This window comes from Propithecus coquereli, unplaced genomic scaffold (assembly GCF_000956105.1).
Source record: "Propithecus coquereli isolate 6110/MARCELLA unplaced genomic scaffold, Pcoq_1.0 Scaffold140, whole genome shotgun sequence".
NCBI classification, from domain to species: domain Eukaryota; kingdom Metazoa; phylum Chordata; class Mammalia; order Primates; family Indriidae; genus Propithecus; species Propithecus coquereli.
Genome location: NW_012138303.1, coordinates 3,515,383 through 3,587,471, shown reverse-complemented (window position 1 = coordinate 3,587,471; position 72,089 = coordinate 3,515,383). Strand labels below are relative to the sequence as shown.

At 37.8% G+C, this 72,089-nt stretch overlaps 2 protein-coding genes across 4 annotated transcripts in view; both read left to right on the top strand.

Annotated features, from left to right (window-relative positions):
* UHMK1 (U2AF homology motif (UHM) kinase 1) overlaps positions 1–4,884 on the top strand; it is a 25,382-nt gene extending 20,498 nt beyond the window's left edge. The window contains exon 8 of the mRNA XM_012639613.1: positions 3,643–4,884. Within this exon, the coding sequence (XP_012495067.1) occupies positions 3,643–3,789 (147 nt within the window). The 3' untranslated portion in view covers positions 3,790–4,884. The remainder of the gene's footprint in view (positions 1–3,642) is intronic.
* A 35,396-nt stretch (positions 4,885–40,280) lies between these two features.
* Positions 40,281–70,250, top strand: UAP1 (UDP-N-acetylglucosamine pyrophosphorylase 1). 3 transcript variants are annotated; one of them, XM_012639592.1, is made up of 11 exons: positions 40,281–40,359; positions 46,443–46,779; positions 52,521–52,725; positions 54,804–54,979; positions 56,683–56,855; positions 61,106–61,299; positions 62,390–62,530; positions 63,401–63,589; positions 64,687–64,734; positions 68,605–68,671; positions 69,669–70,250. In XM_012639592.1, the coding sequence occupies exons 2-11, from the start codon at positions 46,500–46,502 to the stop codon at positions 69,759–69,761; spliced, it is 1,566 nt and encodes a 521-aa protein (XP_012495046.1). In that variant the 5' UTR covers positions 40,281–40,359; positions 46,443–46,499; the 3' UTR covers positions 69,762–70,250. The 3 variants fall into 3 exon arrangements, with proteins under 3 accessions (XP_012495046.1, XP_012495045.1, XP_012495047.1); XM_012639591.1 differs by having other exon boundaries at positions 64,684–64,734; positions 69,669–70,249; XM_012639593.1 differs by lacking the exons at positions 40,281–40,359; positions 64,687–64,734 and having other exon boundaries at positions 46,449–46,779.
* The last annotated feature ends 1,839 nt before the right edge of the window (positions 70,251–72,089 follow it).

Genomic DNA, 72,089 nt, shown 5'->3' with positions numbered 1-72,089 from the left:
TTAATCACTTAAAATTTGTTTTTAAAGAAATATTAATCTACTTTTGAACCGTTGTAAACAGTGGCACCAACTAACTCATGCTAATTTATATCAAGTTCGGCTAAAGAAAAATTTTGGTTCAATTTTGTTCTAATTAAGTAGAGGGAGAAAATCAGTTAGGTTAGGTTCTCATTGTAATAGAAACTATCAGTGGTAATTTAAAGAAGGAAAGTATGCTGGACTGAGAATCCTGGATCCTGAGTTCCAGTCTCGGTGTCACTAGTTTTGTGATGATCTGCAGTTCCTCCATTTGTAAAATGTATGGCCTAAACTGTAATCACAGCATTTTCTTTAGAAATTCTGTAAATTACATGACAGAGAGTATAAGAAAATCTTTATTTTATCTGTAGTGTTTTTATTTTTGAGAAACAGGATATTCTTTTACTTTATCTCTGGGTTTTTTAATCTTGACACATTGACATTTGAGCCTGATGATTTTTTGTTGGGGAAGCTGTTCTGTACATTATATTATAGAATGTTTAGCAGCATCCCTGGCCTCTACCCACTAGATGTCCCCGCACCCCCATTGTGACAACCAAAAGTGTCTGTAGACATTGCCAAATATCCTTTGAGGGGTGAAATTGACTTTGGTTGTGGATTATTATGTATCTTATGACTTAGTATTATGAAAATTCTTGGCAACTGAAAAAATATTGAAGAAATTTTATTTGAGTATTAGTGAAAAATTATTGCCAATCTAGTAATAATAGTATTCACCTCATTCAGTGTCAGGAGCATGCTAAATGCTGTTTAGTCATTTAACCAATATTTATTGAGCATCTATTATGTTCTAGGCACTTAGCATAAAACAATGATCAAATCGGACCAAAAAATAAATGGTGATAAGTGCTAGGGAGAAAAATAGATTGAGGAAGAGGCTTAAGGAATACTGGGGTAAGGGGAGTTGCACTTTCAAGAATGGTAGTAGGGAAGGACATGCTGAGAAGGTTACATTTGAATCAAGGTTTAAAGGAAGTGAGACAGAGAATTCTAGACAAAAGAAACAGCAGGTATGCCTGATAGATTTGAGGAGGACTTCTACTCTCAATGAGGAGAAGGTTTTGGAAGATTTTGAATCAGGAATTAACATGATCTGACTCAATGTTTACCCCAATGGCCAAAATGAAGTGGATGACACAGAATAGAGAAACAGGAGAAATAATTTCAGGAGAGAAGTATGTACTTTTAAAGATAATGTGAATAAAAATTATCAATGAGAGGAAATTTGCTATGTTGAGAAGTTTTCACTGATACTTAAGAAGAGAGTGAAAGCAGCTTTTGATAAACTCTTGGAATCACAGATTTAATTTATTTAGCTGTTGAAAATGTCTATTACCTAGTTGACAAAGCCAGTTTTCATTTGAATTTTACAATTCAAATAAACATGATTTTTTAAAGAAACATAAAAACCACTGAAAAACATTAATACATTATGAATACATCTCATACAATTACAAAAAAGTCCAAGATTAAAATAATATAGCTCGGCCAGGTGCGGTGGCTCACGCCTGTAATCCTAGCACTCTGGGAGGCCGAGGTGGGTGGATCGCTCAAGGTCAGGAGTTCGAGACCAGCCTGAGCAAGAGCGAGACCTTGTCTCTACTAAAAATAGAAATAAATTAGCTGGACAACTAAAAATATATAGAAAAAATTAGCAGGGCATGGTGGTGCATGCCTGTAGTCCCAGCTACTCAGGAGGCTGAGGCAGGAGGATCGCTTGAGCCCAGCAATTTGAGGTTGCTGTGAGCTAGGCTGACGACACGGCACTCTAGCCCGGGCAACAGAGTGAGACTCTGTCTCAAAAAAAAAAAAAAAAATAATAATAATTTGCTCTTATTTAGTGTGGAATAATGTGATGTGTAAAATTATAGGTTACCTGTAACGCAAGGAGTATGATAAAAAGCATGCTATTCCTTCTCTAAATGCATGTCTGCTCATTTATTGAACTTTGGTGTATAAGTTTGGGATTAATTAATCAGGTAAAAAAATCAGAAATAGATTCATTATTCTCATTGGACATCATGTTCTAACTTTCCTTTTGTATTGAATGAAAAAGCCAACATCTACTTTTACTGTTTTGGAAAAATAGCTATAAAGTATTTCTAAGATGAAATAAAATGAGCATTAACTAATTATTTATTTTAGTATATAGTTCAATAATAGAGATTTTATTATATGAAGTACCCTACTCTGAAAGAGAGCACATAAAATTTTATCAATAGCATTTTTCCCAAGCAGTTATACTTAAAAAGCCTGACCGGCTATACTGCTTTGGCCATTTGGAAGTACTTTTAGTTCCAGGTAATGATACATTTTAGGGATGGGTTTTAAGAATAGCTGACAAGTACCACTTACCTTTATATATGTGCACTTTTTAATATTGGATAATCTCTACTTTGTTTTTAAGAGCTATGTGTAGCTTGAAAATAATCATGGGGTAGAAGAGGCAAAATCAGTCCCACCTCTCCATTTTTCAGTACATATGAATTTGGAAAATCCTCTCACAGGCCCAAAATATCCTAGGTCTCGTGTCATACATCATCCTTAACAGAAAAATTTGCGTAAGACAGTGGATGACCAGTCATAGGTGGGGTGTAGGGCTGTGTTTATCAGTGAAGGAGGATTCAATGAGAAATAGGGTACTATATTAGGAATTGTCTTTTTTTTCATGCCTTGGTAGTTTTTATACCCTATGGAAATAAGTTTGTTTTGTCAAGTGGGAAGAAGGGCTCCTGTGAAAGAGGATATGAAAAAGGATAATCTGCCTGAACTTATAAGTAGATTGATTTTAGGAAAAGGTATAAATGAAAGTTGAGGATCTCGACATTGATTTTCTAAAATGATCTATTCTCACATCCCCTTGCAAGTCTCTGAGTGTCCCAGGATGCTGGAACATCAGTTCAAAGACTGTTACCATAACGAATGAGGCAAACAACCAAGGAGGGAGAGGCAGTTCTTTATCTCATTCACTGGTTTATGGGGCAGCTGAGAACCAATCATTTCAAATCCTTTTGCCTTCCTGTAACTTTTGCTTTAGGTCAAAACAAAAAGAATTTGTAAATTATATTTCTACCCCAGGTAGGAATTCAGATGCTCTGGAAAAGGAAATTACCTAGTTTTAAACTTCTTCCTTACTATAGTTATGGCTTACAGTTTCCACAGATCTTTTAATAGGTATAATTTCCAGCAGCTTTTGAACAATATATTTTTCTTCTTCCACTTCTAAAAGTGCAGATTATCTTCAAGGCACCCTTGAAATGCAGTTGCTCTCTGGGCTGTTCAGCCCTACTTTTGACAAGTGTCTAGTACTGTTCATCACTCTTATATGAACTTGGCAAAAGGTTTTACATCTTTCACCCAACTTGTCTTTGATAGATTTTTCAGAATTGAACTGAATTGTAAAGAAGTATTCTAAACCTTGCTGTTCTAAATTGTGGTTCATGGACCAGCAGATTGGTATCACCTGGGAGTTTGATTAGAAATGCAGAAACTTAGGCCACACCTTAGACCTATGGAAGCAAAATCTGCATTCTAACAAGATCCTCAAGTGATATACAATCTTGGTGGAAATGAAATTATTTTGTTTTCTCTGTCCTCCTTCAGGTCTTCGTGGAGTATGCAAACGCTGGTGATTCCAAAGCTGCTCAGAAATTGTTGACTGGAAGGATGTTTGACGGGAAGTTTGTTGTGGCTACATTCTACCCGCTGAGTGCCTACAAGAGGGGATATCTGTATCAAACCTTGCTTTAATCAGTAACCTAAGGACTATTTCCTGTTTCTCCTCTTCCATTTCCTGGGTTACTGTATTCCACATCTGAATGCAGGAGTACCCCCCTTACCATTTTAAGGGAGTACTTTTTACATTTATTTAATCCTACTAACATGCAGCCATTGCCCAAGCAGTGACTGCATCGCAGACATTTGGCACTGAGTAGGACAAGACCCCTCAGCTATATATTGAGGGGTTTTAGAGCATCCATGTGGGCAACCTTTTTTTGTGCAGTAGAGCAGGTACTGCTCTTTAGTATGTAACCTAAAAAGAAATTAATTATTTCATGTGACCATGAAGCAAAGGTGAATATGTTGTAGTGAATATTATTAACAAATTTGTTAGGGTTGATGACATCACTTAGAGATTATTCCTTTATGTTGTCAGGTGGTTCTTATTGTTGATATCCATAGCTGGTACTGGATGCTCTCAGTAATGTTAAGTAATTGTCAAGCAGCAGTTACCTACTGTGTTCTGAACACTGAGTTGTGAATCTTTTTAAAGGAGTACTGTAGTACTGAATATTCCTTTAAAGAAACTGCAGTGAGCCTATCTATGTGTTTTTTTTTTTTTTAAATTAAGGCTTTTAAAATAGAAAGCTGATGCTTGATCTTGCACAATTTTTATGTCTAGTATGTATGCTTGCGTGAGTGTGCAGGTGTGAAAGATTAGAGAAAATGTGGGTCAGTATACTTTATAGTGTGAATCTTGTGAGCCAATTCCGTCTGTACCCATCTCTTCCCCACCTGTTTCACATCTGTAAGATTTAGTGTATGTGTTTTGAGAGTTGGTCAGTCTGATAGAATGTAATGACAAAACAGTTCATTCCTGAGAGGCTCATAGCTAACTGGTGTCTAGCTTAGGGTTAAATTGAAACTCTTAAAGTGATTGGAACAAAGAAAAAGTTTTGCTACCTATAAATCACCCCATCCTTCAGTCTACTTTAGACCTTGTATTGGCTCATCTATTTTGTACTAAATCTCCTATAATTGTAAGATTTCTCAAGATGTGGCTCTTCCTACTATGATGGAAGATTGGAGTGGGTCAAAAAGAAAGAATTAAATATACAGTGAAGGGAAAAGAAAAATAGTCAAAGAGAGGGTAAATAATCAAGGATTCTTTTTTCTTCCTTTCTGTCTCTCTCATTGTCCCCTCCCCCTTCCGTCATTCTCTGCCTCTACCTGTAGCTGAAGAAAAGCTAGAGGAACAGCATCCCAGGTAGTCTGGCTTTTGACTGCAAGGAAATTAAGAAAGGTATAGATACAATAATGTAGAAGTAGAAAGGAAGAAAAGCTCAGAAGAATTCTTAAAAGGAGTTATAGCAATCTAATGTGTCCCTGAGAAGAGGATGCCAGTATACATGAGTACGTGGACCCAGGTTGATTACATGGTTTTAAGAGTTATAATTATGGATTCTTCTCACTTTATGGTAGATTGTCTTTAAAGGTATAAAAATTAGAAAACCTTTATAAAGCACTGATTATATAAAACAAAGCAAGTTGTATACAGGTTATGAATTTTTTGCCTGTTTTCCTTACCTGAATGAAATTTTTATTTATTAATTTTTTCCTAAGGAAAAAGTCTTTTATATCTTTCCCTGCTTTAAGCCTCCTCATATAATCTCTCCTTATATGTGCCATGCAGATTACTGAGAGTCCAATTAGAATTTACATTTCAGAGAATGAATTATTTTCTCTATTCAGTCACTGACATTTTAGTTATTTACAGTTACCAAGTTATTGAAGACTCTCTTTTAATATTTATTATGAAGCCAAATTTGGTAGGAGGAGGCTGATTTATGAATTACCAAAGGGTCTTGCAGCATGGTCCCCAATACGTGCCCTTAGAAGGAATAACTATTATGTTTTATTTTGGCCCTTTCAGAGGTTGATTAGCTAGTTCGTTTGCAAGTCAAAATTCAGGAGAATAGAACCAGTATTGTAAAGACCTAAGCTCTCCTAAATCATAAATGTTTGTATGAGTAGCACCTTTTGTGGTGATTAGAAACATCAGGTTTTTACATATATACTGATGAATACAGAATACTAGTGAGTTCCTTTTAAGGGCAAGTATTCTAGGTTAGCACATGTAACTTTCTCATCCCCCTCCCTGAAAAGAGAAATCCTTACAAATCAACTGCAGGTAGGCTTTTGAGCTTAGTCATGCAGTGTGCTGCTAACATCTTAATGCTGAAGTTAACAGCATTCTTTGATCGTCATCTTATTGCTGGTGTAGTCATGCGTATGTTTAGTGTTTAACACTGTAGCATATTTTTACAGAAGATACTAACTAGATTTTAAGGGAGCTGAGGCAATAATTGATGAGCCTTGAATTAACCATGGATTGAATTAAATACTTCATGTTAAAGCCACAGAATTAAAAAAAGATGCCTCCTATGATTTAAATTGTCATTTTATAACTTTTAGCCCATTCTACCAAAGATGATGTTAGCAGACTCTCCCTCCTTCCTCTGACAGTATCAGAAGTTTAATCTTAACATCTTTCTTAAACCGGAACCAAATATTATCAGAAGATGCAATTTTCATGATTCTTTTAAGATGAAATATACGCACAGGGATTTTGATTCCATAGAATTATTGAAAATCTCCAAATTTTCTTTTTGAGAGGCAGGGTAATGAGGCAGAGGTTCATGTAATTTAACCCCTACTCCTTTGGGCAGATTTTATCTCAGGTAGTTTTTCTTTTATTAAATTAATACCTGTGCTTCCTTGCCTCTCACCTTCCCCAATTACTTCTTTATTGTTCTGTGGTATTGCTGTGGCACAATTTGCCTCCCAAAAGGCATAGAGAGTGATTATTCTACAGGAAATTTTTGATTCTTTAGAAACATATTTGGAGAAGGTGGCTAGCTAGCCACTATTAAAACTGTAATGCTGTATTTAGAGGAGAACAAGTAGAGTTGGACACCTCAGTAAGAGATAGCACTAGCTAGAAGTAAGTATTGACTGCCTTTTAAAGGAATTAAAAAAAAATTATCCTCTTGCAATAAGAGATCTGCATTTATTACCACTGGATGTCTTCCTTGTTTTTTGGCCATCAATATAGCAACTCTTTTTAGAGAAATTCCCTTTCTGCTATGCCTTGAGCCAAAACTATAGCTGCTCTTAGAACAAAAACCATAAATATAGTTTTATTCATCCTTCTCTTTGTTTGCATTGAGAGAAAATATTGCCTTCTTTTTGGTACTCCAGCTGCTAAAGAGTGCTGAGATATGTTAAATTAACCTTTAAAAGAAAATCTCTGAATTCTTATTTAACTTGCCTTCTAGATTCATGTTACTTATATTTTAACTTTTGAGCAAATTTATTATAAGGAATGCTGCCAGAAACAGTGCTGCCATGTAGGGGAAGCCGAAGAGAAACTATGGGCATAAGCCTTTTTTCTGTCTTATTACACTGGACTTTCACCCTGGTAAGGGCATCAGTTACTTTTCTGGAATAGATTAAATGTAGAGTTAGAGCACTTACGAGATGCTGTTTCATGGTTAGTTCATTCATCAAATGCAGGTAACTAACATTTTGGCATCATTTTCTTAGGTCTTATTTTCTGACTTTATTAAATTAGGCCTGTTTTACATAATTTCTACTATCAGCTACATTTGGCAGCATGACATTTTGTTTTTTATAGTTAATTTAATAAAAATCAGCACCATTGTAACTGATAGTAACTATAATAACATAGTTACTGGGTGAGGGAGTGGGGGAGACACTCAGTATCCATGTGTTTACCTAAACTCTTATGCAAGGGTACATGCTAGGTGGCTTTATTCAGATTAGGGTACAGATGGAATCACATCATGACTTTTAGTCTAACAGATGTATAGATAGTTAAAGATTTAAGCAAGTGCCTTGTGTTTCCTGGAAATATTAAAATTCATTTGGGTGAAAGCTTCCCAGATGACGCTAATTAATTGCACCTCTGCCTTTCTCTTGGAATAACTTTTGGATTGCGTCACATAGTATAAAAGTCCAAAATTTCCTTGGTTTACCTTTTTTTGGTATGTGTAAAACTATCCATATTTGATTTTATTCTGATATTACATATGATGGAAAAGCCAGAGTTATCTGGCAGAATTTAATTCTTCCTTGCATCTAAGTTTCATTTTTAATATCAGGTTCCTTCCTCAAATCTTACTACTCTAGCTCTCTGATATTATTTATTTATTTATTGTCAATTACGGTCACATACAGACCAGTCCTTGCTTACAATTAGCTCAAAAGAATTCCCATTTCTTCTTAAGGTGCTCAATAAATCACCTTTATTTTGAGATGGTAATCTTTCAAGTTAGTATCACTTACTAGCTTCTGCAATGAATATAAAAATGTTGTCTCCATCATATGGAGCTCATCTGAGCCTCTTGTAGCATATTTAGATAAGTTCCATTCTTAATCATAGAGAAATATGGATATTTTAGTTTTTAGAATACCCAGAATTTTAAAGATTTTGTTTGCTTTGTTTTGTTTTAGTTGACTGCTTCTCTACCTGATACCGCAGGATATATCATGTTTCTTATACTAGCCACTTCCCCCAGATGTTTTTCACTATTTTTTAAATTGTATGATGACCAGTAGATTCACATAGTGGCATGCAGTTTGCAAGTTGGATATTTAAGAAGAAGGTAAATAATTTTAACTATTTTTGCTGTAATTTTATAGGAGAAATTGGCTGTAAAAGAAATATCTATAAACCAGAGAGTGTTTAGGAAATTTTATATTTTATAGGTGGTCATTAAGGTGATCTTCAGGATGTAAGATACATAGTTTATACAAACTTTGTCCTCCTCATGAAATTTTTATTCATTTTCCTACAGCTCAGCACTTTTGATGTTCCTTGTACTACTTATGAGGATTAATGCTTTAAGTTTGCTTTATTTGCGCCTTTCAGAAAGTTGTCATAATCAAGACAGTTGTGGTGGTTGTACCATAAATGCTAGAATTCATGGGAAACTAATCAAGTGATTGCCTGGGTTTTATTTCCCATTAAATTGGGTAGCTATCACAGTAACCTGAAAAAAACTAATGGGTCTTCTGAAGGCCATGTTTATTTTGTGACCTAGTTTCATAGTATTTTAATTTAAAGGCAAAGAAAAGCATTCTTATTTGCCTTATATGATCATTAATTCTTGCATAAGAAGAGAGCTTATTTTGTACTACATTGTATAATAAGTCACATTCTGGAAAGAAAAACCAACTAGAATTGTTCATTTTTCTTTTTGGGGGTGGGGGGAACCCTTATATAAAAATCAGAGCTACTTGCTGCTATAAGCTGTTGACTCTCACTCAGCAAGAGAATTATTTGTAATCACTTTTTCATCCCAGGTTGGAATTACCTTTCCCTGCTTTCTCCTCTTAATAATATTCATGATTATCAGGACAATGAGTATATAAAAGCAAATGTGATGAGGTATTCTAAAATCATGCATATATGGACTCAAAATCTCTTCAGTTATTTGAATTATGTATAGCTATATTATTTTACTAGCATGGGTTGTCAGAAGACTGCTGAATTTAAGAGTAAGGAGGAGAAAGATAAGTAATAAAAAGAGAGATGAGGTGAAGAAAATGGCTCCCTTACTGGTATTAGTAATGTTCCATATAGTTAATGATCTAAAAATGATATTTATTTTAAAAATCTAGGTTTGGTACCTGTACCATAGAAACATTGCCTTTTCTACACATTCCTCATTATTCTTTCCCCAGAAAATTATTGTAAGAGTTTGTGAAACCAGATTAAATATCCATATTCAGTTTGGCCTAATTTTAAAAAATAAATATTTGTACTCCAGCTTTTTTGTATTTAGTGGACATTACCACTCATGCAAATTAAGGATCAGAAAGAAATTGGGGATTAGCCATCTCCATGTTTCCCTTTGCACATTGGGTGCATGGGTGGCATTAGTATGCACTAGCTGCAAAGTTACAGCACCTTATGGAGCTAAGTAGTGTTTATTTATTAAAATAAGAAAAAAGTTAAGCTGAACCTCTGTAGAATATTTACTTTGCAGAGTGTAAAGCTGTCCTATCTTTTCCAGAAGGATTTACTCTTTCATTCTTAAATTTTCTTTTGAAAAATCTTAAATAATTTAACATTCCTAATTATAGCTTCTTAACAGTGTCAAATCTGGGATACAAGGGATTTTATTTTTCCCAAAAAGGGCTCCATCTTTGCTATCTTTGGATCACTCCTAGAAATCCAGTTATGATCAATAAATTTTAAGTTTATGGTGTCCTGTGTCAGCACTGGAGTGGTTGCTTGTGAATATTAAAACCTAGTACTATGTTCCCTCAATAACATGTAATTACTATGTTTTTGATAAGAAGGTATGGTTAGAAAAAATGTGAAAGATCACTTAAACCAAAGCCAGTTATAAGGAGTATTCTCTCCTGTTGGTTTACCTTCACCTCAGAACTATAAAAATATTACAATACATAGTGAATAGTTGTCTATAACATTTCTACCAGTTGTTTCAATAGCATATTGGTCTTGGTATTTCTTGGCACTATGGTTCTCTGTTCTTTGTGATGCCTTATTGTTTGTGAGGTTTTTTTTAAAAAAAAAAAAAATTAACTAAGTGGGACTATAAATGTAGATGTGTGTCAGTACCAGGAAGTTCTTTTCTGAAATCCCTAAATTTTTGATTTCCATTCTAGTCTTTTAAACTTGTTTTTTCTTGCTGAGTAGCAAAGGACTTTTATTTTCCAATTTCCTATATACCTAAAAAGTATGAACATGATGTTTCAATTGACTGTATTGCATACTTTTTTGCTGAAAACTTTTTCTGTAAACACAATTGCCTTGTTCAGTTTTGGTGTAAACTGACTTACCATAAGATGCACTGTTGATATGCTTTCTGATGTGTGTTTGATAAGAGTGATAAAATAAAGCTTAAAAATAAAGAAACTGCTTTTTTATTTCAACTATTTCCACATTCAGGATAAATACGCAGATAACAGGTAAATGTATTTGTTTCATGATTTAATTTTTGCTAAAAACTACTATTGAAAAAATTTCCATATAACTTCAACCATCTGTTTCTAAAGAGTATGAATTTTCATTTTGGGAAATAGTGTATCAAATTGACAATACCGAAATGTAATTTTGTATTTTGAAAAAATGTTCCTGATATTAATAGTGTGGCAACAGCCTGGTTCAATGAAAAGAACCAGCATTCAGAGTTAGGAGATTTGTGTTCTAATTTTGGCTCTATTATCAAGTCAGATAGCTTTAATCCAGGGTCTTAATTTTGACATTAGTTGTATTTTTATGTTATGAGGATCAAATGAAATAATAAGTGCAATAGTAAAAATAAACCACTATCAATTATGAAGCAGTGCCATTTTAGTTCATATTATATTTGATGTTCTCTTATTACATATGGGAATGAAGGCCCGAGTAGGTTAAGTCAACTTGTCCAACATTTCGTAAAACTTAGAGGTGATATTCATGTACTACTGGTCTGTGTAGGAGTGACATTAGCATTTTTTTTTAGGAAATCAATGACTGATCTGGATGATAAATTTAAGGGAAAGTTGTTTGTTAGGAGGGACACCCTAGGAGTCTGATGTAATAGCTCAGTTTAGAGATAATGAATGTTTAAATCAGCAATTGTGACACTTCAGCATATAACAGAATTACCTGGGAGGGCTTGTTAGAATAGATTGTTGGCCCCACCGCTAGAGTTTCTGGGGGTGGTTCTTCATGGGGTTTTATTAGAAATTTGCATTTCTAATAAGTTTACAGAAGGCTGCTGCTGCTGCTAGTCTGGGGACCACATTTTGAGAGCCACTCACTAGTGTAAACCAGGGTACCGGTTGTGGGATTGAAAAGCAGAAGTAGGCCCAATTCAAGAGCTGCTTGGCAATCATTCTCCATCTCTTCTCCCTGATAGTTGGGGTAATAATAGAACTAACCGAGTATTATTTTGCACTAAGCATTGTGCTGAATGCTTTTTGTGCATTACTGCCCCCCCCCCAACTAAATCCATACAACAGGCCTATGAGGAAGGTACTAGTATTCTCTCCATTTATTGGTTGGGGAAATGGATATTTAGATTAGCTTACTTCCTAGGTTTTACACAGGCAGATGAATGTCTAGCTCTAAAGTTGTGCTCAATATCACTATGCTAGATTGCCTTCTATTCAAGCCAATGATTCCTCTGAGATCCTGCTTCCCTGTTTGATTTCCTCTGGTACTGCTTAGTTTAGGCCTTGATGTCTCCTTACTAGAGCTTCTCAAAAGATCCCCATTTCCAGTTTCCTTTCCTCTAATCTCTTCACACTGCTGGCAGTTTTCATTCTTAAAAATAAGTGTGGTCATGCTACCCCCTGCTTTAAGATTTATTTTGTTTCCTATCCTGCCCATTAATCCCCTAAAATTGGCATTTAAGACTCATAGTCTGACTCCACTTATCAGTCCTGCCATCTCCTCTTCCCCCATTTATACTTCATGCTTCAGCTGTTTCTACCCATATTTTTGTAAATTCCATGCTTTTTCCTATGTCTGAGCCTCTTATCAAAATGGCATTCAATTCCCTGCCTCCGTTACTTATGTGATGAAATCTGTTTATCTTTTAAACCAGCTCAATTGTCATTTTCTCTAGTTATTGTCCCTGTACTCCCTCTATCCCTCCAAAATTATTAGTACCTCTGTACCAACTCTGTACTTGGCATTTATATGGTTAGATTTACCATTTTGTTTTGCCCCAAGTACAGTCCTTAGGTTAGTGGATCACCATATTCAGATCTGTATTCCTAGCACTTAGCACCATGCCTGGACTATAGTAATTGCTCAATAAGTGTTTGTGGAGTTGAAAATGAATTCATAGAATCTGGCAGCCAGTTGAATATGGATGACTCCAGTATTTCACAGAATGGCAGTTCAGTAATTTCTATTCAATTAACTATAAAGAAAAAGGAAACAGTTATAAATTGTAATCTATTGATGCATGAATAATATTAATAACAATATTGGCAATTAAGTTACAAAAAAATTTGGAAAGGTAGACTTTGGATTTTAAAATACAGCAAATTATTTTTGTGAAAGAGTTTGCATAGTCTTAAAGTCAACGAATTTGGATTTTTCATTTCCTTCTGTTAGATAAAATTGGAATTGGGATTTTTCATTTCTTTCTGATAAAATTGTGCATCTGAACAACCAAAGTCCTTAAGAGTCTCTTCTAAGCATGGAGTATATTTCTAATTTAAAAACATGAGGTGTTACATTGTGACTTGTAGTTCTCTTCACTAGTCTACAGTTTTTAACAAGAATTCTTGACTTAGAGGTTGGAACATGAAGGAATTGCAACACATCTATGTAAACATTTCCAAAAGCCTGTTTTTCATGGAGTGTATAATGTCACCTGCATATATATATTATAAATTATAATATATAACATCCATATGTATTTTTCAACATCTTCATTTACATATGACATAAAAATAATGCTCAGATTCATTCAAACAAAAGTGGATGATTGAAGGCTGCATATTTAAATACCAGCTAAATTAAATGTCTTCCAGAGTTGTGAAGACCTGGCAAGAGGATCTCTGAACAGCCTGTGCAGTTACGATTAATTGGCAAAGCAATGAGACATTGATGTTTCTTTTGGAAAACATTCATGAGACCAGTAGCAAAAGATTACTGCTATATAATTAGAACATTTACATTTTTAAGACAGTCCTTTAAAGAGGGATTAGTGATAGACTAAGGAAAATTAAGTTGAGATTTTGGAATAGCTTTTTGAAGATAAAGCTCTCAAAGAGAACTGCATTTTAGGTGGAAACGAGCACTTTGTAAAGGTTGCATTTGGTCCCCTGAGTGGGATGGCCCATAGTGTCTCAGTTTTGTACGGTTGGCAGTAGAGAGCCACTTGGGAAGCTAATATGCCAGTATGCTAATTTTTGTTTAAAAAATATAAACCATATATGTAACTGTATGTTAAAACATATTTAAATAAAATGTTCCAGGAGAAAGGATCAAGCCTGTAAAGGCTCATCTTTAAAGTAAGAATGAAAGCCAAAGTTTCATTAAATAATAAGTAACTGAACAAGCTGAAATTAGAGGAGAAGCGTTCATTATTTAGTTCAGAATTTCCCAAACTATATCCTTGGAATATTAGCATATTGTGTGATGTTAAGAGTAGCTTTGAGGGGCAAGATAAGTTGGAAATACTCCGTCGTTAAATAGGTTTGGATGTGCTGCATACTTTTTCCCAATTTTCTCAGAGAAGTCAGGAGTCTATTTAAACCTGTGGAAGAGCTGGTTACAGGTTGATGCCAATATACCCTTCCCCTGTTGTCGACATTTTTCACATTTGATTTCATGTCTTGCTCTCTCCCTCTTTTTATACATAAACGTAACTGTTTTTTGAGAACCATTTAAAAGTTGCAAATACCATGACACTTGACCCCTAATTACTTCAGCATGACTTGCCTAAGAATAAAATTATCCTCCATAACCATGACACCTTTATCACACCCTCGTAATTTAATGTTGATACAGAAACATCTGATACACAGTCTTAATCCATTTTTGTTGCTGTGACTGAATACCCGAGACTGGGTGATTTATAAAGAACAGAGTTTTGTTTAGCTCTTGGTTTTGGAAGCTGAGAACGTCAAGATTGTGGGGCCAGCATCACACCTGGTGAAGGCCTTGTGCTGCGTCATAACATGCAGCAGAGGGAGAAGTGAGTGCCCATTAAAGGAGCAAAACCCAGGGGCGGCCTTGCTTTCTAACAACCCTTTCTGAGTAACTAATCCAGTCCCACAAGAGCGAGAACTCACTCACTCCTGTGAGAATTAACCCTGTCTGGCAAGAATCCCTCTTAATGACTTAATCATCTCTTAAAGGCTACCTGATAACATAGCCATACCAGGGACCAAATTTCCAACACATGAATTCTGGGGGACACACTCAAACCCTAGCGTAGTCTATATTTATTTTTTCCCAATTGTCTCATATAATTTCTTTTATAACTTTTTATTTCCCAGCCCAGGACCTAATCAAGGCTCTTTTGTATTCGAAGTAGCTATTGAGAATTTGTGGAATGTTAGTGATCTGTAGAACACAGTTTGGGAAAACTACCTTAGGCTGAACACTTAAATCTATCCCTTTCTTGTAATTTAACAAACACTCATTAAAAATGTATTTCCTTTGGGTAGATACTCAATAGTGGGATTGGTGGATCGAATGGTAGGTTTACTTTTAGTTCTTTGAGGTATCTTGATACTGTTTTTCCATAGGAGTTGTAGTGTTTGTAGTGCCACCAACAGTGTATAGTGTTCCTTTCTCTCTGCATCTACAACAGCACCTATTGTTTTTGGACTTTTTAATAAAAGCCATTCCAACTGGGTTAAGGTGATAATCCCATTGTGGTTTTAATTTGCATTTCCCTGATGATTAGTGACATTGAGCATTTTTTCATGTGTTTATTGGCCATTTGTGTCTTCTTTTGAGAAGATTCTGTTCATGTCTTTTGCCCACTTTTTAATATAGTTGTTTTTTTCTTGCTGATTTGCTTGAGTTCTTTGTAAATTCTTGATATTAGCCCTTTATTGGATGTGTAGCTTGTGAATATTTTCTCCGATTCTGTAGGTTTTCTGTTTGCTCTGTTGATTGTTTCCTCAGCTCTGCAGAGCTTTTTAGTTTAATCAAATCCCATTTATTTTTGTTGTTGCCATGATTGCCATTGGGGTCTTAGTCATAAATTCTTTGCCTAGGCCAATATCTAGAAAAGTTTTTCCTATATTTTCCTCTAGAGTTACTCATCAACAAGGCACCTGCACTTGAATCTTTATTGCAGCACAATTCACAATTGCAAGATGTGGAATTAACTCAAGTGCCCATCAGTTCATGAGTGGATTAATAAATAAAATGTGGTATATGTATACCATGAAGTACTACTTAGCCATAAAAAAGGTGAATTAATACCTTTTCAACAATGTGGATGAAACTGGAGACCATTCTCCTAAGGTATAATATCTCAAGAATGGAAAAACAAACACCACATGTACTCACTATTAAATTGGAACTAACCGATGAGCACACATGTAAGTAAAACTCAGTGGAAATCAACTGGGGGCAGGGAGGAAGGGAGTAAGTAGTAAAAACCTACCTACTGGGTACAGTGAACACTGTTTGGGTTATGGGCACACTTACAGCCAGGACTCAAGCATTACAAAAATGATCCACGTAACCTAAAATATTCATAGCCCCTTAATATTTTGAAATAAAAAAAAAATTTAAAATTTTTTTAAAAGTGTATTTCCTTTTTCAGGGGAAGCAACACTGACTAGACTGTATGCTTGCAGGTGAAACTAGAACTATAATTACCAAATACCTGAATATACAGGAGAAAATTGCAAATAATACCTACAAAAACTTAACTGTCTTCAAGTGTGGCTTGAAAATTTAATATATAGTCATTGCTAAAAAGGTACAGACTCAAGATGCTTTTTTTTTATGCTGTTTCAAATTACATTTTTCTCATAAATTCCATGCTCAAAGAAAATTTGGAAAAAACAGTATGTTTCCTTCCCATCCTTTTTTTATGTCACTGACTATGGATTTGGGAGCAAGGGGATGGCATGCTGAAAATGGCATCAATTTCAGGACCTAAACTTTAAAACATTTTTAAAGGAATGTGTGACTTTAAGAGGAAAAGGATGGAGCAAGTATGGTCCAAGAAACCATCATAATTGACAAATGTCCTAGTGATCATGTAATAAAAAAAACTTTATTACACAAAATTCCATAACGAATAACACTTAACACATGTTTGGAAATCATCCCAGACAAAATCCCAGGGCCACTGCTCATTTGGGAGCTGTGGTAAAGTTTTTGACTCAATGAGGCATTCCGGTCCTCATTTGTAGCTAAACTATGAAATCATTGCCAATTTCTTTAGCAAAGTCAGTGATATTAATATTACATCCTGAAATTCTGCATTCTTTAAAGTAAGTGCAAATAGAGTCATCAAAGTTGTCTACTGAGTAGTTGGTCTTTCCTGAGAGGAAATGGGAGACATTGAGCATGAATATTTTTACTCCTCTGGAATAAATACTATGTCCGATTTGCATGTAGAGATTTTCTCTTTATTAATGTCTGTCATTACTCATTACTTATAGTATTATTAGATTAATTATCTTTATAGGCCTTAATCATATTTAATAATTCCAAGAGTTAGAGAATGTTCTGTTTTTAGCCACAACACCCAAAGGATCATTTTTAGACCCTTGGAAATAACAAGTCTTTAACTTTCCTCCAGAATCAGAATCATTTTAGTACCTAGATAGCCAAATATAAGCGATTTCCTTTTCTTAAGCTCAATCTAGGTGACTGTAGCCATTCTCATTCAACTTCCACCTGTATGCCAAACACAGGCTAATGTTTCATCCTAGCCATTCCCCTTTTTTTGTGTACCATACCCATATAGCAAGGAGCCTACTAGATGTTTCTACTTGGGTGTTCCATGGATACTTCAAATCTCCATATATCCCAAACTCCATTTGTTATCTTTTTCCCTGTATCTTAGTCTCTGCATCTTCTTTTGGAGTATGCTTGCATCATTAGTCTCTCTCTCTCTTCCTCTGTTCTTATTGTCTTCTCACTGCTTCCCCATCCCATGGTGGGATATGACTGCCCACTGCACAGGTGGTTAAAATTCCAGCCACATTTAAAAACTGGCTTTCTCTTGGTCCAATCACAAATTCCCAGAAGATAACATTTAATTAGCACAGTGTGTTTAAATGTTCATCCTAGGCCAATAATCTATGACCAGATACTGATGCACATCATACAAAGACTATTGTGGACTCTTCTTTTTGAGAGTGGGAAATTCTTTGAGGAGGGAGAATTGCTCATTAGTTAAAGAGATCTCTCAAAACCTACCTTGATTGTATTCTCTTTTCTGATAACAACCCATCTGCCCAGTGCCCTCAGTCAGAAACATGGGAGCCATTTAGTTCTCTTCCTCCCTCACTGTCAACATGCAATCAGTCTTTCCCATCCTAAATCTTATATATCTCTTAAATTTAGTCCCTGAACTTCATACCAATTGTCAGCGGCATATTTTGGACCATCATAACTCTTGCTTAAACTGTATAGTGATCTCCTTGCCTTCAGGCTCAACTCTGCCAAATGTTAAAAATTCTGTTCTGGTCAGATTCCTCCACTTCTTGAAGCTCTTTAATGGCTCCCCAAATTTAGGCAGTGTTTCCCAAATTTTTGTGATCAAAAATTCCTAATTAAAAATACAGATTCCCAGGCTAATCCAGAGATTCCGAATCAACAAATTTATGGGCCTGGTAATCTGTGTTTTAAACAAGCATCCCAGTTGCTTCTAATCCTTACCAAACTCTTCTCCACATGCCCTGCTCACTCCTCCCCAGCTCTACCTTGGACGCTGGACCCAGCGTTCCGATGTCTGCCGCGTATTTCCTCCATTTTCTTGGCAAATATCTACTCATCCTTTAAGTGTCAGTCCATGTATCACCATCTTTATAAACCTGTGGTCCCTGGGCTGAATCAACTATTCCTTCCTTGATGCCCCCCATGAATCTTGTGCTCCACCTCTTAGAATTTCACCACCCTGAATAACATTTCTCTGTTTCTCCCCATTGCATGTGAGATCTTTGAGAGGAGTGACTGCATCTTATTTGTCTTACAGCTAAAAAAACATGTTATAATAGGAATGCTACATTATTTCTGCCAGATCATTAGAGTGCTAAAAAAATTATACCCCTGAACCAAGTCTTGAACATATTGAGATAAAGTAGGCAGTGGAGAGCAAACTGCTACTGTTTACTGATAGAACAGCTGGAGAATGTAGCTTAGGTGCATGGCTACAAGTTTCCTAACATTGCATCACAGAATTAGACAGACAACATCCAGTCACAGCCTCCCCCTCAAAGTACAGAGTCCCACTAGTGTGCCAAAAGACTGAGAGTACATGCTTTATGCACAACCAAAGAAAAGAAGAGTTACGTGTGACGGTTAATTTGGGTTGTCAAGTGGACTAGATTAAGGGATACCCACATAACTGGTGAAGCACTATTTCTAGGTATATCTGGGAGGGTATTTCCAGAAGAGACTGGCATTTGAATCAGTGGACTGAGTAAAAAAGATCTGTCTTCAATGTGAGAAGGCTCCATCCAATTGGCTGAGGGCCCAGATAGAACAAAAAGGCAGAGAGGAAAAGTGAATTCACTCTCTCTAGAGCTGGAACACCCTCTTCTCCTACCCCTAGACATCAGAACTTCAGGCTCTCTGGCATTTGGACTCTGGGACTTGCACCAGCTCTTCCTCTCCTATCTCCCCTCCCCAACCCAGGCTTCTCAGGCCTTCCACCTCCAACTAGAAATTGTACCATCAACTTTCTTGGTTCTGAGGTCTTTGGACTAAGGCAGCTTGCAGGCAGCCTATTGTGGGATTTCTCAGCCTCCATAATCACGTGAACCAATTCCCCTAATCGATCCCCTCATACATATCTATATATGCATATGATATTCCTGTTGATTCTGTCTCTCTGGAGATCCTTGATTAATGCATTGTGCAGGCCTAGTTCCTGTTCCCAAATTCACCAGTCTTCTGGAAAGAAGTGTGTAAGGTGGTAGAGCGATGGCAAGAGTGCTACTGTATAGGAGCTCCTTCCACATGGAATATCAGGAGTGGGGACTAAGCATTCTTCCTTAACACTTTGAATCAGGATGCCTCCCAGCTGTGGTAAAGCTCTCTCTTCTTATCATTGCTGAGACTCTTATCCTCACTGCTTAGACTTTTGCACATTCATCAAGAGTCTAAGCACCTGACTTTTGAATGGTAGCCAAGAAAGAGAATTTGGAGGTTGCCTCTGATGATGAGTAACATATGGAGCTACGTAGCCCCTAATCTAGGCTGCTTCAAAGTGGTGTTTTGAGAGTCACTTCTGTGGTTTTGACAAACTGGAATTCTACTGCTCAGAATGGCTTCCACCCACTTATTTACGTCTGTTCATGCTCATGACACAATTGTTTTCTTCTTCGTTTCCAAAGAAACGGGCAGGGAAATTGGCTAGCTGGCTAACCCTTAAGCAGTAGAGAAGATCTGGCAAGGGCTGGTTATGTTACGACATTAGTTGGTATCACAAGTGTATGTAGATGGACAGGGGTTAAGGACCAAATGTTCCATTTTAATGCCGGATTTCCCCAGTGTCTTTTTTGATGGAACATCAGGGCCACTTGCCTGCTGACAAAGGCCCAGTTTTATTTATTTATTTTTATTTTTTTAAAGGCCCAGTTTTAGTAGGGAAAAAGACAGAGGGATGATCAGATGCCAAATGTGTGTATGAGAGAGGACGACAGAGAGAGAGAGAGAGATTGAGAATTAGAGATTTGAGGACCAGGCAAAGGAGGCGGCTTGGAAATGAAGATAAAAAGGTAAGTTTGAGTGATAAAGGGAGTTGTATGACTCTCCAGTGCAGTTCTGGAGTTGGGGAGACTTTATCGCACATAAACTGTATGACCTTAGCAAGCGCTTAAACTCGTCAAGGCTTGATTTCCTCCTTTGTAACATAGAGATGATAATTGCATTTACATCATAAAATTGTTGTGAAGACTAAATGAGCTAATTCATGTGAAACACCAGTGAGGTGGGTTTTTTAATTTTCTTTCCTTTTGCTTTGTTTTTGTCACCATCCTAATTACTCTTCTCAGGCTGCAAGCCGAGCTTTGCAAAAACTTTTTCCCTTCAGTGTTATCCCCAGTTTTCTGACCACGTTGGTTCAGTACACAGCTCATTCTGACTGTTTTTGATGGTAGGAACATCCCTAATAGCAGAGTTTTGTCTTTTTTTTTTTGGCAAACCCATACTTTTTATTTCTAACAAGTTTTACATTCAGAAAACTCATTGTTACTTGCAACTGTGGAAAACATGTCATCTACAATGGATCCAGAATGGTAGTTATTAATGCTTTTTGCTTTTATTTTCCCCATTACTACTGTTATTATTCTTTGTATTAGGTTCTTAAGCCTGGCAAGGAATGATTAAATATAAATTCTATTCTCTACCCTTTGATGTTGTGGGAAAAAATTAATATTGCTATTATCAATATTTTTACTTCGTATAAAAATTAGCATATATTAAAGTTAACCTCATTAACACAACTTCATTGTCAGGTCTAAATGAAAATTTGGGGGGATTTTTGTTTGAGATTTTTAACAATATCTTTTCCTTCCACAGATAACGAGCCCTTCATTTTGCTTATAGCTTGTGGCTGTGTGAGTAGGTAAATGGGGATTATTACTTGAATGAAAAACTCAGTAATTTGGCAAATGATTAATTCACAAAGAAAAATTTATTATTAATGTAGACGTGGCCCTGTGTGGGCCAATTGTTACTTAACCGGTTTGCTTAATGTGTCAGAAATAGAGTTTCATGGCCTAATTCAAATAGTCTATCCCCAATGTAGCCAGAATTTCAAGCTTTAAATCTCTCTTTAATTATGCTTTCCATAATTGGCTCCAACAAAACTGAATTATTTTGTATATGTGCCCCACATACATGTATATGTTCCATGTAGATAGACTACATTTCTTTGATAAAATTCATACTGTATTCATTGCTCATAATATTTCTTTGAGTTCCAGAACATGACCAAAGATTAATGTTCTAGTTTTGAAGGAAAACACACACACACACACACACACACACACACACACACAGAGGCTAATAATGACAGGCCTCAGAGGTTATGAATTGAATCTCTCTCTAGTGTGTCTCAACCCTCCAGTCACCTGAATTCACAGGCCTTTCCTTATTCTTGCACCACTTCATATTTAACCCTTGTGAAGTTCCATACCAACCTGAAACAATACCCTCCTTGTAAAAAAATACAGTTCTCAATCAAGGGTAAGTATGGCAGCTTTGGTCTTTGTTAGAACAACCCAACAAATGCTCACATCCCATGTACAGGAGAGGGCAGGTTTGCTGATCCCACTGGGTTAGCAGCAGAATTAAAAGCCCAGCTTGAGCCTCTGGGTTGACATACTTTTCCTTCTCATCTGGGGAATTTGTGTTATACATGAAAATTATATTTTCCTATTCAAGGACATTGTCGATAATAAAAAGCCTATCAAATTTTAAAGAAAAATATTCTAAATGAGAGAAGATCCTGGTTATAAGCTTTGAACAAGAAACCAGGAAAACCTCAATCATTTAAAAATAGTTTTTGAGTGGCAGACATGGATTCCAAAAATATTATAATTTTACAAGCTGCATTTTATAGCTCTAGAGAGAATTTCTCTTGCCTTTGGGGAAGCAATTCAGTGGGCCTTTGGGCTATGTAAAGATGGTACTCACAGACTAGTGTGTGCAAGTAATGAGAGTCAAACTGCTCTGTATATTAAAGATTCTGTTCCTTGGGTACAGGCAGTGTCAGGTGATTACCTGATTTTCTGCTTGTGGGGAACCCAAAGACATGAAATTGGAATTCTTTTATTTGGATAATAAAGATATGGTGATCTCAGGAGGCCAAAAAAAGAAAACCTTCGTGCAGTTGGGGCACATATTGGATCCATCTGAGATAGTTTTGAACTCTGGTGCAGTATCCACCTGCGTCCTAAACTGATCACTTCCCCTAGGATTGAGTCAAGAGTGGAACCTCACCATGGCTACCATATGGGTTTTCAGAGTCCAAACTGACTGATCAATTAATCTCTTCATCCACACATCCTCTGTTCCCTTAGTTTTCTGTTCTCTTGCAGCCTCTGCCTTCAAAATCCTTCAGATGCGTAGACCCATGGCCACTGTTCCCTCGGGAAATTTCAGTCTCAACTACTGGAAAAGGAAATTTTTCTTCTTAGTCTCTTTGTAAGCATTCACGTGGAACGCCTCTGGCTTGGATAGTGGAGCCTCTCTTCCACTCGGTCTGTGTCAGCTCCAGGAGGAAGAGGAACCAGCTCCACTTCCTGGAGTGAAAGTGATGGGGTGCAAGTGGGGGTGGGCAGGTGCTCCATTTCCAATTCAGCTTACCCACCAGTGAGAGCAGCCAATGATCTCCTATTGACCGTCACCTGGAAAATGAGTACAACTCAAACTCAGCCACAGGGCATTTATTTTTCTTTTCTTTGAGGACATTACATCTAAAAGTTAAAAAAACCAAAACAAAACACTAAAGATTGTTATTGGTTTGGCTGCTCCTTTCAGACAACATACCCTGGTTATTGAAGCATTTGTTCTTTCCTGGGCCTGTTGCCCTGGCTGTAAATCACTTTTTATTAATATTTCTTACAAAGAAGGGGGAGCACCGCCTCAGATTAAAATTCTTTTCTTCTGTATTCCAAGTTTTCTCCTGATGGAAGTCTATCCCACTGTCAGTAATAATTTTTAAGAGCAAAGCAGTCTGAATCCACATTTATATTAAAAATTTTCATTTCCACTGGTAAATTCTGTTAGTGCCTAAATTCCCCCAACACATTTTCTGCTGGGTAGAGACAAGGAGAAGTAAAAGATAAACCACCTTGATTGACACCCTCTAAAGCTAGTGGTTTATAAAAAAATACTCACAAACATATGTTTTACACATACACACACACACACACATACACACACATATGCTACCCCTTACTCACACTGCACTGATTTATTTTGGCATCATGTAAAGATAAAAAATATGAAAATGCCTCAGAGATGTAAAGGCTCTTTTTCAAATATGTACCAGGATTTCACTTCTTTAGGAAAGCCCATCTTGAACCCACACCCTCAAACCAATGTCAACTTCACAATATGTCCTGGTATAGCATCATAGCAGTGTCAAAGTACTTACGTGTACTTTGATCGGAATTGTACCTCAATATTTATTAGTGTAATTATATTTGAATAGTTGCCTCTTCTACAGCTCCACTTGATCATGAATTGCTTCTGGCTTGGTCACTATTGTATCCCCTGTACCAAACCTGTTGCCTGATCCATCATAAGAGCTCAGTAATTACTCATGACATGATAAAGGAATGCACTGAGTGGCAATATTGAGAAAAATGGGTGGAATCTCAAGCAAGGCACGTATTCTACCATAGTAGGCAGAAGCCCTCCCACCCCGACCCCTCAGTTGCCTGATCCCTGGAACCTGTGAATATATCACATTATATGACAAAAGGGACTTTGCAGATCTAATTAAGATTATGAACTTTAGGATAGGGAGGTTATCCTGGATTATCCTGAAGGGGGAGGCAAGCCAATCAAGGAGCCCTTCAAAACAGAGAACTTTCTCTAGCTGGAGTCAGAGAGATGTACCAGAAGGGAAAGTCAGAGGTTCAAAGTGTGAGAGGAAATCTACCCGCCATTGTTGGAAGGGGCCACATGGAAAGCTCAAGAAGAAGTGTGGGCAGCCTCTGGGAGCAAAGCCTGGCCCTGGGCCAACAGCAGCAAGGAAATAGGGGACTATTTCTTATAACCTCAAAGAACTGTATGTGGCCAACAACTTGAATGAGTTTGGAAGTGGATTCTTCCCTAGAGCCTTCCATAGATCCCTGCCAACTGCTTGAGTCCAGCCCTGGTACCCTAAGTAAAGGGTGCAATGGAGTCCACCCAGATTTCTGATCTACAGAAACGGTGATATAATAATTTTGCATTGTTTTAAGCTACTAAGCTTATAATATTTTTTTATAGCAGCCACACAAAACTATCTATTCACAGACCAAAGAGATTTTATGACATTTATAACTATCTCATAATACCTAATTTATCATTTCATTAGCTCCCTTTCTGTCAAAGACATTGAAAAAGTGATTCATGCAATGGTTGGGAGGTAGGACAGGATGATTTATAAATGTCCTTCCAAGTTGATTCTGTCCTCCAAAAATGCATGTTTAATATGAGTAACTTGAGATAAATGATGTGGATAGTTCTAATAGTTGCTATATCCTAAGTATTGATAAACAAACACATTTCATGTTTATCTAATAAATCAACTGTTTTTGTCTTGAACACTTTTAGAGACACCACAGAAGTCAGAAATGCATGTTTATTCCTGTCCTTAATGCAAACACCTGAAACCAAATATCTTAGGCATATGACAAAAAAAGTTCATGAAACTATATATGATGTGAGCATTCATGAAATAATGAATGTTTTTGCAAGGTAAAATATAACTTATTGCAGTATGTTACTAGCTTAACATGTAGGCTTATTCATTAGGTAATAGATACTGTCTTTTTGAGACATTACTCTGAAATATTTATCTGAATAGGTGCTAGAGAGAGTATTTACTATTTTGGAAATTAAATGATTGGAGATAAGGATTCAGCAAAACCGTGATTAACAGTATGAAATTTGTGATCAAACGTGTTCAAATTTGCAATCTGCCACTGGGTGAGACCTTGCAAAAGTTACTTAACATTTCTCAGCCTCAGTTTATTGGTCTGTAAGATGAAAATAATATCAGAATTAACTTAATAGGTTATGAAGATGAAATGAGAATATAAAAAATGTGTGTGAAATTTAACAAAAATCATTCAGTACACTTCAGTCGTTATTGAGAACATGCGCAGGTCCTCAAAAAAAGGGAAAAATGACTCCAAAGGCAATTGTGCCTCTCCCACCACAGTCCCAGGGGGCAGGGTTCGCTCCTCTTGGTTTTCAAAGTATGGGGCCACCTGTTGGGATGCTGCCCATCAGTGGCGAGGCCACTCAGGAGCTGGGCCACTGCAGAGAGCCTTGGTGTGGATGGTGCCTCCCGAACTGGGTGACATTGCCACCCCAGTGGGCCTGGGGAGTAGAGCATCTAACCAAAGAGAATTATTCTCCAGCCGTGAAATTTGCCTTGCTAGGTGTTGGACTTGCTTGGGACCAATCACCCCTTCCTCTTTTCTGCTTCTTTCTTTTCGAATGAGAATGTCTCTCCCATGCCTGTCCTGCCACTGTATTTGGGAACCAGATAACTTGTCTGGTGTCACAAGTTCCCAGATGGAGAGGAATTTTGCCTCAGGATTAATCTCACCTCAAATCTCACCCATACCTAATTTAGATAATAGGTAACATAAGATTTTAGACTTTAGACTCTGGAATTGTTGATGGAATGGGTTAAGATTCTGGGGGCTGTTGGGATGGAATGTATGTAAGAAGGGCATGAATTCTGGGGGACAGAATTCCAGGAGCAGAATGCTGTGAACCGAATTATAACTTCCCAAAATTCATATGTTAAAGCCCTAACCTGCAATGTGCTGGTATTTGGACATGGGGGCCTTTAGGAGGTAGTTAGGTTTAGAAGAGGCCACGAGGGTTGGGTACTCCATGATGGGATTAGTACCTTTGTAAAAAGAAACCAGAGAGCTTGTTTGCTCTCTCTCTCTCTGCCATGTGAAGATACAGCAAGAAGGCATGTGTCGGCAATCCCAAACACAACCATGCTGGCACTCTGGTCTCCTACTTCCTAGCCTGCACAACTGTGAGAATAAACATCTGTTGTTTTAAGTCACCCAGTCTATGGTATTGTGTTGTAGCAGCCCGAGCAGACTAACATAGAAGAGCTCTGTGATTTAGAAATGCCCATGCTTTCTAAACCATAATTAACTTGGTTTGATATTTAGCTCTTTTCTTAGTACTATTGTTTTCTGAAAGAAGTTATAACAGCATAGAATCCCTTAAGGGGCACTTTAACACTTTTAAAAAGGTTATAAATTAGAACTAATATTTCACAATATGCACCTTAGAAGTAATATAAATTTTTCTATAGTTATAAATAACTAAAGGATTTGCATACATTATTTAAACCAATTTTGGACTAAACTTATCCAAAATTTACTTCACTGTGCTTAACAAATGGCAAGTCAGGGCCAGGTGTGGTGGCTCACACCTATAATCCTAGCACTCTGGGAGGCCAAGGTGGGTGGATCATTTGAGCTCAGGAGTTTGAGACCAGCCTGAGCAAGAGCGAGACCTCGTCTCTACTAAAAAAATAGAAAGAAATTAGCTGGACAACTAAAAATATATAGAAAAAATTAGCCGGGCATGGTGGCGCATGCCTGTAGTCCCAGCTACTTGGGAGGCTGAGGCAGAAGGATTGCTTGAGCCCAGGAGTTTGAGGTTGCTGTGAGCTAGGCTGACGCCATGGCACTCTAGCCCAGGCAACAGAGTGAGACTCTGTATCGGAAAAAAAAAAAAATGGCAAGTCAGTATAATTAATAATGAAATTCTGGAAATCTGCCAATCTTATAACACTAAGTCATGTTTAGGACACAGTTCATTGATACTTTTACTTATCAATTGTGAAAAGATTAAGGGATAAAAAAAGAGCAAAATAATTACTAGAAATTATCTTAATTTTTGTGGTCAGAAAACTTTCAAGCATATAATTGGAAATATGTTACATTATTAATTTAATATATGCCTCTCTCATTCCAAAAATAATCCCAACCAGCTATCATTGATGCATATCAAAGAGTCACCAACTGCCATTTGGAAAGTTCATGTATTGCATATTTTTATATTCCTAAATTACTTTTTAGCAGATTACTATTTTTGTGTACTAAATCATAGCCTAAAGGTGTATTTTTATGACCAATAATAAATAACTTCTAAAGTTATTCGAACAAAAATGACCTCCAAATAAAATTACAACCTTTTTATTAGTTACAATCGAACTTAATAAAACCTAACACTAATAGAATAGTATTCAGTGACAGATAAATTAAAGGACACATCAATCTTTAAAAAACAAACAGATATCTGTAGAATTCCATCATGATGTAATTTAATGAGGTGTTCTGATGAGGGGAAGAAAAAGCTTGTATGTTCACTTCAGTCAAAAGAATTTATTCTATTCTTGGGTGGCCTGTTTATATTTTATCACACATTCATTATAATTGCTGGGCATACATGCAATTGAATTTATTCTTTTTCTGTCAAGAGAAGAATCCAGAATATCTTTTAAAAAGCAGCCTGACAGCCAAGACAAACCCAGTCAGAAGTTAGCTCAGTGAAAAACCAGAAAGGCCACTGGCTCATGAGCAAACCCCAGGGTGTCTTTCTAAAACTGTGGGTGAGAAATGATCTCAGCTAGGGCAGGGTGTGGTGTGCTGCATGAAGTCACTTTGCCTCTCACTCCCCTGGCTAGGGTTGCTGCAAATGGCAGCCAATACTCTTTTTAAAGTAATTAGAATTTCCAATCTGTAAAGAAACATACTGAAGTGTTAGTAGGAATTGTTTTAGGTAGCAGGCCCATGGGGTGGTTTCCTTCCTTCCTTCTTCCCTCCCTCCCTTCCTTCTTTCCTTCCTTTCTTTTCTCTTTTCAAATTTTAATGTTTATATAATACTTGTATGATAAAAAAATTAAGAATCTAATTTTTTTCTTTTAAAAATACTAAAAGTTTCCGGTCTTTGAATTTTCTGCTTTTAATTTTTCATCATGAAAAGGAAAATAAGAAAGGAGTCTCAAGTAGCATCATCTTGGATCCTAAGAGATTCTTCATACCCTCGCTGCGTCAGCAAGGCCAATCACAGCAATTTTGTAACGTAATGGCCTGATACCCATAGGGTATGCAGGTCTGGGATATTAACCATCTATATTTTTTTTCTGTTTCACTTTATAGGCAGCAAAGACAGAAGGATGGCTTATAAAAACCCACCAGGGCTTCGCCACTGCTCTCAGGACAAATTCTAAGAGCAATGATGCTGGAGTCTGGTGAACGAAGGCAGGAGCATGTGGAGAACATATAGGGGAGAAGAGGGAAGGAGTGGGCCAGGTGTTGGGGGGAGTAGATCCTGTAGGACCTTATGGTCGTTGATGATTTTGCATTTGACCCTGAGTGAGACAGGAAGCCATTAGAAGGTTTTGAGCAGAGGAACGATAATTCTAGAGATCATTCTGGCTGCTGATTATATCAAGAATGGCCTTAAAAGGGGCAAAGGTAGAAGCAAGACCTGTTTGGAGACTATTACTGTAATCCGGGTAAGAGATGAGGATGGGAGAAAGTGATGGTGAGAACTGATAAGATTTTGGATATATTTTGAAGGTAAGGCCTGTGGGATTTACTACAGATTGGATCCAAAATGAGAAAAAGGAGTCGAGGATGACTCTCAGATTTTTGGCCTGAGAAACCACAGAGATAAAAGAGAAGCAGTTTTTTTTTTTTTTTTTTGGAAAGGTACAGAAAGCAATCAGGAGCTCAGTTAAAGACATGCTAATTTTGAGATACCTAGTAAGAATTCAAGTCCTGGAATGATGTCCTTGAGTAGGTATGAGGGGATGGGATCTATTATTAATAATAGCTTACAGGGAGAGGGATTGGGCCATGGATATTTTATTCCAAGCAGTTGGAGATAAGATAAAAATATGGGCACAGATAGAAGTAGATGGGTGGTTGTAGTGGTGGGAGCTTGTGGAAATTCTCTTCTGATTGCTTTTGTTTTCCTCAATGAAAGGAGAAGCAAGGCTATGTGTTGAGAGTGAGCATGGGGGATAAGATAATAGAGGTCTCAGAGAGAAAAGATGCGAAATAGTCATCTAGGAGAAGGGCAAAATAAGTGTGCTAGAGAAATATATAGTATTTGTGTGGTAGAGATGTACTTAAAGTCAGAACAGCTAGCATGCGTGTTTGTCTCCAATCCGTTCACCTACATGAGTGTGTGGTTCAGGGGCTCTCACAAGGCTGCCATCAAGCTTAGCTGGTTTAGCTGGTAGAGAACTTAGCTGGGTTTTCTGCTTCAAAGTCTCACCAGGCTGCAGTCAAGGTGGCAGCTCTGATGCCTTCTTACCTGGAGGCTCGACTGGGGAAGAATCCACTCTCAAGCTCCCTCTGCCACCTTGCATGTGCAGGATTGCAATCTTCAGGGTTTGTTGTTGTTATTGTTTTGCTATTGTTTGTTTGCATTGTTGCCGGCTGGAGGCTACTCTCAGCTCCTAGAAGCTGCATGCAGCTCTCTGCCATGGTCCTTCCCAGAGGCCATTCACGACATGGCAATTTGCTTCTTCAAAAGGCCAGCAGAATGGTGAAAGTGATTCTGCTGCCAAGAAGGAGTCTTACATAATGTAACACTATCTTGGGAGTGGCATCCTCTCACCTTTGTCATATAGCAGAATGTGCCCAGGGCATATGGCCCATCGCTTTTTCCATATTCTACTATTAATAGTTGGAAGCAAGTCCCAGGTCCTGACCACACTCAAGGAGAGGGTAAGATTGTACAACCCTCTCCAAACCCACAGCAGTCTACTCTCAATACCTGATACCCAATAAGCCAAACTTAGCAAATATTATTTTTTAAACAAAAACTTACAGAACTCTTATTCTGTGTCGGAAACAGCTCTAAACACTTTAGAAATATTAACCCTCACACAGCAACCCTAGTAGGTAGGTCCTATTATTATCCATGTTTGGAAAAGGAGGCACAGAGACACCAATTAACTTGTTGAAGGTCATTCAGCTAGTAACTGCAGAGCCGGGATTCAAACTCACACTGTCTGGCTTCAGAGTTCATGTTCTTGCCTATTATGCTAAGCAGTCTAAGACAAATTAAATGAATAAATGAATGTTTTGTGTGGCCACAGGAAATAATTACCCAGCTGCTCTGAGAACACAGGGAAGTTTTGAAACCACACCTTTATACGTCAATTTTGATGTCCAGCCAGTTAGCACTGCCAGGCTTTTGTTGCGACACTGATTCTTTCTTCCATTAATATTAAGTAATACAGGCCAAGGGGAGATAACGGGGCCTAGAGCAAGAAATACTGAGGGATTTCTGGTTGTACCTGAGATATTTTAGAAGTGACATCCCATTTTGATCTTTCCCTTATTTAAAGATATTTCCTGAAAAATATAAAACAAATTTCATCTGTCAAACATTCATAGAAAAGGAATAGGTGACTAGGAGGTATCTCCAACGAAAATAACTCGTGATATACCTTGTATGTGTGTCACTTGTATTGAGTTGAGAAGCATCAAAGATAAAATGCACAATAAATTGAAACGTACTGCACTTAAAGTAGAGCTGAGAAACCCAATCATGAAAAGCATATTATGAGAGATAATTCACATCTGAGAAACCATATTATGAAAGGTCAACGGCTAAGCAGAGGTCGTGGCTGAACAATGACCAGACAGGTGGAGAGGCAGGTTTGGAACAAAGTATGTTGCCATTCTAGTTTCACTGTAGGCCAGATGCCATCCTAGGCTAAGTTTCTGAGGAATTTCCCCTGGAGACAGCATCACTGAGTGGCTACCTGCATTGGAAAGAGCCCGCCAAGTGGGCTCCTGAGAGCAGGCATTAAATATTTGACCTACAACCCATAATGGTAATGAGCCCTGTAGCTTTAAGAGAAGAAAATGTGGAATCATATATTATGGTGGTTAGGATTTTTAACGATTAGATTATTTTTACATTCATTACCTCCAGAGAAACCCTGTTAAATAGCAATAGATTGACTTCTAATCTTGCTTCTGCTTCTTAACTACTTGTTCTGGGCTTCAGTGATCCACTTCACTTTGGAGAAATTTTGTCTCCTCATCTACGAATTAAGAGAGGTAGACCAGATAATCTCTGGCCAACAGCGCCGGAATGGAATTTAAAGTCCCCTCCTTCACACCGTAAAAACCAGACCTCAGTGTGGAGTCCTGAGGCTGTGTGTCTCCGTAATTATCACACACCAACACACTTTTAGCTGCTTACTCTCCAGTTCATTGCATTTTGTTACGTATGCACTTCTGAGGTTACAATCAGTTTTGAGAGGTTGTACATTTACTCATTTTTGTATATCACCCCCAGCATCCCACCCACTGCAGATGCACAGAGACCTCTCTGACAACGTTACAGATCAAAATCCTCTGCAGGATTGCATATACTTTATTTGAGAGGGCGTGGAAAACACTGAGCAAAAAGATTTGTCATTGAATAGGGTGTACGTGTCATTTTGCAGTATTTCAAGACATACCCTGAACTACAGAAAATTTCTAGTGTGGGAGGAGTGGTGAGCTAAGTCAGGATGATCTCCTGGGAGAATGAAATACTCATGTCCTAGGAAACTGGCAGCAGGAAAGTCAAAACCCTCCACTGCCCATTTGTTTGTAGGCTCTTGGAAACGGTGATATCACGAATGCTCATGCCTTGCCTCGAGCTGAGGCTTGAGCTGGGCTAGACTCTCCTGGGGCATCACGTCTACTGCTGGGGAATAAGCTGGGCATTTTTAAAAGTTCAGTGGACTAGCTGAGGCCACTGCATTCAGGACAATGGAGGGAAGATGACTCTGGTATAGCCAGGCTCACTTTCAACCCACTGTTAGAAAAACCTGGGTGGATCATCACAGGATGTGCAAGGGAGTGTGGACAGATTGGCACATGTCTGGCACAATTGCAGGGAAAAACAAGCAAGCAGCTCTTCTAGTTGTTAACATACCTGCTTTTCTGAAATTAAAAATTATACATTATCCAAATTATAAAATAATTTCCACTGTAGCAAATTTAGAAAACAGCCTTCAAAAAGCATCCAAAAGAATATAAAAATCACCATAATCCCATTGTTCTTAAAAGAAAAAACATACTGTTGTATGTCTTCCTGTATTTTTAAATTTGTTCATAGTAATGGCTCATTCCAAACATCTCTTCTGGAATCCCAATATGATTCTGTGTGTTTTTGTTTGTTTTTTGTTTTTTATTTTTGTTTTGGTTTTTTTTTTGAGACACAGTCTCGCTCTGTCACCAGGTTAAAGTGCTGTGATATCATCACAGCTCACTGCAATCTCAAACTCCTGGGCTCAAGCAATCCTCCTGCCTCAGCCTTCTGTGCGCCCTAATGCCCAGCTAATTTTTTATTTTTTTGTATAGACTGGGTCTGGCTCTTGCTCAGGCTGGTCTCGAACTCCTGGCCTCAAGCAATCCTCCCGCCTCAGCCTCCCAGAGTGCCGATGATTCTGTATTTTTATTTAGATTTATTTTTGACACAGGGTCTTGCTTTGTCACCCTGGCTAGAGAGCACTGGCGTCATCATAGCTCACTGCAACCTCAAACTCCTGGGCTCAAGTGATCCTCCTGCCTCAGCCTCCCGAGTAGTTGGGACTATAGGTGCCCACCACAACGACTGGCTAATTTTTCTATTTTTTTTTTTTTTGTACTGACGAGGTCTCACTCTTGTTCAGGCTGGTCTTGAATTCCTGGGCTCAAGTGATCCTCCCTCTTCGCCCTCCCAGAGAGCTGATGATTCTGTATTTTTAATGGAGGGCTATTCCACTTCTTTTCTCTCTTTCTCTTTCCTCTTTCTTTTCTTCTGTCTTTCATTTGTTCGTCTAACATTTATTGAATAGCTACTGTGTGCTACACCTTTTCTGTTTCAATTCTCTTTCCAACTCTGCAGGATGTATTATTTCCTTAGTTTTGTAGATGAGAAAACTGAAGTTCAGGGAATTTAGGTGACTTTTTTCTAGGTTTCACAGCTTCTATCTACCTATCTATCTATCATCTGTCATCGAGCTATCTGTCTAATAGATGAAAGTATTATACATTTATCTTTTTAAAAACCAAGCTGAGATCATAACATACCACTAAAAATACATACCTTTCAGTAAATATTCCCTTTTCATTGCTTCAAATTTCACAGCTTTTTAATAGCAACTCCTAGGTAGATATCTCACTTCCTAAGTTCTTTACCTGAGTACAAATTCCTTGGTCTTTTTTTTATTAAAAAGACAGCAAGAATTAGAAAAGGTGATGGTGTTGCCCGTGGGAAAACATGCAAATGTCTCCATCACCAGGCTGAGTATCAAAGGGCAGTCTCCTGTAAGGAGTGAGGCCTCCCAACTCTTTCCCAAACCCTATTGGCCTGTCCTTTTGGGAAACTTCATTCCTCTATTCTCTTCCTCCTCTGAGGTCCGAAATCCTTTATTTGTGCATTCACTATGGCACTTACCGGCTCTTTACTTTGAAAAAGGAACGTCTCTCCTATCTCTATCGTTGCCCTATAAATTCCTTAAGGACACAGACTCTTGATTCCCTGTGGTGTCTGTCACAAAGTCTAGCACAGAATAACCCAATAAACAGGTTTTGAACAAACATCAATTTGTTGTTTATTGAATGCTGAAAATGTGCCTGTTTGCTCTTAAGAGAATAGTTCGATCTCAGGGACACCCACATACAAACGTTGAGGGATTCCAGGCAATCCCCACTCCGTAAAAGTTCTTACACTCATCATCTGAGCCTTACTGTTTCCAACTGGAAGGTTGAGACTCAGAGAAAAGCATTTATCATTATTCCTGTCCAAAGGACGCACAGCTGCCACCATAAACAGCACTGCTGGTGGCATTTATAGCTTCTCAAGTGGTGTGGCATTCTGACTGGACGCCAGAGGGCATGTAGCACAGGACAGGCAAACTACACTGACTATCACACCCTTCTTCAATCATTTTCCTCCAGAGCTGTGTGCTCAGTGGGTTAAAGGTTTTCTTTCTTTCTTTTTTTGAGACAGAGTCTTGCTCTGTTGCCCGGGCTAGAGTGCTGTGGCGTCAGCCTAGCTCATGGCAACCTCCAACTCCTAGGTTCAAGCGATCCTTCTGCCTCAGCCTCCCGAGTAGCTGGGACTACAGGCATGCGCCACCATGCCCGGCTAATTTTTTCTCTATATATTTTTAGTTGTCCAGCTAATTTCTTTCTATTTTTTTAGTAGAGACGGGGTCTCACTCTTGCTCAGGCTGGTCTCGAACTCCTGACCTCGAGCGATCCTCCCACCTCGGCCTCCCAGAGTGCTAGGATTACAGGCGTGAGCCGCCAGGATTTTCCACTGGGTGTGGTGTGTGCTGTCTGGGGGATAGGCAGGCTTGTAGCTCTGATTCCGTGGTGCAAAGGCAATTTATGTAACCGAAGCATTTGTGCCCCGGTAATATTCTGAAATTTTTTAAAAAAGATTTTCTTTTGTGTTTGGACTGACAATGAAGAACTCTACCATTAGCTGTATTTTAATTTTTTGTATGTTAAAATTTTTATATAATTTCAACTTTACAGAGAACTTGCAGAACAATACAATGAAGTTCTATATACCTTTTACCCAAATTCACTAATCGTTAGTATTTTCCTCCATTTGCTTTATTATTATTTACTGTACCTCCCAAATTTCTTCCTCTCCACCATGTGTATGCACATATATTTCTCTCTGAACTATTTAAGAATAAATTGCAGATATCATACTTCTTTACCCCTAAATATTGTAGTATGTTTCCTAAGAACACAGACGTTCTTTTACATAACCACAGCACAATAATCAAAATAAGAAAATCTAACATTAATACAATGCTATTGTCTAGTCCAAAATCCATATTCGAATTTTGTTAATTATTCCAATAATGTCCTTATGGCTATTTCTTTTTCCTGATTGTAGGATACAATCTAGAATCACATTGGAAAGTATTTTTAGTCTCCTTTAATATGGGTCAGTTTTTCAGCCTTTATTTGTCTTTCATGACTTGGACGTTTTTGAAGAGTAAAGCAGTTTATTTTGACAAATCTGCAGACACAGTTTGTCTAATTTTTCCTTATGATTGAGGATATGAATTTTTGGGCAGAAGAAGAAAATTATATCCTCAGGGAATCACTTTAAGAAGCACATGAAGTCAGTTTGTCCCATCACTGATGATGTTAACTTTGCTCATTTGGTTAAGATGATGTCCATCAGGTTTCTCTTCTGGAAAATTAATATTTTCCCTTTGTAATTAATAATTTGTGGGAAGATAATTTAAAACTGCAAATATCCTGTCAGTGACTCCGATTTCACTCACTGGTTTTAGCATCCATTGATGATTCTTGTCTGAATCTATAATAGTACTACGATGATTTTTAACTCCATCATTTCTTCCACATTTATCAGTTGGTGCTCTGCTAAAAGGAAGTGCTTTCCCTTCTCTGTTATTTATTTGTTTGTTTTTTTGTTTATTTATGTCAGTGTGCCCTATGAATTCTTATTTTATTCAATGGGTAATAAATCATTTTTATAATGTTTTAACTTTGATGCTCAAATTGTTTTACTGGCTTCAAGCTGGTTTCTGTTTCAATTTTACATGTCCCCATTAGTTTGGGAGTACTTTCTTACTTTCTTACACTATGAGATGTTCCAGACCTACCTGGACTTTTCCTGCCCAGCTCTGGAATCAGACATTTCTCAAGTAGCCCTATTTCCTTTCAGAGGGCAATGGTATTTAGACACTAGATCTGGGCAATAGGTATGTTCATTGCAATTGCTAGGAGTGCTCATTTCTAGGCCCTCTTAGAAAATACAAGTATGTCTGTACAATGTTCACATACATATCTATACATATGTACATATACATTTTTTTTTTTTTTTAGAGACAGGGTCTCACTCTGTCTGCCCAAGCTGGAATGCAATGGTGTGATCATAGCTCACTGCAGCCTCGAACTCCTAGGCTCAAGGGATCCTCCTGCCTCAGCCTCCTGAGTAGCTAGGACTGTAGGCATACATCGCTGCCTCTGGCTAATTTTTTAAATTATTTTTTGTAGAGACAGGATCTCTTAATGTTGCCCAGGCTGGTTTTGAACATGCAGCCTAAAGCGATCCTCCCACCTCAGCCTCCCAAAGGGCTAGGATTACAGTCATGAGCCACTGCCCCCAGCTAAATTTTTATATGTATATTTCTATCATATATACACACATATCTATATCTATTTCTGTATTTAGATTAAAAACCATGAGTTAATACTGATAAATTCAACTCCACTGTGGCACTAAGGAATTAATTATAGTCTCTTTCCCTTTCCATATTTGTAATTTTCTTCCATAACAGTAAAAGAATAGTCTCCCATTATCTTCCATATATTTAGTCATTTGCTGACATCCACAACACATACAGAATATTTCCAGAATTGCTAACCCATACCACTGTGAAAATTACTAACTAGAGTTTAATATTTCCTTACAGTTCTTTTTGTCTTTAAATTGATGGTATGTAGTTAAAAACCCTGCACTTATGGGTAAATTCATATATCAAAAATCATTAAGTTATGCACTTTAAATATCTATAGTTTATTATAAGCCAACTTCAATAAATTGTAAAAAAAATACTGTGTTCAAAAGTTACTTGACTTAGTTTCTTGGGGCCCCCTTCAGTGAAGTTGTGCTATTTAAGATATTATGAGGTTGATTTATTTTTGTTTGTTTTCTATTTCAGGGTTTGACCCCCACCCCACTTGTTCATTTTATTTCACTTTTTGAATAATATGTAAAGCATTAACATTGTTCCAAAAATAAAACTATACAAAGAGTTATATTTAGAAACATACCACAACCCCTCCCTCCTTCCACTTGATTCATACTCACCCCCTCTAGGTAACTAATCACACTTTTTTTTTAAATAAGCAGATGTATGTACATTTTTCTTATTTTCCCTTCTTTCATTTATGTATGCTCTTTTGCACCTTGCGTTTTTTTTTTCATGTAACAATACATCCTGAAAGTCACTACATATCAGTTCATATTAGTCTCATTCTTTTTCTTTTTGGCAGCTGTATAGTATTCCATGTTTTCTTCTGGTACTTCATGATTTAGTATTTTACTCTTAGATCTCTGATCTATTTGGAGTTTATTCTTGTAGGTATGAAGTATGGATTGGGTTTTATCTTTTCTCAAGTGGCTACCCAGGTGTCCCATTTATTTATTATTATTCATTTATTTATATTATGATTTATTTATTTAGTATTATGTCCTTTTTTTTGCTCTGGTAGTTTGAGATGCAACCTTTATAATATAGTAAATTTCCATATGCACTTGGGGTCCTTTTTGGACTTTCTAGTCTATTCCACTGGTCTATCTATTCACGTTCCAGTGCCACATTTTTTTTAATAATGGAGGATGCATAGAATATTTTAATATCTGGTAGGTAGGCTTCCGATTACAGCATTTCTTTTTCAGTGTTTTCTGAGCTATTCTTGCATGTTTTCCATGAGAACTTTAGTATCAATTTTGTCTAATTTATAAATTCATAATTTAATAAGGAGTGTAATTTATGAATCCATAAGCTATTTTCCCATTTGATCAAGTATCTTCAGTGGCTTTCAGGAATGTTTTACAGTTTTCATACAGGTTTTGCACATTTCGTGTTAGGTTTATTATACTTACTTAATTTTCTTCATTGCTATTGTAAATGGGATTTTCTCTACCATCATATCTTCTAAGTGGTTATAATTTGTATATGTGAAAGCTATTGATTTCTATATGCTCATTTTATAGCCTGCTACCTTATTGAAATCTTTTGTTTGTTAGTCTTATCATTGACTCTCTAGGGTTTTCCAGGTATTCTCTCATGTCATTTGCAAATCAAAGTATGTTTACTTATTTTTTTTCCTAATTGTTAAACCTCTTATAATTTCTCTTGTCTAATTGTATAGCTGATACTTTTAGTGTAATGTTAAATAATCATAGGCAGAGTGAGCATTCTTGCCTTGTTCTCTTCAATCAGCTCTTAAAAGACCATGTATATATTACAAGAATACACCAAAACCTTGTGGGGTGGGGTGGGAAATAAAGACCATGTATACAAAAGTATTTTGAAGGGCAGAAATAACTTTTTAGTGTAAGAAGTTGCTGGACAGTTAGCTTGCAAGATGAGGTTAAGGCTCTTCTTTCACCTAGTAACCAGAAAAAAAAAAAAATTAGCAATAAAGGTAAAAGTAAAAATTTGATTTTACAATACATTTGTGCTGGACCCCATTTCTACCTTTTTTCTTTAAAGGGTTTTTAAACAATGACTGCTCTTTATTAATGCATTCATCTAAGATTTACAGAATGCCTGTAATACTCCAGGCACTATGTTAGGTTCTTTCTCACTTAATTTTTACTACACTCATGTGAAGTAGGTATTATCTTCATTTTATAAAGGAGGAAATTGGAGTTTGGAGAGGTTAAACAAATTACTCAAAGTCACACAGCTAATAAGACTAGAACCATGATTTTGAATCTGTCTCCTAGTTCAAATTTTCAACATAGAATAAAAACTCAATAAATAACAATAACTAAAATTTATTTAGTGTTTACTCTGTTCTACATACTTTATTTGTATTGATTGGTTTAACCTTCACAACAGTCCTAATGGCATTTTTATTATTGTTTGTATTTTATAGATGAACAAACTGATGCCCAAGAGCTAACTAACTTGCCAGAGATCATAAGCAATAAAGAAGCCGAAATTCTGTCTTCAGATCCCCTGCTCTTACCCAATCACTACATTATAAAGCTTTCAAATACATGAAGGATGGTCTGGGATCATGAAAGACGGAGAGTATTCAATCTCCTGAATGTAAATCTACCAGCATTACTTACCAAGTTTAAGTTTTGCTGTTGTTGTTACTTGATGTGATGGGTGATTTTGCAACTGATAAAAGAAATGAAAGGGTCCTTGCACTCAAGAAAGTAGAAGAAAGGCATCTAAATGCCTGAATTTCTTTGGTTCTATGTTAAATCTAGGTATTTTTGGTATTTTAACATATGGGACTTTTTGCAAAAACTGCAAAATGCAACACAACTTTAAATGTAAACACAACTTCTAAGGGCGCAGTGTTGAAAATATAACCTGTGCAAGCACACCCGCACAAGGTTATATAACAGGACTGTAAATACTGGCCCTGGAATGGCCTTGGAGGTCGTCGAGTCCAATCACTGTCTTCTCGCAGAATACTGAGGCCCAGCGAGGTTAAGTCCACAGACACGCAAAGCTGACCCTGGGCTCACTCTCATTGTCGCGCATATAGCTAGCTCAGGTTATCTAATACCTTTGCTTGCATTTCCTCTTTCCTTTGGTGTCTGCTTGTGTAAAAGGAATCGGGCCTGGCTTCACCCGCTTGGAACCCAAAACACCACCAGAGAGCGAGTCTGGGGCCCTGCCAGGCATCTGGCGAACTCGAGATGAAATAACTTGCCCAAGGTCAGAGAGCGCGCCACGCCCGTCCCAAAGGGTTCTCCGCAGAGAAATCCGCCACTCTTTCCCAACCACCCGCGTGGATGTTCAGGAATCCGCCACCGAGGACAGAGCTCCCTGCCCAACTCCGTGGCCCGCTTCTGGACAGGGCGTGCCCTCGCGCCGCTGGGCCGAGGGGACGACTACGAGCGGCACAACTCAAGGTTCCTGGGACCCGCCCAGCGGTACCCTAGCGGGGCCGGGCCTCTCCCCTCCAAGCACAGGCGACTGACACCCCCTCCCACCCCGACCTAGAGCACTGGAGGGGCGGGGCCGTCTGCTGACAGAACTCCCGGGGCCATCCCCATTGGGCCAGAGAATGAGTGACGCGTAAGCCCCGCCCCTCCCCGGCGCCCGCCCGGCCTCCCGCGCTCCGGGCGCTGACGTGTCAGGGCTGCTGGCTTCCGCTCCTCCCCCTGCTGGCAGCCACTAGGAGCGGCGAGAGGGGCGGGGTGGCCGAGGCTGGCGCTCCCCTCGGCCCCCACTCCCGGCCCGCCCCGCCGCCCCGGCCTCCCGGATGAGGGTATATATCCCGAGCGGGTGCGGTGCGCCGATGAGTGGCCGTGCGGAAGGAGCCCGAGCCAGGCGGAGCTGCCGAGGGAGGTGAGGGGCTCCCAGCCCGGTAAGAGGACGGCGGGGCCCGCGATCAGGGCGGGCGGAGGGCCCGGCCCTGCCACACACACGCTCCCACGGCCACGCGTGCAGACGTGGATACTCGTCGCACGTATGTGACACGCTGGCAGCCTGGCACGCGCTGAGGATCCCGCCTGCACGCCCACACCCTACCCGTGCGCCCGGTAGTCGCACCCTGCCCGTGGCTACCCCGCTGGAGGGTGTGTGGGTTGGGCTGTCGGTGGGTGGCGGGGCCGGGGATGGGATGGGGGCTCCCCAGGTGGACTGGTGGCGTTGGGGAAGGAGCTTTGAGCCAGTATCTGGAGTCAGAGGGGGTCGTCAAGGCGGTTGGGTTGGGAGTGGGGCCTCTCCTAGGTGGGCGATAGGGATTTTGAAGTTCTCAGGCAAGAGCCTTGTGGACAGTTATACCAAGTTTTGGGGGCCTTCAGTGGGGACAAGCGGTCTTTGGAACTGTCAGGTGGGAGCGAGTTGGTGTGTCTTGAATGTCCGAGGAAAAGAATTGAGAGTGCTGGCAAGAAGGACAGGAGACACCAGTGGGGGACCGGACAGTGGGACGAAACCTGCTTGCTTGCCACTTTGTTTGGTTTTAATACTGGGAGTGAGAGAGGGTTGAAATTTCTGGGTTTCCCCTCATTTCGCCAAGCAGAAGGTTGGTGGTATTGGAGGGCTGAGAGCACACATGCTGAACATATGGCTTCTTGAAGATTTTATCAAGATTGGCCTGACGCTGTGCTATATTTATTTGTACATGGTTTACAAAATCTGAAATCAGGTAATAGTGATTATGATAATACATGTGTGTCATTATGTGGTGCAAAAGTTTAAGGACTTTCAAGTGAAATTCACTGCGTGTGAACCCAAGGCTTTGCAGGAAACTCAAGACAGTTGCCTGTTCCGTCACCATTAGTCAGTTGGCTCGCTTAGCTGGGACTAAGAAACGCTTCATAGGCTATGCTGCCAAGCGTATATAGGATTCAGTTAGCGGCTATGGCTCAACCCCAATACTGTTTTTCAAAAGCTCTAAGAGGTTTACTTATCCGTTTTGGGTGTATATGTATAGCCGTAGAGATAGGGGCAGGGAGGAGACCAGAAAAAGAGGGGGAAATACTGGATTTCTTTAATACTGGTATATAAATTCTAATATTGATAATGGTGAACTATTATTAAATTTGTCACTTATCAGGCTATGGCCATATACTAAATTTTACATTAGGCTATGGACATATACCAAATTTTGTCATAATTTCAGAGGCCAATTTTCAGCTTTTTTCAGATTTTGGTTGTCAAAATAAAAATCCTTATCTTTTTTTTTTTGAGACAGAGTCTCACTCTGTTGCCCGGGCTAGAGTGCCGTGTCGTCATGCTAGCTCACAGCAACCTCAAAATCCTGGGCTCAAGCAATCCTTCTGCCTCAGCCTCCCGAGTAGCTGGGACTACAGGCATGCGCCACCATGCCCGGCTAATTTTTTCTATATATTTTTAGTTGTCCAATTAATTTCTTTCTAATTTTAGTAGAGACGAGGTCTCGCTCTTGCTCAGGCTGGTTTCGAACTCCTGAGCTCAAAACAATCCGTCCGCCTTGGCCTCCCAGAGTGCTAGGATTACAGGCGTGAACCACCACGCCCGGCCAAAATCCTTATCTTTAACTCTCCTATTCATTGCTGCTTAGCATTACACACACATTCACCTCTCTAGCTTTAATGGGAGATATGGTACTATTTTTATAACATGGAGGTGCTTATATCCACCTCAAATAAACATCATGGATAGATTATGTTTGTTCAAAATTCAAGTATGGTTTTTATGTTATGAACATCACACATGTAAATGAGCACATGGCATCTTGTCAACCTTTGCAGACCAGATATCAAAGTTGGTTTAGGCCCAGATATCAAAGTTGAACCTATGTTCTCTTATTTGCATGGATCCATTTTCTCAAGCATCTGAAGGTGGATGAGTATCTAATGACTTTTAAGGAGAAGTTTGATTTATATCTTAAAATGTTATAATAATATATTTGCATATGCTTTTTAGTAGACAGAACTCTCTCCACTCTGGACTCTCTTGAGGGTATGACAGAAAGACTGGTTGTCTTACCTTTATGAGGAAGTGTATGCACAGGGAGGTAAAATGATTTGCACAGGGTCAAATGATAGGGAGGGACCAACAGCTAAGACTTCTTATTCTTCTGTTCCCTGCTGATCTTCCCACTATAATATGCTTTTTTAAATCTGCGCAAAGGCAGTAGTATAGATGAAATCTTAGGAAAGACCTCATGCCTTGGAAAATGGTTTAATATAAATCTATTCCTCTCAACTGTCTTTTATGTGACTTAAAAAAATTAAAAACAGCAGCATCATAACTCTTGAAACCTATATAAATAGAAATGCCTTTTAATACCTTAATGAGTGTTCAAGGCTGTCTTCTGACTTCTTAGCTTTTGTATCTGTGTACGCTCCCTAGATGATCACATTCAGTCTATAACTTTATGTCATGTAGGCTGATGACCTTGGAAGTTTTATCTTTAATTCTGCTATCACCTCTTAAGTCTAGACTACTATGTTTTTCTGTCTAATCAGCTTTTCTATTTGGATGTCTAATAGGCATCTTAAATGTCTCCCCATTCTCTACACATATCCCTGAACCTGCACCTATTGTAGCATTTCCCCATCCTCAGTGAATGACACCACTGCTTGGAGTCATCTTTGCTTGATTCCTATCTTTCTCTCTCACTCCACAAGTTCAACCCATTACCTAATCATTTGGGACCACTTTTAGAATCCACTTTCACCACCACTCTCAGCCATCATCATCACTCATCTAAATTACAGCAGTAGTTCTCTAACTGGTCTGCCTGCTTCTCCTTTTACCTTCATTATCGTCTTTTTCCCCCACAGGACAGCAGAATGATCCTTTTAAAACCTCCATCAGGCCGGGTGTGGTGGCTCACGCCTGTAATCCTACCACCCTGGGAGGCCAAGGTGGGAGGATTGCTTGAGGTCAGAAGTTTGAGACCAGCCCGAGCAAGAGCAAGACCCTGTCTCTACTAAAAATAGAAAGAAATTATCTGGACAACTAAAAATATATAGAAAAAATCAGCCAGGCATGGTGGCGCATGCCTGTAGTCCCAGCTACTCGGGAGGCTGAGGCAGGAGGATCGCTTGAGCCCTGGAGTCTGAGGTTGCTGTGAGCTAGGCTGACGCCACGGCACTCTAGCCTGGGCAACAGAGTGAGACTCTGTCTCAAAAAAAAAAAACAAACAAACAAAAAAAAACAACCTACATCAGACTGTAATATTCCCCTGCTCCAAATTCTTCAGTGGCTTCCGAAACCCCACAGTCCTTACCTTGACCACAAGGCCCTACTTGATCTGGTCTCTGCTCGCTTCTCCTGCCTCATTTCCAATCATTGTTTGCCTCAGCCACTTGGCTCCAGCTGCATCGACCTTCTTGCTCTTCCTTGAACATGCCAAGCACATTGCTGTCTTGGGACCACTTCCGTTGCAGCTTTCTCTACCTAGAATGTGCCTCCCTAAGACACTGATTTGATTTGCCTCCTCTTCACTCAGATGTATTCTCAAATGTCAGCCCTGCAGAGGCCCTCCCTGACTCCCGTCTGAAATACCCACTATCACGCCTGTTGCTCTGTAGCCCCTTATCCCACTTTATTTTTCTTCACAGCCTTGACTCATAGCCATGTCACTACCTGACATTTTATGTTTTGTCTCCTACACTGGAAGTAGGCACGCACGTTGTCACTTTCTTCACTTTGTGTCCTCATCACCCAAGTAGTGTCTGGTGGACAGTAAGTGCTCATTAAATATTTGTTGAATGAATTAATAATGGCATATGAAAGTTAAATAATTTTCCTTCCTAAATTATCTGTTAACATACATTTGCACCTTGAAAGGAAATTTTTAGGAGTAACTTATTTATATAACTTACTTAGTTAGGAGGTTTTTTTGTGGGCTCACAGCCATTCAACAGAAATAGCAGCATTGGGGCTTTGGGCATGTTATCTCTGCCTCTGTAAAATAATCCCAATACCAGTATCTTAGAGTTGTTTCGTGGATTAAATAAACTAGTATCTATAAAGCAATTCGAGTTGTACTGCTGCACTGTGATATGTTTAAGCGTTATTATCATCTGAGGGAACACACAGATGTAGGTTCTCTTGACCTGAGCTGCTAAATGGTGTTTGATATTTATGGTGCTGATGAGGTAGTTGGTAGTATTAATCTTATTTTGCAGGAAAGGAAACTGAGACGTGGGGAAGTTAAGTGACTCAGCTGAACCTAGAATTGTGCTCTACACTGCCACATATAATTGCTTTTCACTATTCCTCTGGGAGGAGAAGATAAGTGGGTTATTTCTTTGGACCTGCTCCTCTATCCCTCACATCTAAGCAGTGATAATGCAGTGATGATTCTTTACAGTGACCCTCAAATCTGTCCCTTTCAGTCTTATTTCCTTTGCAACTAATTTGCTTCAGGCCTTTGGTTTTTCATACCTGCAGTTGTCTTTCCACTTGTTTTCCTGCTTCTAGTTGTCCCTTCTTACAATCTATTCTATGCCATTGCTCCTTTCTCTCATCTCTAAAGCATAGTGACACTGCCCTGTTTGGCTTCCTATTATTCTATCACTTCTCCTGTTGGATTCCTATGATTCTATCAGGTCTAAATTCTTTTGCTTAGTTTTCAAGCGTCTCTGTGGTCTAGCCCTACCCTAGGCCCTTTCCCATCATTCTTCATGAGATGTTCACTTTATTTATTTATTTATTTATTTATTTTTTTGAGACAGAGTCTCACTCTGTTGCCCGGGCTAGAGTGCCGTGGTGTCAGCCTAGCTCACAGCAACCTCAAACTCCTGGGCTCAAGTGTGATCCTCCTGCCTCAGCCTCCCGGGTAGCTGGGACTACAGGCATGCGCCACCATGCCTGGCTAATTTTTTCTATGTATTTTTAGTTGTCCAATTAATTTCTTTCTAATTTTAGTAGAGATGGGGTCTCGCTCTTGCTCAGGCTGGTTTTGAACTCCTGAGCTCAAACAATCCGCCCGCCTCGGCCTCCCAGAGAGCTAGGATTACAGGCGTGAGCCACCGCGCCCGGCCAAGATGTTCACTTTCTTACTGCTCCCATCCCTCCCCTGCTTGCTTCTCATGGCCCCCATGCGCTGCTTGTTTCCTAATCTTCTCTACATAGTTAATCTTATCTACATAGCCTGCTAAACCCTTGACGAACAGCTAGAATCACACCTCTTTTGCGAACTCTTTCTAGACAATGACTGTCTCCTCTTACATTTTCTCTATTAGCCTGGTAGATTAAATGTTTCCTCATTTTCTCATTTTTTAGCACTATGCAGTTTAACATTTTACTATATTATCACAGAATGCGCTGTAAAAAACGTTGTCTTATTCACTGATTATTATCTATGTATCGCCTGTCTCTAACTAGGGTCCAAGTTCTTAGTGAGGAGAGATAATGGATATGTTTTTATTGCTTCTCTGTAGAAGTTGCTATTAAAATGAAATGTGCTTTTCATGATGATAGGTGCTTCTATCTTACTGAATATTGCTGTATTCTTAATACAATGGAGTTGTTTTCTATCATTAGAGATAAAAGAAGAACAGATGAAATTTTAAGCAGTTAAGTGTTCTTTCAGTGGTAGTTCAGTGATCAGAGGAGCAGTACATATGCATCTCAATGTGGTAAAGAGTTTGAGCCCTGGAATCAGACTGCCTGGGCTCACCTCCCAGCTCCACCAATTGGCCAGGTTGCTTGGCCTCTCTGCCTCAGTTTCCTCAAGTGTAAAGTAGTGATAATATAATGATAGTACCTGTGCCATAGAGTTGTTAAAAACTAAACAAGACCACGAAGGTAAAGTACTTAACGCAATGACTGGTACATGTTATTGTCTTACAGGTTTAGTCTCTTACAAATATTGAGTGATGGAAAGATAGAAGTTAATATGCTTAATACCAAGTTTTAAAAATGTACTTATTTTTTAGTAGGAAAAAAACCCTTCGAATTTGGAGGTTGGACTTTGACCTGCTATTAATTCCTTTTTCCTTTTAGGTTTACAGGTGCATAAATTACACCCCTATTGGCAGAAAGCTTGACTGTAAGAACATTATGAATGTTAATGACCTCAAACTCAGGTTGTCCAAAGCTGGACAAGAGCACCTCTTACATTTCTGGAATGAGCTTGAAGAAGCCCAACAGGTAGAACTTTATGCAGAGCTCCAGGCCATGAACTTTGAGGAGCTAAACTTCTTTTTCCAAAAGGCCATTGAAGGATTTAACCAGTCCTCTCACCAAGAGAAAGTGGATGCACGAATGGAACCTGTCCCTCGAGAGGTGCTGGGCAGTGCTACCAGGGATCAAGATCAGCTTCAGGCCTGGGAAAGTGAAGGTACTGAGCGTGTGCATATTTGTTCTAACGTTTGTTATGAGATAGACTCAAGTTGTAAAGTAGCTGGATCATGTCACTAATATTTTGAGTATCATACCACCTTAAACCAGGTGACCATGCAGAAAGTGACAAATTATCTTGCTAAGACCTCTCTGCAGTATCTCCTGTTGCCAGTTCTGCATTCTCTTTTCATTTCTGATGTCCGATTCAAGGCTTCTCTCACTCAGGTCTTGTCTCCAGTGTCTCTCTTTCCTCAATTTCCATACTTCTTCTAGATTTCTGAAGCACGAGTTAAAACATTCCAAGGTAAGCCGGCTTAGTCTGAAAACCTGCCTTAACCTGGCCCTAGTGGTATTGCCAATCTTGTCTCCTGCTCTGTGCACTTTAGCTGAACCGAATAGTTCACCTTTTCTCTGAACATTATGTTATGCCTTTGCTCATGTTTATCCTTACCGTGGTCTGGCCTTGCCTTTTCTACCTAGCTGGGTCACCTTGTAAGATCATCTCTTGGAGTTGTGCGGTGGCGCTGCCACTTGGGGAGCTTACACTCATTCTTTAAAGTTCACCCCACGTTATTTGATCCATGACCTTTTCTTCAGTGTCCCAAGTTGGAATCAGTTGTTCATGCTTTTATTTCATTCTGCCATATAAAAAGAGTCATTTACCTCTGTCTTTCTCATTATATTGTAAACTCTTGAAGAGCAGCCCATGTCCATGTTATCTGTGTATGTCGTGTAGCATTTAGAATAGTTTGGCAGTTATAAATTGGTCAATAAATGTTTGAACTACCCCCGTGCTTTTTATTCTAAAGTATATCATAAAATCTGTCCTCATAACTAATCCTAAGTTGTGCTTTTGTGAATAGCAGGATAGCTCAACTGTAGGTTTTGGTGGAGTTGAGGGCTGTGGTTTTTATAGTCTACTACTCCTCTGTAAATAAAAGATTGACTAAATATTGTAGCCAAGGCCCTTGAGTGTTTGTACTTGATCCTTGTCAAATCTGGGCCTCATTGCCTCAACTGGGAATGAGCAGAACGAGCAAATAATTTTCTTTCCTTTTTAAAAGACATTATTTTATTGCAGAAATAATTTCAACGTAACAGAAATAGCCCATAACCTCATAAAATCTGTTTTTATTTGCTCACATTACCACCCAGTACTTGATTATATATATATATTTACTTTTATAGATGTGCAATAATATTATGGATACAATCTTATAGTCTATATTTGTACTACATTGTGGCTATTTTTATTAATATTTTATCTTCCACGCTTCGGCACTCCCTGTCCCAACTGAAAGAAAGATAACTGGCATTATCAGCCTTCTGTACACCTCTTCATATCTTTGTTTAGGCTCATACATTTACTGGTTTTCAAAGTGTTCCAAAGAGCCCTAGGGTTCCACAGCTGAGGAGCTGTCTCCTCTAGGGATGGGGGAGAAGATAACTAAGCGGGTAGGTCTCCCACCCCTTTATCTTCCCGCTACAAGAGCAGTTCTACTTTCTTCTGTTTTGTATTTGCTCTTTACATGAAGTTTTATTTAAAAGGATTTGGAGATTAAAAAAAAAACAGTTTGAAAATAATTGGATGTTCTTCAAGGAGGTGACTTTGAAATCTGAAATGCTTGGTAGTGGCTAACCAGCTTTTTACTTAGGACGGGCCTTTGCCTCTAAGATAGGAGAGAATGACTTCCAGATGAATACTTGTGAATGAAGAGTTTTAGTGATACCGTGACTCCTGTTAACTTTGGGTTCACAAATCCTTCCCTCCTTCCCTGAGTTTCAAAAAGGCTACCACTCCAAACCAAAAGCCACACACAGGTCTCTTCTTACCCTCTAGTATCCCAGCTGCCTGTATTTCTCCTTGGGGTTTTAAGGGGATGAAGTCTTAGTGTTAACTTTTACGGAAAGTCAAATCTTTGACCTTGTCTAGTGGGGAACATAAGCAACAATCAAGACCTCCTATGATTTTAATCTTCTTTATGACCTTTTTGTTGGACTGTGTGGAACTAGTCTACATTTATGACTTTCATTTAAACTATAATCTGGAACTATTACCAAGTATAGTATAAGAAGGTGCAAAGCAAACTTCCTTTTGGCTTACTGTCAAGGGGACAATATTTGTGGCTTACACAGTAGGGGTGAAGAAGGAGACTTGTACTGACACTGTAGTGTCACTTTTCACTTAGCCAGAAACTACCATGTGTTCACAATTCATAACAAAATGAAATTTCTGTGATAAGTTCTCAGTAGTACAGGTATCTGCAGTAAGTATAAAGATTATGGAATTGTATTTCAGGTGGTAGGAAGATCTTGGCAATTGTATCAAGGACAGTTTTTTACCCCCTCTGGATGGGGGAAATAAAAGCATTGTATAGTAATTGCAAAGTATCTGGTAGTTATTGACATGATAGTGGACATTTTAACGCCTAGAGTGGAAAATTCTTTATTTCTGAAGCATGAATACATAAGTGACCACTGTGGTCCTTATTGAAGAGACCCCTTGCTTTAATTTAATTCTTAAAGTTTTCTGGCCAGTTGTAGAAAATGGAATATAGAGGAGCAACTGCAAAATACTTATTTTGCAAAGCTGAGATTTTAAAAGAAAAATTAGAAGCTTTGAGAATGTCATTTTAGTAACAATACACTGGGAAAATATGTTTGCTTAATAACAATCACCATTCTTTATTAAAACAAACGCTTACTTGAACACAAAACATTATCTGCCAATTTTATTATAATAACTAATTGCTATTCAATATTAGCTTTTTTATATTTTTGCCTGTGGGACATTTTCCTATTAATTGTAATGGCACTTCTCAACCATAGAGTTGTAGAAAAGTAAATGGATTGTTTAGAAGAAATGAATTCATAACATCATCTCTTCTACATTTTCTGAATTCTGGTATAGTGATATTTTTAGTTTTTAATAGATTGTTTCCCTTTAAAAGTAATATGCTTATTTTAGAGAAATTGGAAAATACTAAAAATTACAAAGGAAAAAATACAAATCTTTGGCATTTCACCATCTAGAGATAAATACTCACAAGTAATATTTTGCAGTATTTTCTTTCACACATACACATATGCACAAATTGGGATTATAGTTTGTGTACAGTTTTGTAGCCTGCTCAAGAATTTATTATGAAAAATTCCAAGCATATTTTGAAATAAATATTTAGAGGCAAATTTAGTATATGAACTCCCACTGCCATCTTGATTAAAAATTATCAAATTTTTGTTTCTTTTGCTTTCTCTATCCCTCTTTCTTTTCTGCAGTATTGTAAGCCAAATCCCAAACATCATTTTATTTTTACCCACATAGGGTTCAAAATCCATCTGTAAATATATGGGTGTTTTCTTACTAATCACAATGCCATTATTATGCCTAATGAAATTCACTGTAATCTCTTAGTATCTAAAACTGGTTCAAATAGAGATTCCCCTGATTAGTCTGTTTTTTGTGCTTAACGTTTTGGGGAAATGAGTTTCAGCTGTGACATGTGATTGAAAATTAAAGACTTAAAATATCTTGTCTGACTAATTGTCTTGGATAGCTTTCCTTTATTTCTACTGTTGAATAGCCTGTTTACCGCACTCCACTTATTCTGGAGTTCTGACAATTTAAATGAAAGTTCTGACAGCGTTCTACTTTGCAAGGACCTATGCTATCTTCCTGTTCCAGGCACATGTCCAAGTTAAAATGTATAGGAGGAACTAGTCCAAGCAGGAACTTATCCAGGAAGCATTTGACCTTTGACAAGCCACTGTAAACTCTTCTGTTTCTTGGAACCACCTACATCTGCTGGGAGCAGGAGTAGGCTGCAGGCAGTGGAGTGAGAATGGCAGTGGGACACCCTGTGTTTGTCATACAATCTACTTAAAGGAAATGATTATTGCCTCAGACAGAAGTCACCCGAAAAACTGCATTATTGTTTAATATTCCTTTCCACCAAATTAACCAGGTTTACAGACAGGGTCCCACTGGTATTCACATTCTTATTAATGATCAGGTGTTTCAGAACTTTCAAGATGGGAGTTCCTTTTTATTCTCCACGGTAAAACCTCAAAATGGAGATGGTATCCACATAATTTTGAAGTGATGTCTTATGCAGACTGAACTACATCCAGTACCAAATAAAGTCATGCTTAAAAGTGTGTGAAGACTGAATCCAAAAAGGTCTTGGGATTGGATTTTACCATATGAAATGTTTCCTTTGAAAACACAACATGACCTTTCTGATGAGCTATATGAGAGGTGAATCTCCCGCCAGAGACCCAGTTTCCATGTAGCCTCTTCCCACAAGCTACTCTGCTTGTGGTGCCAAGACTGTCCACCTCTGAGTGATGAGATGGGTCTTAGGAATGGAATATGGCAAGATTTTGGTATTTTTTAAATTCAAACTGAGAGCCTCTTTAAATAGCTTTTATAGTTTCATTTGTTTGTATCTGGATCTTGAATCCATCTTGAATTTATTTTGGTTCAAAGAATAACATTTTTATTCAAGCATTGTTTGATTACTATTTATTGCTAAACATTCAGCTGATGGAAACTGACAGGCTTCCAGACAGAAGTAAATCAGTAACGAAAAGACTGAATCTCACATCCCTCTGAGCTGGTATAGATGGCCCATTTTTTTAAAAAGGCATTTTAATAAATTTTATTAATATATAATTACATATAATAAAATGCACTAGTTTTATGTTTTAACAAATGTATATACCCGTATAACTATCACCCCAATCAAGATATAGAACATTTCCATCAGCCTATAAAGTTTTCTAAGGCCCTTTGCAGGTGATCCCCCAAGTTCATTCAGCTGAGTTGGATTTCAGATCAGAAATTCTAACTTCAGACCAGGCGCAGTGGCTCACGCCTGTAACCCTAGCACTCTGGGAGGCTAAGGTGGGAGGATCGCTCAAGGTCAGGAGTTCGAGACCAGCCTGAGCAAGAGGGAGACCCCGTCTCTACTAAAATAGAAAGAAATTAGCTGGACAACTAAAAATATTTAGAAAAAATTAGCCAGGCACGGTGGCGCATGTCTGTAGTTCCAGCTTCTCAGGAGGCTGAGGCAGGAGGATTGCCTGAGCCCAGGAGTTTGAGGTTGCTGTGAGCTAGGCCGATGCCACGGCACTCTAGCCTGGGCAACAGAGTGAGACTCTGTCTCTAAAAAAATAAATAAATAAATAAATTCTAGCTTCAGAGTTTAGGATTGGTTGGTTGGATTCTTAACCATTACACTTTACCGCTTTTCTAACTGAAGCTTCCTTTTCTTTACATTTACAGGGTAGTAGCTTGCCTAGTATATTTGCATTCTCATTGATTAATTATTTATTATGGATTTACAGACTGGAAGTCATTTAATTGCATCATCATTTATCCTGAAACTTTGGTATCTTTTTTTTTATCCTATCTTTTTCTTGACTTGCACATCTAATAAGTAGTCGAGTTCTTGCAAAACCTTTATAATATCTCTTGGTTTGTGCCTCCAGACATTATCAGCAAAAAATATTTTATTAGTTCATTAAAGTATGTAATTCATTGTTTGGGTTATATAAATTTAATTGTTTTAATATTAAAATGTTTTAATTAACAAGATAGTCTTCTATGAGTCTATGTAGATTCCATGTTCTCTATACCTTATACAGATAGGGTGAGTCTTTGCTGGTACCTATATATGTTTAATACTGAAGTGTTGAATTGTAGAGGTTTTGTGACACAAGTGTTTTCTTTTCTAGGACTTTTCCAGATTTCGCAGAACAAAGTAGCAGTTCTCCTTCTTGCTGGTGGGCAGGGGACAAGACTTGGCGTTGCATATCCCAAGGGGATGTATGATGTTGGTTTGCCATCCCATAAGACACTTTTTCAGATTCAAGCAGAGCGTATCCTGAAGCTACAACAGTTAGCTGAAAAATACTATGGCAAAAAATGCATTATTCCATGGTAAGATATGTCTCATTGTGGGAGTGTGTCTGAACAGAGATTGTTTTATAATATTCAAAATGCATATATACTTTCTTCATAAGGAGACATATTTCTTGTTACTGTTTTCTTGGGAGGTATAATTTACTATATATGTTAAAAGTAATATATATTATAGCTTAATAGATGACCACTGTAGACTTAATGAGCAATATATACTCAACACCAACTTTTATATCCCTGGGTACAGTAGACTCTTTCAGTCTAGAAGCTTAATACTGATTGATAGTTCATCTAGATATAGAATTTCTGATTGAAAGTCAGTTTCCTTCTGAAATTTGAAAGTTTTGCTCTATTGTTTTTAGCATTGCTATTGAGGGGTCTAATGCCATTCTGATTCCCAATCTTTTTTTTCCCCACTCTCTGAAAGCATTTAGGGTCCCTTCTTTAGTATCTGAAATGTCATGATGCTGTGGTATGGATCTATGTGCAGCCACTGCTCTGGATATTCAGTGGGCTTTCTCGGTCTAGAAAGTCGTATCCTTAAGTACCTGGTTATCTAGCCTTCACCTCTTCCATGCACATGCCAGATGAAAACTGCATTGATTTCTCTGCTATGGGCCAAACCTGTGTCCCCAGCCTCTGCTAGTATGCTGTGTTCTCAGGGTCTCTACCTTGGTCAGTGTTTGTCTCCTAAGCACCGGCAGGTTACAGGAAATTCTGCTCTGCTTTTTAGGAGTTTTTGGGTTAGCTCTTTAAGCTCTTTCCCAGAGCAGTTTTGGAAGTTAGCACATTTTCAGAGGGAAACCGCCTGTGTGTTTGAGATCCCTCAAGTCCTCAATCTTGTTTTTTTCAGTCCCATGTGATCAACACAAGCGCTGCTGCTTTCTCTGTCCCCCAGCAGCAGCCTTTGGCCCAAGACAGATTCTCCACCATGAGCCTGTACCCCAAATAAGCAGATACCCTGAGGACAAGGCAGCTGCATATTCTTATCTCCCTTTGAAAGATTTCTCCCTGTCTGGAATTTTAGCCCCATTCTATGTTGCCGCTGGAGCTCTCTGATGCCTTTGAAAATATGGTTTTTGTAATTTTCCCAGCTTTTCTAGCTCTTCTCAACAAGAATACTACCCTGCTGTGAACTGTTGTCTTCATCTTGATTCCTGTGGGGTTTTTTTGAGGAGTATCTGTGTTCTAAGCAGCCAACGTTCCAATTACAGCCCTGGCTTCCTACAATCATATTGGATTTTCTTCTTTCTCTTTCTTCCCTCTCCTTACAACTCAGAATTTCTATTGTTTTCTTATGCAGAACAGTTTAGCCACCTCTTTTGTCATCCTCTAAATCACGTCCAAACCTTTTGTACCCAAAATTCAAAATACCCAGGATAATTTTTTAAACAGACAGATATCTACTGGATACCTGCTGTGGTGGGAAATTACACTGTTTTCTTTATTCATTTATTCATTCAACAAATATTGAGTACCTGCTTCTAGGTGCTGTGGATAAATCAGTCATCCAGACAGACATCCCTTCTTAGATATGTGTTTACATTCTAGTAAGGGCAAAACTACTGCAGTCACTAATTGTGGTTTTAGATAGAATTTTTTTTTCCTTTGCTCCACTAGCATGGGTTGGATTTTTGTGACAACAGAAAGTATAATTATACTTTTATGATTCTAAATGGAGGTTTAGCAGAGTCCAGATTCCATTTTAAATTTTAATAAAAAGAACCACAAGAGATCATTAGACTGTATTGCAGTTACCCTTTTCTCCCTATTTATTTAGGAGTTTTAAACTTAGAATATACTTCCACAGAGTTCTAAAATGTTTACTTAAGCCCCTTACAGGTTCTCTGTTGAAGGAGGTATGTTTAATATTGTTAAATACATTTATTTTATACATAAGGATTGATGAAATTACTTGAAGTAATTCCCTTTGGGTAGCAGCTAATGAATGTGTCTTATCCAGGAAAAATATGAAGGAAGTCAGAATAAGCAAGTGCTCTCAGATTTTCTTTAGCTTAGGAAACAGACAAAACTTTATTTTGCCCCAATCCACATAGCACCACTATTGCTTAGAAGATCTGCTTTTCTCTTGCAAGGTATATAATGACCAGTGGCAGAACAATGGAATCTACAAAGGAATTCTTCACCAAGCACAAGTACTTTGGTTTAAAAAAAGAGAATGTAATCTTTTTTCAGCAAGGAATGCTGCCTGCTATGAGTTTTGATGGGAAAATTATTTTGGAAGAGAAGAACAAAGTTTCTATGGCTCCAGGTGTGTAATCATCCTTATTTAATGGTGACTAGAAATAGTAATAACATAAATCATTACATTTTGATTTTCTATAAATATAGCAATTTGGATATTTTAAAAATATTTTTTGGCAATTTAGAAGTGATTTAAAAAGATGAAAATTGGTGGAATGGATACACTTTTATACTTTTTTGGTGCCAATCTTTGTGGATGTCTGCCCTAGAGAGCAATTTGAGTAGCATTCAGGATGTTCATTCTCTTTAACCAGTATTTTATATATTCAACAATGTTCATGGCTATATTATTTAGTATAGTGAAAAATTGGAAACCGTATGGGGTTTAATAAATGAGAAGCTAAATTATGGTTCATAAATAGCATTAATTCTTATATAGTATTAAAATAATTGGATATATTACATGACAAAGAAATCATTGCAATAGTTTAATTAAGAGAACATAAAATACAAAACTGCGTGCATAGTCTGATTAGGGCCACTGCTTTGCATAGTTCCAGGTATTGAATGCTCATCATAGTTTGTTAATGGCGCCCACTAGAATGGGGCAGGGTACTGCCTGTGTGGTCACATACAGTGGCCCTGAGTATAATCTCAACTATCAAAATAAACCTACTGACAAATTTTTATTTATGTGAATCTGTACTTGGAGGAAAGGCTGAAAGAAATAATAGTGTTAACAGTGGTGCTCTACAGATGTGAGCTTTTATTTCATCTTAGTTCTCTTTTAATCTTAATTCGTGGAGAGTTACTATTCTTAGCTCTATTTTGTGAAGTTGTCTAATTTTTTGTTATCATTTAACTTATGGCTGAGGTGGTTGATGGTATGTTAAAGCAGAATTAAAAATAGATGCAGAAAGTAGAGGCTTCACCTAGTTTAAATCACCATAGACCTTCATATCAGTCTGATTTCTTAACAAATGATTGATATAAAATGCGTATGTATTTTTGTTTTTGAGATGAGTGAAATTGTCATTCTTGGGGCTATAATATAGAGTTAACTTGAATCATACACATGTTAATAAAACTTGAAATGTTATGAAATAATTATTGTCTGATAATTTTATATTCCATAGTATAGGTAGATTATTAAAAGGGGCTGAGTTAAAAAGAAACACATGGGCCGGGCATGGTGGGTCACGCCTGTAATCCTAGCACTCTGGGAGGCTGAGGCAGGAGGATTGCTTGAGCTCAGGAGTTCAAGACCAGCCTGAGCAAGAGCGAGACCCTGACTCTACTATAAATAGAAAGAAATTAGCCAAACAACTAAAAATAGAAAAAATTAGCCAGGCATGGTGGCGTGTGCCTGTAGTCCCAGCTACTCGGGTGGCTGAGGCAGGAGGATCGCTTGAGCCCAGGAGTTTGAGGTTGCTGTGAGCTAGGCTGACGCCATGGCACTCTAGCCCAGGTAAGAGAGTGAGACTCTGTCTCAAAAAAAAAAAAAGAAACATATGGTCTTCAGGGTTGCCTGGTCTTACATTGTTAATGTTATTCCCTGGTTGCTTAATGCCAAATAACCTTCAAAATTGTGGGGTATAACTTTTTGACACCTGATTCCTTCCTTATAGATATTCAGTTTTCTTGGCTCTGTAATGTGAAACTGTGGTTTTCAGAGATCTTTACTCCAATTTGGAAACATTAAGCAATCTTTGGGTTACCTTCGTCATGGGTTTTGGTGTGCTACTACTAATGGGCTATTTTATCTTCCAGATGGGAATGGTGGTCTTTATCGGGCTCTTGCAGCCCAGAACATCGTGGAGGACATGGAGCAAAGAGGCATTTGGAGCATTCATGTGTATTGTGTTGACAACATATTAGTAAAAGTGGCAGACCCCCGGTTCATTGGATTTTGCATTCAGAAAGGAGCAGACTGTGGAGCAAAGGTAATGCCTTTCTCAACTGCAGCGAGGCTTCCAATGGTCTTTCTCTGTCATCCATTATTCCAGGAGTCAAACTAAGTTCATTAGGCTGATTTGACTATTTTGGAACCATTCATCTCTCTAAAGTAACTAAACCACACCCACTTTTCCTTAAATTGGCAAGACTTGATTTTAGAAGTAATGTTGTATACTTGTCAATCACAAGTAAGAGTTTAAAATATGTGAGGATGATTTGTAAGTACCTGGGAAAGTGAATGATCATCACTAGCCCTGGGACGGATTTATTAATATCAAATTGTGTTCTATCAGATTAACCTCATTTTTTTCCTTTGACAAAGTTACTGGAGTTATAGGTAAGGGAAAGATGGTAGAAATAGAAGATACAGACTTCAGTAACATTTGACAAGGTATCTCGTGATATTCTTGTGAATAAGATGGAAATATGCAGGTTGTGGATAAGAACAATTAAGGAGATTAATACTACATGAATGACTACAAATACACTGATACTGAGATGGAGAGAGGTTTACAGTGCTGTGCAATAAGAATCTGTCCTTGACATTGTTCTTTTCAACATTTTTTTGGTTGCACAGATGATACAGGAGGCATGTCTTTATGGTAGCAAACAAAATATATGGTATAGCTAGGAATAAAATAAGAAAGATGCAAGACCTTAAAAGCACTTTGGAAGACTTAAAAATATTGATATAAATATTACTTCACTGGAAATCTGTAAAGTTTTCCATTCTCATCAAATAAAATGTAATACAATCCCAATCAAAATCCCTGTGATACTATTTTGGAGACATTTGACAAAATGATTACAAAATTTAGAATAAACATGTAAAGATATCCAGGAAAATCTTGAAAAAGACGGATGATTATAAGGGAGGATGGGAGATTGGAGACAATCTATCAGATATTAAAAGGAATTGTAAACAAAATAACTAGGAGTATGGCACTGGGACCAGAATGGAATGACAGATTAATGGAAATAGAACAGTCAGAAACAAATTTGTGTGTGTATATATAAGAATGTATGCTATAAAAATATGCCATTTCAAATCAGGGAAGCAAACGAATGAAATAACTGGCTAAAAATAAAGTAAGATCTCTCCCTCAAAGCTCATACCAAAATCGGTTTCAAATGGGTTACACAGTTAAATATTAAAAAGTGAAACCATAAAGGTATTAGAAGATTTGGAATAATTTTATAATTTTGATGTGAAAGGAAGACCTTTATGCCAAATGTAATAACCATACAGGCTTCTGACAGAAACAGATTAGATTTCACATAAATTTGAAGAATCTGGATATAGAAAGAAGACCTGCCATAAGATATACAATATTCTTGGTTGGAGATTTTCTATTATAAAGATGTTATTTCCCTTAAAATTAATCTAGAAATCTATCTAATGCAATGATGTCTAGAAGCTGAAATCTTAAATTTACCAATACAACTTTTGAGAGGTTGAGCTGAGAGGCCCAATAAGACTCCTCTTAATTTTGAAAGCAAAAAAGGAGTTGGTTTAGTTCATTTATTTAAGACCTCTATCTGGTCTAATACTCTTCGAATATTTGTACTGTGTTTTAAGTAGCTACTAACCTGTAATAGAAACATAGTGTAACGGATCATAAGTATTAAGTTTTTAAAAAAATAACAGAGTATTTCTGACTTTGTCCCACTTGGTGTCACTCTTTTTTCTGAAACACAAACTTAAAGTTTACTGCTATAAGCTTTAGAATCAATTTAAACTTTCTATGATCAGAGAACATTGAGCCTGGAAGGGACCTCAGAGATCATCTGGTGAACCCCTTTGATCTCACAAACGAGATCCAGTACTTCATGAGTCCCAGGCTCAAGGTTCTTCATCACATTAGCAGAGCCAGGATTAGAATTCATATTTCTCAACTCCTAGTCTTGGTATTATATCACCTATTATATCCATACTTTTTATACTAGTTATGCTTTTGCTGGCAGCTCAAAAAACTTTAAAGCGACGTGAGTACACTGATCACACGGAGATGCAAGTGTTAGCCAGTCACTCTTCTCCATCACCTGGGGGCTCTCTAGGATAAATCCAGACTTCGTCTTCCTGCAGACTCACTGTTTAGTCATGTGTCTGCGTATAATGTAGTAGTCACTTGGTGGATGAGTAAATATTGTGATGGAACCAAAATGACTAGAACGGTGTATATTAAAAAACCTTTAGAAATGTTAGAAAACATTTATGTTATCTGTCCTCCCTCTTTTTTTAATATGAAAATCAAGGTATTAAAATATATATTTAAAAACATGTAAATTAGGGAGTGACTCATAGTGTGGTAGTAGAAGTCTTTGCAGTACTTCTTTAACAGGCCCCTATCTTGAAGCATTAAGTATTTTTTATGGAGTGAGAGCCTTGAGAAAAGGCTTAAAAGAGGGAGGTAGTTTGCCAAGTACAAAGCTAAAAGGGTAGGAACCATTGTTAATTGAGGATCATTTTGTAAGCAGTTACAGTAACTTTGAGGTTAAAGTGTTATTTTAGACTCAGCTTTTCAGGATTTAACTTAGGAAATATTGAACAAACCTCTTAATTTTATATCGTATATCTTTTCTGTATATATAAACTGATTTCCAACTTCATGCACTTTAAAAATGCTTTCTTCTATAATTTAGACTTCTATTATATTTGGAGGTTCATAGTTGTCATAGAAGTAAACCTTTGGGAAATGTAAAATGTGAATATGCTTATTTTTATTTTCCACGGCTGGTTGGGAGTAGGAGTATATGGAGGTGATTTGGAAAGTAAACCTTGTTACATTTATAAAAAGGGGATTGAGAGGAATCTATTTAAAATTCCCTGTCTAGTAAGATACCCACGGTAGACTACATGAAGAAAGAGGTGGCGATGGGTTGACAGATAAGAATTGCAAACAGGCCTCTGATTGGGTTAAATCATTTTGCTATATAATGTTTCCCTCCAGTTTAATCTACTTCTTTGGTAGAAAGTTTCTTTTCATTGAATACTGTGTTCCTTTCTGGGTGGTAAACAGAGAAACTACACAGCAGGCCTACTTATCCAGTAGCCCTGCCTCACACAGCTAGACTCAAGGCCTATATCTCTAATTGCTGTGTAAACCAACTTCGCAACAGTGGCTTTAATTGTTTGGAATAAACTGCTACTGGCTGTATTTATTTTAAGAAATCAGTTGCTGAAGAAGATTATATTGCATGTATGCTTAGGATAGACTTGTCAAATTGGGGACAGATTTTTAAAAAATACTTTGAAGCATGCTCAATTGATAATTGGACAGGACAAAAAAATAATACCTTCAAATATTTTTTATTGTTTGATACTTCTGTTGGATATTCATCTCATCTGAACCTTGATTTTGGTGCACTGAATACAGTTCCTTCATAGTTTTCTTCCAGATAATTTAGGTCAGTGATGCGTGGGATAAGGGTCGTGGCATATCAGAATCACCTGTGAGGTTTTTTAAATTTATGTACTTTTACATTTTCCCTCTGATTTTGATACATTTCTTTTCTCAGATCCCCCACCAGTACAGAGCCATTGATAAATTATCAAATCACTGGTTTTCAAACATTTTTTTTAAAAAAGTACAGAATCTCTTATTTTAAACAAGATCTAGTATGCAAAATAGATAAATATGGGTAGGTTTTCTGATTAAAGTTGGCATGGGAGCCCAGTGGCCTGTCTGCTCTAAACCTTCCTCTTATCAGATCCCTGAAAAACAGTGAAAATGCCTTATTTATGAAGGAAAATTAAATTCTATTTTCAAATGAAGTAATGATTTGGGCAATAAAAAGTGAGAGACAAAATGCCTTTCTTATGTCATTTGTCTTGTGAAACCTGAAGAAATTTCATTTCATTTATTCTCAAAGTAATTGAGTGTGGTTAAGGATACATTTAATAATAAAAAATACAAGCTATTTGGGGGATATAGACTCCTCGTTTAATTATTCCCTGGCCAATGTGATTTCCTCTGTGCTATATATATGTATGTGATGGAATTTCAACTCCAGAGTTTCGTTAGGTGATACTTCGGAAGGAGATAACATACCTCATTTCCAGTTGGAAAGTAGTGTGTCAGAGTATATAAAGGTGCATAGCGGATTGTCTAAAGATTCTTCTTGCCTTAAAGATAATGTAAACAAAATTATAAATGTGGCCTTTGACAATGGCAGACCTCCAAAGATGCATTTAATGAAATTTCTTCCTCTACTGTTGTCTTTCTTTGCTGGGCAGGTGGTAGAGAAAACAAATCCTACAGAACCAGTTGGCGTGGTTTGCCGAGTGGATGGAGTTTACCAGGTGGTAGAATACAGTGAGATTTCTCTGGCGACAGCTCAGAAACGAAGCTCAGATGGACGGCTGCTATTCAATGCCGGGAACATTGCCAATCATTTCTTCACCATACCATTTCTGAGAGATGTTGTCAAGTATGGGCAAGATGGGGACCTTTTAAAATCGTATTTATTGTTAATCAGAAACTAAGTCACTTGAGCGGTAGGCAGTCTCCCCAAGTCCATATCCCACAGAATTCATCTTTCCTGAGGATCACTTTATCAAACGGACATTTATCTCACACTGTGATTGTTTTACTTAGTAAGATATATTAATATCATGAGGTGGGAATTAGTAGGAGCCCACTCCCCAGTGCGTTAACTGGAGTCCGAAGCATTTCTTCTTTTTCTTCTTACCCTCCCATCCCCCAACTGTGTGCTAGGTTCTGTTGAAGCAAAAAATAAGAAATGAAACATTCTCTTTTACAACTGGGAGCTTTTTAAAAATACAGATGTTTACCCTACATCAGCTGAATCAGAATTTCTGGAGGTAGATCCACGGCATCTGTATGTTTTTAAAAAGCTACCCATACCATTCTAGTTCAGCCGGTTCACAGACTGGCATTTAGGAACTAGTGCATTAAAGAGTGGAAAAAAAAAGAAAGAACTCGAGATGTACATGAAAATCAGCGTGGTGGTGCCCCAAAGGATAAAATAAGAGCTGTTTTATCTCACCGTATTTTAAAATGAAGGATATTCTTGCTTTTTGATTGACTTGATGGCTTTTAGACATTCAAGATGACTGTCTGCTTTTTACAAAGTTAATAAGCTTTACTTTAAAATATCAACTCCACTTCCAAAATATTTCCCATTCTACTATGTCATTTGAAGCTGTATTATTAATTCATAGTAACTTTTAATACTCATCTTTTATCCCATATTTGAAGAGATTTGGAAAAGGACAAAAAGTAGGACATTTTATAAAAGACATAGAAATTATGGGAGAGACATGGGGGGTGTGTATTTTTAATGTGGAAGTCATTATCTGATTTTTTTAAAAAATAAGGAAACGAATGGGGGAAAATCTGTTCATTTATTATTTAAATATGGAATGAAACTTAGCAAGTGCTCCTCACCTTGAAAATCTTAGTTCTGGTTGTTGACGCATTTGCTCCTGAGTGTTATCAGATTTTCTGGCATTTTAAATCTGGAAAGTGATTATATCTTTTTCCCCTCTACTTCTTAGTGTTTATGAACCTCAGTTACAGCACCATGTGGCTCAAAAGAAGATTCCATATGTGGATTCCCAAGGGCAGTTAATTAAGCCAGACAAACCAAATGGAATAAAGATGGAAAAATTTGTCTTTGACATCTTCCAGTTTGCAAAGTATGTTTTGAATAGCACCAGTAAGATTTTAAAAATGTCTTGAAATGCTGCTTTTTATTCTCAGAGGCATGAAACTCTTTGCAGGAAACATCTGCTAGCATATATCTCAGATCTGACATTTTGATCATGACTGTGTAGTCTAGATGCATTATCATTCTCTAGAATAAAACCGCCACTCCAGGAGTATGGTCTAAGTTGCCTAAGAGTACATATTTCTTTTTATTGACTAATTCTTGGGTCTCCTGCAGAGTTGTTCAGGTCATTTACTTTGAGAGATTAAAAGGGTGAAGATAAAGAATTGACCCATTTCGTGTTTAGGGTATCTTACTACCCTGTGAGTAAATGTTTCAGTAAGCATGTTTTTTAGATTATATAGTTCTCTATAAAGATCACATTGATGTTGATATGTGTCTGAGAATTTGGCAGTATGAAAATACAGAAGACAAATTAGCTGTGTAAAATTAATCTCCCTGTATTTATAAATCATCTTTTTTTTTTGCTTTTTTTTCTAAACCCAAGACAGACACTAATGTGATCTTTGTTTATTTATTTATTTTTTTTACCCAGGACAGATGCTAATGTGATTTTTGTGCATTAGCATTTCTAATCTTTCTGATGTGTAAGATGAAGTGTTTTATAGTTGGAGATGGAAATGATTTCTCATTTTGCACTGGAAAAGAAAATTTCAACATCTTTTGGTCCAGGGATGAGCATTATTTTATGCAGCATTCATTTGGAATTGGATTAAGAGAGCCTATTTTTGAAGACCAAAGGCTTAGCTATATAGAGAGGAGTCAGAGGCTGTTTATGTAGTTGTCTTTTTTTTTTTTAATTTCATAATAAAGAAGTCTTCGTATGGTTTCACTCTAGGAAGTTTGTGGTGTATGAAGTATTACGGGAAGATGAGTTTTCCCCGCTAAAGAATGCAGACAGTCAGAATGGGAAGGACAACCCTACTACTGCAAGGCATGCTTTGATGTCCCTTCATCATTGCTGGGTCCTCAATGCGGGGGGACACTTCATAGATGAAAATGGCTCTCGCCTTCCAGCAATTCCCCGGTAAGTCGGTATCTTTTCTCTTTTGTATAAATGCTCTCTTGGACTTCTCTCTTTCTCTCTCTCTGTGTCTCTCTCTGATATATCCCTAGATTGTTTTTTAAAAAGCAAAGTGTTGCTGTATGGGCAGTTCCTGATGTGAAACAACAACAGCTTTGCCTATTACAAAGATAATGATAGGTTTACCTCCTCTTAAAGAGGAGTCTCTTCTAAATCTGTTGTTTTTTTGGAAACAGCCCCACCATGACAGTGAAATGACTCCTACTAAGTAATGGTCAGAAGATAATTCTTTTGGTCCGCCATATGGGTAAAGCCCATTAGCCACACACTATGCCACGGGGAAAGTCCCTTGGCCACAGAGGATTGGTTGTTGCTGCCCATGTTATCTGTAGCCTCATTACAAGTTCTATCTATGAGACCCACCCGAAGCCCTGCCAGGCCCAGGCTACAGGCAAGATGTAGACCCATCACAGTTTGCGCCATAGCCCTTTTAGATTAGAGGAAGGTGCAAAGAAGGTAAGTGAATGGTGGTTACATTCACTGATACTGAGACTCGAGAAATGCTTTCGTTTTTTTCAGAAGTTAAAAAAAGAAGGTACTTGTAACTATTGACATTCAAAATAAAGCACTTTTAAGGTAAATCTTATGATGAAACTTTCATTGGCACCTAGAATTTCCCCTTCTAAATCATCCATTGTTTCTGTACTTGTGTAAAAGCATTTTGTCATTTAATTTTATCGTTAAAGGATAAAATGGCTGGCTGCAAGAATGCCTGAATAAATATTAGGACATTGGCTATTGCAACTTCTTGGTCCACAACTTTTTTACAAGAAGGAGCCGCGGTAGCTTCTGTCTCCCAGTCCAAGGCCATTTTCAGGCTCTGTATTGTCAACAAGCTTGCTCAGCGCCATGTCACATTGTCCTTATGTTTCATCTTTGGCCATTGAGTTTGCTTTTTACCCCTTCAGGTCTCTTGTGTCAGATTTATGATTTAGCATAAATACATGCCATTCAGTCAAGTATATTCTATAACTCCTCTTCATTGTTATTGTTTGATTTGTTTCCATTCCCATTAATGCTTATTTATTCCCACATAGCAGTGCTACAAATGGGAAGTCAGAGACCATCACAGCTGATGTCAATTACAAGTAAATATACTAGCCCGCCTACAGTGCATGGTGATGGGGCTGTGCTTCCCTCTGTACTAACTGGCGTTGTAGTTTAGTGCTCTGCCTTTTGGGAGTCTTGGTGGAGGACGGTTGAATCTTCGGTGGGGGCTCACTGCTTACTTGGTGGCAGGTCTCTTTCTGGATGACACTAACTCAGAATCTCAGTGCATGCTGGAAATGGGGAGCATGCTTTACTAAAGAATTCGACCAGAGGTGTTAGAGCTCTCAGTGACAAATTTACAGATGATGGATAAGATCTAGAGCAGGTTACGGGCCAGGGGGTAAATTTGGATCTCAACTTACACCTTTAGCATGAGGTTAAATTAGATGATAATAACATTCTAAGGATGTATCTTACTGGATTAGATACATGCTGTCAGTATGAAGGCTAACTGTTCCTGACATACATGATGGTTCTTAGTACTGAGAAAAATATTCTTTTGATTTATTCCCACACTAATAGCTCTCCTTTTTGGTCACTGTGCATTGATATTAGTTATTGTCTTCTAAAGAATCTTTTCATCTTAACAGCAGGTCATTTTTAGTTAGAGGTAACATATCTTCTCTCATCTGGGTACTGACAGATTTTGAAAAAGCCGTTATCTTTATAGCTAAAGAGACAGCTTCAACTTCTTGTTATACTTTGAGAGTTATTAGGTTTAGCTTGGATATTAAGTTGTTAAGATAATTTGGGAAATGTGTATAGGGCAATAGATCTGGAGATGGAAGTCATCTGAGAAACAGAGTAGCACTGATGTCAGTGTCACCCTTGTGCTTTTTCCTGTCTGAGCCACTCCTCTTTGTCCTGTGGAGTGTTTCTGGGATGTGGCCCTGTAGACAAGGAAGTGCACTCGAAGATCTGGTTAGTTTCTTCTAGGAGCCATAGATGACTATTGCCCCTCAATGCTCTGGGAACTGGGATGCAGGGCCCTTTGTCACTTTTGTTCTCATCCATTTTTAATATGTGGAAGCAAGATGCTTTTATAACTTAAGAAAAAAACTTTGACCTTAAATTTCTTTCTTGTTGAACCACAGCTTTTAACCTAAAAGTGAAATAGTTTCTTAATTATACAGCCGAAAACAGCATCCAGCTATCTTAGTTAAGATACAGAAAGTTGTTAACATTGTGTACAACTTTTTTTTTCTTTTCTCTTTTTATTTTGAGACAGCCTGGCTCTGTTGCCTGGGCTAGAGTACCGTGGCATCAGGCTAGCTCACAGCAACCTCAGACTTCTGGCTCAAGCAATCCTTCTGCCTCAGCCTCCCGAGTAGGTGGGACTACAGGAGTGCGCCACCATGTCCGGCTAATTTTTTCTATATATTTTTAGTTGTCCAGCTAATTTTTATCTATTTTTAGTAGAGATGGGGTCTCACTCTTGCTCAGGCTGGTCTTGAAGTCCTGACCTTGAACAATCCTCCCACCTTGGCCTCTCAGAGTGCTAGGATTACAGGCGTGAGCCACCATGCCCGGCCTATTTACAACTTTTTACAAATGTCTTATTCTTCTATTTGGTCCCCTTCCGATTTTCTTCATTTTAGCCATTTGTAAAATAATTAAACTGAAATTAAAGTCTGGCCCTAAATGAGATCGTAGACTTAGGAATAGTGCCTACTGAAATCCTAAGCACCAAAGGATGTGCTCAGACAGTTGGAAAAGATTACTTAAAAGTGAGAGAGGGAAAGGAAGTATTTTGTCTAAAAGAGGGAGGAAACTGTGTTGGAGATATTCTGAAAGAATGGAAGCGAGGATGCTGAGTTTTGATAAATGACCTTGTTTTTATTTTTCACCTTAAGGCATAGTGAATAGTGTTAGCTACCAAAAGGATGCTTGGCTAAAGAATTGGGGGGCAGTAGTGTTATTGGCCTGTATCCTGAGATTTTACATTTGGTGATGGTAGCTTCTGTCTCTCCTCCTTCAGGGCATCTAACTTTGTTTACTGAAGTTGACTTTCTTAGTTTCTTGGGGTGTCTTTGTGGTACTTAGAATGGAAGGTTATATATTCAGAGCAGCTAGGTGTGTGTTCCTCAGGATTCTGGTACACCGAATCCTTTAGGGGTTGAGGTGGGACTGGGTTACATGCATCTTATCAGTGGGGTAGGCCCTCAGTTTTTCCATTTTGTTTATTAATAGTATGACTTTGAGCTTCCCCCAGAGGGTCTGGACTAGACCTCTTGATCTCTTGTGATAGAACCTGGCTCATATCTGGAGCAATGTGCACCCAGCCTATGCCTTCTCCTTTCGTATGTCATTTGTCTACCCTCATAGTTCATGTATTATTCATTCAGCCAACAAGCATTGGTAAGCCTGCTTATAGGCCTACAGGTGCTGTTAGTATCCTAGGTGCTGAAGCATCTTACACAAGAGGAATAAGTCATTTCTTAAGAGCTTGGAGGTTCAAGATGCACGTATATGAAAGTTAACATTATCAGGGAGTATGTGATCATGTGCTCAGTGTGTGGTAGAAATGATAAGTACTCTAGGAGGCAGTGACTTAGCAGTTATCTGAGAAATTTATTTTTATATGAACAAATCAATGGGAGCAATGACTATGAAATGCAGTGGTCAAGGAAAGGTTAGGTTTGAGCTAAATCTTGGAGGATGGGTATGGTTTTTACAGTCAAAGGGACCATAGTTGAGAATGACTCGGAATAATCCAAAGAGTGTTACAGGCCTGGTTTGAGTGGAAAGTAGCCAGATAAAATAAGTTGGAATGGGATATGGAGAAAGGTTGACCTGTGGCTGAACTCAGAAACCTCTGATTTTATTGACTCCACAAAAGTTTGAGACTACATACTTGGGAAAGCAAAGAAGAGCTACAGTTTGACAAAACACTGGATTTTTGTGTGCCCTGTATCCTATTGGTAAGAGTCTTGAAATGTCAAGTAACACAGAGGTCTAATTACTGTAAATGTATTAAAAATGCTACTTATTGACTTTTGTGTTAGATAATTTAGAAATTCAGGATTGCAAATGGCTATAAATGTTAGATTGTGACCTAGAAGAAGCAAATGGTGACTTCTGCCTTGCCTTTGCTTGGGTGCATTCTGGTTTAGGTCCTTAAAAAAGGAATTTTGGAAACAGAAGTACTTTGAAACATTGAATAAATCAGCTCAGTTAATCTAGAAGATTTTGGTTGTACAGAAAAACATATGCTGGGAAATAATTTAACTGATCTTTAGAATAGTACTATCTAATATTAACAGAATTTTCTGTAATGAAGGACCTTCTTTTTCTGTGCTGTCCAATTTGGTAGTCATTAGACATTCATGGCTCCTGAACTCTTGAAATGTGATTATTATGACTAAGAAACTGAACTTTAAATTTTTAATTAATTTTGAAAATCTCAATTTAAATCGAAGTAGCCACATGTGGCTATTGGTTACTGTATTGGATAGTGCAGCTTTAGTATGTCTGTCAACATTAGCACCTAACTTGCAAGGCTGCGGTGAGGATTAAAATGAAATATGAAGGATTCAAAGCACCAATCAGTGGGCCTGGCACATACTATAAACTCAGTAAGTAGTCCCTTTATCAAATGGAAACTTGGAAATGGTAAAAAAAAAATGAGGTGTACATAAGAGGATAGTGTATAAAACTGATGAAGTGCTGTAAAGAGCTACCAGTAATTATGGGCACTTGCCCTAAATATTGCATTTCTGGTCATGAGAATTTCATGTTTACATAATCCTCAGGGAATTTAGTGATTTGGGTGGTATTTCTTCCATTTTTTTTTTTTTTTAACTAGGAGAATTTTGTTAGCTTCTCAGAGGAAAGTATGGTGTGTACTTTCATTCTGGCAAGTAACATGGGAAGCAAAATCTTTAACACATATTTGGTTTCTTCTTTAGCTTGAAGGATGCCAATGATGTACCAATCCAGTGTGAAATCTCTCCTCTTATCTCCTATGCTGGAGAAGTAAGTTTGCTTTGGTTTTTTCCCCTATTCTTTTACAAAGTATTATATATTTCAAAATAGCTAAAAAGGTGGATTTTAAATGTTCTCACCACAAAGAAATGATAAATGTTTGAGGTGATGGATATGTTAATTAGCCTGATTTGATCATTCCACAATGTGTACATGCATCGAAACATCACATTGTACCCCATAAATATATATAATTATTATTTTTCAATTAAAAATGAAACAAAACTTTTTTTAAAAGTAGGATTCTAGTGTTGTCTTATGTTTAGGTAGAGTTGCTGTTAGAGAAGATGTCACATTTTCTGATAGCCCCGCCCTGAGGAGTCCTTCCTGGGGTCGAGCTGAGAAGCTGCATTTATTTTGAATTCTTCTTTGAGAATTCCTGTATGGCTTTGCATCTATCCCACAAGTGGGTTAGTTGCCATTAACAGAAATCTAGTATGTCTAGTCCATTTCACCTACCCATTGAAATGCAATAGACTTTTAAAATATAATAGCTTCGTTCTTTAGGTAAATCATCTGGCTCATTCCAATGCATGTAATTTTTCTTTCAAAGCCTCTATTTTGTTCATATACTTAGTTCTGTCACTTTTAAAACCTGGAGATTTTAGGGGTCCCTACTATTGCAGTGATGTAATATTTTTTTGGAGATCCTTGTCAGTATTGCTTAGTTATAGCTTCAGAGATAGCTATCTTGCTTAGAAAGTTAACTATATTGAGAGATGATTATAGGAAAAATGAATATGATCATATTAACTTTAAAAATTGTAATGAGAATAGAATAATTTCTTGTTTTTTTTATGCTTCCATAAATCGGTCATTAAATCTAGTTTAAAAAGTATTTTAAATAGAGTTTTGACTTTTAAATTCCACATCTCAATCCAACTTTTAGCATTCATGCTTTAAATCATTATTGCAGCCACTAAGTCCAGCAGGAATAGTGCCCACCCACCAATTTTCTAATTGTGTTTCATTTCAATCTTTTTTGCAGGGACTAGAAGGTTATGTGGCAGATAAAGAATTCCATGCACCTTTAATCATTGATGAGAATGGAGTCCATGAGCTGGTGAAAAATGGAATATGAACCCCAGATATCAAGTTCTACCACAATAGGAATAACTATTATTTTTGATAGACCAACTGTGAACCTACAGGACCTCTCCTGGAAGACTGAAGTTTGAATATCCACAGGGTTTTGTTTGACCTGTTGAACTCTTATAATTACTATGAACTTCCCAAGATTCAGATTAATGAACTTCCCGATAGCATTTTTATGATTCTCAACTCATTGAAGGTCTTATTTATATTTTTCAATTGTATAATTTTTTTTCCAAACCAAGGAAAACATTGGCCATCCAGGAAATTTCCTACAGCTTAACTATGGTCAGGATGTTCAACATCACTTTACTTGGAGCTGGAAGCACTTGTTTTTCAAGTTGTATATAGTAATAATGTCATTGTACATGTGAAAAGGTTTCTATGATACTAAAAGCTTGTTTTATTTTATCAAACATTAAAATTTTTTAAGAAAATAATTGGGCAATAAAATAAACTTATGTTCTTGTCTCTGGAGCATCATTTGTACCTTGAAGAAATTATTCCATTGGGAAAATATGAAACTTGGGAGAAACTTTGAGATAATGCATAAAAACAAATTGTTGCTTCTGTGAGGTTGCAGAGTCATAGAACTTTTTTCAATGAATATCTAACTTTGGACTTTTTCTTCTTATCACTCTCTAATAGTGGCTTTCAACTAAAGATGATTTTGCCCCCCAAGGGGCATTTCGTAATGTCTGAAGATATTTTTTGTTGTTACAACTGGGAGAGCGTGATGGTACTACAGGCATCTAATGAATAGAGGCCAAAGATGTTACTAAACATCCTATAATGCATAGAACAGTCTCCTACAACAGAGAATTATCTGGCCTAAAATGTCAATGTCAAGGTTGAGAAACCCTATTTTAGATCATCCATTTACTCTCTTTTGCTCAAATATTTGGTGGCACTTAGGAATTCAAAAGAATATAGTTTCCGGATTTCCTCAGCCAAGTTAATCACTACCATTACAGTTTTTTTTTCCAGCAAAAAGACAAAGGTGGTTCTTTAAATAGGAGCCATAGATCATTGGTCATTAGTAAGGTTTCTCTGTATCTAAAATGCAGTTTGCATGAAAATACTGAGTTTTTAAATGCATATTATATAACATTTAAGTTTTGACCAAAAGCATACAAACTAACATCTGGATAAGTGAAATATTCTAAAAATTATGTGCAGAGAAGAGATGAATAAATTTTATTTTTTACTAACACAAGATAGGATGTCATTGGTGGGTTTTTTGTTTAAGGATCACTTTTTTTTGAAGAACACGTGATGTTGATTTCCATCTAAATTTTCTGTACTAAGATCTAACTAGTTCATCTAGCATATTTTCTGTTTTATTTTGGTAACAGCCCAATTTTGCTATTGTTATCCATTCCATTTTTCAAAAAGATTTGTAAAGTTTGAGTTCTCACTGGATTGAGCAGATAGATTGTGAGAACAGAACTGCAGAATTTTTAGCTCCTGAATGATGCTAATGGTGTGATTCGTCTCTTTTTTCCTGAACCTTCACTTGCTGTTTCCTCTTTCCCTATTTTTAAGATCATACCAGTAATGCTAGGGAAAGGGAGGAATGGAAGCATGGGATTGTGGTGCTGATCGTGGTGGAGAGGTGAGATAACAAGAGAACCTTGCGTAGTTAAGGACAACGAGACTGAGAGCCTCTGAACTGTGAAATTATAAGGTTATAGCATTATGTATCTTTATGACTCCTTGTTAAATAATTATTATAAATTCAGAAAATACAAAATTGGGTAAAATGCTTATAAAAATATGAGCATCATTTGCCAATAGTATAGTAGAATTTATGTGAGAGTTAATAGTCCCTTCTAGTCTGGTGAAATCATACCTATTGTGATTTAATCACTTTATTAATAGTCACAAGTGAACATATAAGCCCAATGGGTGTTTTATTTGAATATTTGATTTTTGTTCCTCAATTTCCCTCTTGTCTCTCAAATTTGATCCAGTTTTCATGCCTAAAAAGTAGTTAATAATAGTGACATCTATTGGAAGGTACACAAAAAATCCCATTTTCAATTTCTAGCCCTTTTATTCTCAGAAATTTTGGCTGCTGTTGGTAATTTTGAATTCATTTCTAACCCTAGCTTACTATTGCCAGTGTTTCCTCTTGATGATTCATCATGGTGTAGTCAGATCTCAGTTATCCAGGTAAAATGAGGCAAGGAAAAGTCATGTATAATCTAGGAGAGTGACAGAAACACAAATCATTCAATTGGCTTGGAAATCTGTTTTTCTACTGGCCAAGACTGATGTTTTTGCGATTCATGGCCCTTTTTAGAGCCCTGGTTTA

Coding starts and splice junctions, on each gene's coding strand:
- UAP1 (XM_012639591.1), top strand. CDS start 46,500: ATGAATGTTAATGACCTCAAACTCAGGTTGTCCAAAGCTGGACAAGAG. Junction 62,531..63,400: donor GACATCTTCCAGTTTGCAAA/GTATGTTTTGAA, acceptor GTTTCACTCTAG/GAAGTTTGTGGTGTATGAAG. Junction 64,735..68,604: donor ACAGCTGATGTCAATTACAA/GTAAATATACTA, acceptor TTTCTTCTTTAG/CTTGAAGGATGCCAATGATG.